This window comes from Leiobunum rupestre, chromosome 5, assembly GCF_980474605.1.
Source record: "Leiobunum rupestre chromosome 5, qqLeiRupe1.1.hap1, whole genome shotgun sequence".
NCBI classification, from domain to species: Eukaryota; Metazoa; Arthropoda; class Arachnida; order Opiliones; family Sclerosomatidae; genus Leiobunum; species Leiobunum rupestre.
The window spans coordinates 73,334,819-73,406,907 of record NC_143388.1 but is presented as its reverse complement, the minus strand read 5'-3'; the positions used below and the strand labels follow the sequence as shown (position 1 = coordinate 73,406,907).

The window sequence follows — 72,089 nt, the reverse complement described above, 5'->3', positions numbered from 1 at the left end:
AAATTCACCCGATTCATTACGTTTTTGACGCACTTCTACGGAAGATAGTTAGTGGTTTTGGGTCCCATTACATTCGAAAGTAATCAAATAAAAAGATTGTTTTTACCTTTGGGAAATCAACACTTCCGTTAAATGAAGTTATGTCCTCTACATCCATCATGACGAAGGTTGTGCTACGAGAAAATGGATTTTGTTATTCATTCTGAAATTGGTTTATTTTTTAAATAAATAACTTTATATTCATTGACTCCTCTATGTACTTCCTTGACCATAGATATATTTTCCCTGAATCCAAAGTCAATACATCCTTGAACAAATAATAATTAAAACTTGATTTAACATAATTGGTTTTAAAAAATATATCTTGAACTCAGCACATATCTTTAAGATAAAACTAATCTAACCACAAAATATATTGTGATAGAAGCCGATAAATCTCGATAGATTTGTCTAAATAGTCATTAAATATATTATTTTTCTGCCATTCAATATTAACAATGACTGAGAGCACGCAACTCAATCTTGCTGCAAAATATACGTCGTTATTGTAATCCGTAGCAAAATTATTTTCAAAAGGTGGTTCTACAAAAGATTTTCGCTATAGAGGCTCATGGGAATTCACTATGTTTGAGCAAGGCATCGTCTGCTAAGATCCGGCTGCTGATACTAAGGCCCGCGTATAGACAATTTTAGTTTTAAATATTAACAGCGTTATAAATAGATAAATAAAGGCTAGGGTTGTATTAAAAATATCATTTTATGTGTTATGTATATTATAAGGTAGTCTGGTTTTAGTTATTTTTTATTTATTAACCTTGAAAGATATAAAATACTCAGCAAAAATAAATAATCTTCTATAGCAGTTAGAACTTTCACTTTACTGTTAAACTAAACGACAGGTAAGCCTTGTCTTAAATAGCGGACGACACTAAATTATCGGCAAACTTACTGAAAACACGTGACCACCGATCTTTTGTAAAAACACCTATTATTTTGAAGACTGTTACATAAAAATGATATTATGCTTTTCGAAGAAAAACTTTTTAAGTTTTCCTCAATAGAATTAAAGTTACAGACACGAATTAAATTATTGAACTATTTTACCGGCATTTTACGCCGTGAAATTTCAATTTTAAGGCTAATGGCTCCCAAAGTTTCTATAAATCCACCCCTTTCGAAAATTTAGCTTGGGCTGCCCATTTTCTCCACCCCTAAAATAAACCAGCTAAAAATAGACTGAAAGAAAACCTTTAAAAATATAATTACATAATAGCTCGTTCTTTAAAATAATATATCCGCATACATCTATAAAAATGTTTATTTTATGGAGCGCGCTTCCTAATATTTCCGTGTAGAGGGTCTCGTGCGTTTTGCCACGACCTCAACGAAAACCAAAATATGCGCGCGCTCTCTAACTTTAACTAAAGTAATCACGTGACCTCTCGTATTTTATAAAATCAACTATTGATCAATAAGCCTCTCGATAAAGTCATTACGCTTGCCGAACTTGTTTGAATGTATCGCTTTCGTCACGAGATACGTAGGAGTTCAGTTCAGTTTCTACGGTTAGATCTTGATAAAAATTGTGACTCGGCGAATTTTAATTCGTCACTTGTTCAATTTGTTAAAATAGTCTCGCGAATTTTAATTCGTCACTTGTTCAATTTGTTAAAATAGTCTCGCGAATTTTAATTCGTCACTTGTTCAATTTGTTAAAATAGTCTCGCGAATTTTAATTCGTCACTTGTTCAATTTGTTAATATAGTATCGCGAATTTTAATTCGTCACTTGTTCAATTTGTTAAAATAGTCTCGCGAATTTTTTTTATTTCAGGGAGCACGAGCGAAGTCGCTCGAGCTAAAATTTCAAGACGCGCGTGGAACTTTTTAAAAAGTTGAAAAAGACATAGAGTTTACGCTAGCGTATATAGGCTATGATAGTTGAACGTCACTTCTACTTCACGAGTGACGCGCCCGATACATCTAAAACATAAGACCAAGGTTACTTTATAGAAAGGCCTATTAATTCTATCTTATATTTAACTTTAGTATTCCTTAAATATGCGGCTTATTCACTTCACGTAAGTAACATGATCAAAAAGCAATAAATGGTATGGTAAATAACCATGAAATGGTTTTTTGTAGTGATGTTAGATCTTAATGGCGGCGCCTAATTATTAGCGAAAATCAAAAAAGTAACATACTTTGATCACGCCGATTCTTAACTCCATATTCAAAGTTTTTTCAACCTACAGAATACTTATTAATCACTGAAAACACGAAAAAATTATTCATTCAGTTTTCAAACTAAATGTAAACAAGGGTATTAAATGTGGAGATAAAATTAATAATTAAACAGCTTTGTTTTTAAGCAAATTTCACTAACATGTGAAATTAAAAATTAAATTTGTGCCAAGTACAAAAGTAAAATATAAAATTTGGGCCAAGAACGACAATCCTAGATACATAAATTATTTTGCTTCGGTGGGGATACGGATTAATGCTGCAGAGCCTTTCGTTAAAACATGCACTACTTAAAATCCGAAGATTGAGTTGTTTAAGTTAGATTAGATCCCTACCTGCGGTAGCCACCGAACACTAGGTGTGAAAACAGAATTTAAAAAAATCTTAGATGCCTAAATAATTGTGTCCCTCAAATTTGACATTGCATTTTTGCATTTGCGAGCTTTTTGGAAAACCACTTTAATGGGGAAGACTACAGTGGCCCTTGTCTACTTTCACGCTACTTAAAGCTGAACTCTTTTGATTTTGAATTTTAACTTATAAAATTAATATCTAAGTGTAGAACAGCCTCTTGTTTAGTGACTTAAATAAATTTAAATATTTTAAATTTAAAGTTATTAAGTTAAACAAGTTGGCAAGCGCCCTAACTACCCTTAAGTTAGTTAACTATTAATATTAGGATTACCAAAATTATTTTAAGCACTAGAGGGAGATTCAGCCTTATAAGAATAATATAATTAAATGTAATGGTTAAAACAGAAACCTTCAGCTTGAACGAAAAAGAGGCTTTTACTGTATTCTTCCCCTTTGATTGTAATTTTATTTATCAGAATTGTATATAAAATGAATTTAAGTATTATATCTTGACGATTTAACCATAGATTTCGAGGCTTAAGCTGACCATCGGTAAGATCTGAGAAGGCAAAAAATCTTTTTCTTTCATAACACTTATTATTAATAATCTGACAGGTTTTTTTACGATTGAATGTTTTGTATACATTTAAATAGCTTATAGGAATAAACTCGTATTTGTACTATTTCAATCTAGGGTGAAAGATAAAACGTTTCTTCGTAGTTGTCAGCTTGTCTGTTATAGTATGCTGTTCAACGACTTAAACTTGGAGTATAGAATAAGTACCCTTAAAAATGAAACTATTAACAGCTTTTGACGTTGCTACTAACGAAGTAAGTGAAACTTATCTCCTTATTTTAAATTATATGTTTTCCTTTCTACCCATGTTTGGAGTGTAATTACTGCACGAGCACTTTCTGTTCATGCGTTGCGTGCAACGTTGACAAATATTATCCGCAAATATTCATTAAAAGTAGCACGTTTCCTTTATAGAACCTTCAAAGATAAATAAGTTTGTGAATTTCACTATTTAACCTAAACTGTGTTTATTAAACTAAAATGAGCGATTCAGAGTGTAATTTTCTAGCCCTTTATTTCAGTTGTCATTTGAACAACTAAAGACCATTGGAAAAGACAACGCAGAAGTATGTTGGCGTATTTTAATGGAAACAAATTGATAAGCTTTGAGGTATATACATTTTCTGACCACATGGTCAATCGATCGTCTTAGTATTTTGCCGTAAAATACGCACGTTAAAGCTCTAGTCGTTAAAACAGCTAATAGCGTGATTATTATTACTCAAATGTATTTATTTTGGCTTATAGAAAAGACCTTTGTTTATTTATAATTATCTTTAAGCAATCGTGCGACGTGCTATTTAAACCTCAGTTTTGAGAATACTCCATTATATTTGGTGTTGTTGTAAACGAACCTAATTAAATAAGTATTTAAAATAATACATTTTATTCCATAAACTATTGTTTCATTATGTTAATTATTTATGAAATGAGTAAAAAGTGTAACATTTTAACGACTATCTTTTTTTTAATATTATTAAATCTTTTTTGGTTTAATCCGCGATGTCAACTACTACCTTCAAGCCCAGGCTGGAGGTACATAAATCCAAACATTTTTAGAGGGTTGCACCATTTTGATCCTAACATCCCCTTAACACATAAAAAATACAAATAAGATTTCAGTGTTTGGAAATGTACGTTGAAAATATATATTATTTTTCTTTTAAGTAGTAACATTTGTTGTAATTTTCTGAAGTTAACAAAATACCTCCTGATCATGCTTCTAGTGGCTATACTTTTACTGGAGATGACACATGTGAATCTCATCGACGTGCTACTGCCCTTTGGTGGCGTTCGTTCTTTAGATATTGTCCGAGTAGGGCCGATCTGCCCGTAGTAGGTTACCGGTGAATATGGTATTTATGCGGGATGTCGAATCTGAAGAGCGCTAGGCACAATGTACTATACCGTGTCTGATAGTCAATCTAATTCCCAAAATTCTGAATATGTGTCAACCAAAACCAGGTATTTCTGAGTAACTGTGCTTATAACGAACAAATCCTTTGCGTTTTCTGCCCAGGAAGCGAGGCTTAAGGTAGCGGCTTTAAAGGTTCTTACGATTGCGACGATAGGAATTCGTTGCACATTTTGGTAGAACGGACTTGAGGCTATATCTCGTTCGTAATAACCGGGGGTTGGTCCAAATTCTAAGAAGGTATTCTTCTCTTGACAATACAACTTTGTGAGAATTTGTATCCTCGTGAGAACTCGCTAAATAGCGTTAATTGCATAAAAAGTCTATTCTAAAGGGGGCGGTTTACGAGAATCCCACTAACGTAGTTAAAGGGAATATAACCTGTAAAGCAATCTTTATGGAAGACCCCTTGAATTTTTCAAATTTCCCTGTACAGTGGCGCCAAACATTTTTAAAGCCAAAGGCAAGAGCGGTGAGAGCTACAAACGTTGGTGTTCCACACCAAATACCTGAGGTTATATTCCCTTTAACTAATTTTTCTACAAATTATTATTTAAACTCGATTCCATGACAATTTACAACGGGGGACACATTTGATTTATAATAGTAAAGGAATAGTATCATCGGATATTATTTTACAATTCTGTATTTACAGAAAAAAATTTTCGTCCACAAAATATCTTACTGTTAGTTTCCATTTGCATATAGTAAACTGACTAAATATAAAATGCCTTTCGTTAAGATAATTTGATTAGAGATTACGTTACTTCCTGTGAGAAGGATGGTAAAAATTAAAAAAAATGGAATTATCGCTATCAAGTGAAAAATTCTTAGAATGAAGACACAGCCCTAGTCAGTAGACATCAGCTAGGTTAAAAACCAAGGCACCGCTTGAGGCCTAAGTCATCTGAAGTTTCTCAAGCATATCAGAGCGCATGCTTGTTGGAATATTTACTCGACAGCCTTTGTAGAGAACAGCTTGGTCCACTTTTAGTTATTCTCTAAAACACCAATAGTTTTTAAATATCACGTGGCACGGTAGAGTTGGTCCCAGTCGAACCAGCAACGCACTGAATCGTTACATGCTGTTGTACTTCATAAAAGCGTAAAACGGCTGCGCGAGACTTTAATTAATTAAGGGCTTCCACAGCGTTGTTTTCTCTGGTTTCCATATTCCAAATGTGCCTTACCGAGTGAGTTGGCGTAAAGGTTCAGTATGGTTAGAGAGTCTTGCTCTTGTTCAGTTTTATCTTTCTAGCTCTTTCTTATAAGGCTATTAGATTGACGTCATGATCGGTATTTGCCTTTTTAGTGTTTATCCATATCCAACAACTTAAACATCATCCTTTGTTTCGTCTACTCCATTGAGTCATTTTAAAGCTTCGTGACGTCCACATGAAAATTCTTTCATCCCGACTGACAAGCCAAAAGGTAAACGAAACCAACGATACCTTCCAAAGGATGTTCAGAAAGTTTAAATTTAACAACTCACATCTTCGAAAGGTATTTGCGAAAACCCATATTTCGCATAATGTACATAGAAATCTTTAACCTTAAGATAGCTTTATAAAGGTTTTTCAATAGTAGACTGTGGATTCTTTGAACGTAGCAATGCAAGGTTTAAATCTTTCGAGTTGAAACATATGCGCATTTTGTTCCGCTTCTTGGGCACTAACAAAGATCACTTCCATCTAGTGGGGTCGGTGACTTTCTTCAAGATTCGTCGAAATTTGCTTTCCGAGGTTCACGTAACGTTACGGGTACTTTTCTAGGTCAATGTTGCATTGTGTCTACTGATTTGTCCACTACTTGATGACCAAATCCCGGTAGGAATTCGAGCTTAAAACCAAAACGACTTGATGGAACCACTAAAGGTATTCGCTGTATCCACGACTTCAAATTCTAAAGAGATTTCTTTGATGTGGTATTTGAAACATATTCTAGCCGTTCCAAACACTATCATGACCGTAATTTCTTACTTCAAAGGTCAACCCGAAGTCTTGTTGAAATTTTATTTAAGGTTTTATAATATCTTTAACGTAGAATTCTGTTAAATATCTCTTTTAACTTTTTGAAGTCATTGTATAAACGTAATCAATTGTGTCGCACAAGTAGTTACAGTACTCTGCAGGGACCGTTTGATGCATCGGGTAAAGCTGCTTCTAGTTGTTTTGGAACTTGTGTTCGCTTTGCTTAAGTCTTGGTCGTTTCCGTTACAAGATTACATTGAGATTCACAATGATCTAGATTTTTACAGTTTCTTCAAATTTTTCCAAATGCTGGCGGATGTAGATTTTTAAAGTAGAAGTAATTTGACTTGAGTATAGGTGCGGCTTGGAAACATTTCTTTCTGTAAGTTTATTAAGTATATGCTTTAGTTTTTGATGACCAATTAACATTATTCGCTTGAGGATATTCTTTGCTATACCCTATATGCTTAATTTGCTGTTTGGCTAGTGCGTGAGGTTGGCAGATATTAATAGCTATAAAGATTCCCTTTAGAGATGAGCTCATGAGCTTGAATCTGTTATACCAAGGAATACTGTATCACGGATGAAGTCTTTAACCATAGTGCCATATTTACACGATCAGAGTTGTCGCAAACGATGGACATATTTACCTCTTGATTTACCAGATGTTTGATTTGTTTCTAGCTGATTAACTTCGGTATAAGAGTTTCATGATGAGTTCTTGGAAATAAAGTAGAATTTTTTAAGTGCAAAGGATTTTACAAGGCCTTAAGAGATATTTTTCTTAAGGCCACTATCTTCAGGGTGTTTGAAATTGATCGATAAAAGAGTTTTTCGCACAATGTATTGTAGAACTACGAGTTTTGCAGGGGTAATCAATAAATAGGTTTCAGATCATTTCTGGAGTGACAAAACGGCATGCGTCTACAAATAAATAAATAAATACTCAGCTAGGCTAATAACCAAGGCACCACCTTATGCCCAAGTGATCGAGCGATTTCTAATGATTACTTGTGGTACAGTATACGTGGTCTTCTTCGACCTTGGGTCCATCGATTTGGGAATTCGTTGTTGTTGTACTCCATAACATAACGATACTGGTGAGCTGATGCCCCGACATGCTAAAACCCAAGACGTTGAAAATCATTCATCTGATGCGTCCGCTACGTCATTTTGGAGAAAGGCCAAGTAATTGTGATTATTACAACGAGCCGGTAGAAAACAAGTGCGCCAAGAAGGCGATAATATTATTTCGTTGTCCGTGTTATAGTTAAACAGGGCTGACATAGACTTGAGCGGAGCTTTATAAACGAAATTGATAGTTACGTGGTTTTGCTCTAAGAACTGATTTACCTGGTTTTAGCATTATAGACTCTTGGAGGAAAGAAGGTGTTTCTGGATGGGATAATACAATACCTCTAGCAGAGGCGGTGAGCACTTAGGCGCGACAAAGGGGGACAATGAAAATCCTACATAAGCTATATTTTATAGATTTATAATACAAAAATTAGTTGATAAAAAAGCGAATAGTGATCATCTTCGGGAGTAAGTATTGAAGCTGAAAATACCTACCATGTAGAATTTCCCAAACAACAGAGCTCCGGTCAAAGGATTAGCAACTAATTGTTAAAGCAGTTAATTTCTTTCACTACAGTGGCGACATCTCCCGTTGTCTACATGTAACACTTGGTCTAACGGAATGGCGGGGATTCAAGTGTCGTCTAAGAAGTAAAATTTAGTTTATACGAAGAAAATAATATAAGAAAGTTGTATAGTGAGACGCTAACCGTCAAACTAATTGCACAATGTAAAAACGAACAATTATAGCAGCATCCAAAATTCGCTAAACTTCCACTTTCAAAGTGGGAAGTTAGTTGGAAGAATTAAAATGCCTAAACAAAATGGTCAACAAAAGTTGTTTAGTGTGAATGATACGTTACTAGATAAAATTTAAAATTGAAACTATTAAACAGATCATATTGTACAGATTTACAATAATAATCATCACAAAATAATACTTCAGAGCCCGGATTTGAACCCACGACTTTCCAATAGGCAAAAAGGACGGATGTGTGTTTTAAAATAAAAGTCAGGCTTAAGACATGAATCAAATATATATTTAATTAATTGTCAATTCATTTACGAAATTAATACTCCCTTTAAACTATTCAATTTATACACCATAAGAACTCTAATCAAATATTTTATTTAAATAAGGCTAAGTTTGTATTTAAATAAGGCTAAATGAGAATACGAAATATATCTACCACAACAACTCTGATGAAATAATTTAGTAGACGCTTCAATATAACCTCTGTCCTTCTCTTCTTTGATCACGCGCTTTCTTTCATCCAACCATATACTTACGGTGGATGCACACATAGCCTTCGCGCACGAAATTTCGCTGTCATGGCGCGTGATGTTAATGATAATGTGCTCAACATCACGCGAAGCGACGCGAAGATGTCGCTCGCCAAGACTGTGTACGTCACTCTTAAGGAAGGTGGAACAGCTCCTTTGTCTATGGTCCTACGGTTTAAAGTTAGGAGCCCGTGCATGTTAATTTTTTACCTATTTTTCTCCTAAAAGATTATATTTATCAGGCGGCGCGTGTGCGTCCGCCTTAAAGGCGTCGCTTCACGTGATTTCAATGGAATGGAAGCCATGGCCAAGATAAGGTTAAACCGAGTAAAATTATTGTAAAATTTTCGAATGAAAAAATACAAAAGGAATGGATGAAAGTTTTTAAAAGTAAAAAGAAAAATGGGTTCACAGCTAAAAACATCCACAAAACCTTGCAAAATGAGTCTGTCTACATCGACGAACAACTAACGGCATTTAATAAAAAAATATTGTATGATGCAAAAATTTACGCAAAAAAGAATGATTACAGATTTGTTTGGATCTCAGCAGGGGAGATCCTTATACGTAAATCTTAAAATTCGAAAGCTATTAAGATAAAAAGCCAAAAAGATCTAATTTGAATTCAACTATTTTGTTGGTTTTTTCTTTAATTTGTTAAAATTGTGTTAAACCTGAATGTCTCAGCAAATTATAAATTTAAATATTGCTGATAACCAGATAGGTAAACAAACGATTACTAGTGATATTAATATGTGCAAATCTTTTTTAAATACCAACGGTCTTAAAATACTACAACAAAATATACGAAGCATAAGTAAAAATTTTGATCAACTTTGTGTAGTCTTAAGCGAATTAACCAAGGAAATAGATATCATTATTTTAACTGAATGCTGGCTTGTAGAGGTCCCGATTGAACTATTCAACATCGATGGTTATAAAACCGTACAGACAACAAAGTTCTATAATAAGTGTGACGGAATTGTTGCATTTGTTAAGGAAGATATTAGCTTTAATGCCAAGGAAGTAAACATTGGCCCTGCAAACTGTCTTAGAATCGATTTAGTCAATGAAGATATAGATAAATCTTTGGATACTATTGCCACTCGAATTTTGGCCGTGTATAGGTCACCAAACTCTGACCATGAAGATTTGTTAAAAGATTTAGAAGTGGAATTACAGCAGTATAATTATAATTGTAATGTGATAATGGGTGACCTTAACTTAAACATTTAAGATACTAAACCGGACTCAGTAAGTGAAGACTATATAGATTTGGTGGTGTCTAACGGATTTCTTTCGCGCGTTTCTAATTATACTAGATTTACGGTTCAAACCAATTCGTGCCTTGATCATTTTTTCGTTAAATTCAAGAATTCATTCCTAGTAAATGATGCTGAAACATTAATATTTGATATACATATAACTGATCATTGCTTGCTAATTCTAAATTTGAAATCAAAACACGCAAAACATCGTGAGTATCAGAATAATAAACATAATACAATAAATAAGATTGATTACGACAAATTATCTACCGTTATAATGTTTGAAGCGTGATGTGACGTATTTAGTTCAAATAATTTAGATAATGCCACGAATAATTTTATTTCTACGCTGCAGTTTTATATTAATTTATCTAGGAAAAAAAATGACATTTAAGTTGATAATTCCAACACTTCAAAAAAATTTAAACCCTGGATTACTAAGGGCTTAATTATAAGTATCCGGAAAAGAGACCGCTTAAAGCGGAAATTAAATAAAGAACCGTTTAACCTACAGCTTTCACAGTTTTACCACAGTTACAGACATAGATTATCTGAACTATTACGTCTAACAAAGTGCAATTATTACAAAGAAAAAATTGTTTGTGCTAATAATGATCCTGCAAAAATTTGGAATATTGTTAAAAAGGTCTGTCCAGATAAAAAGAATAAACAAGCGTTAAATGAATTTAATATCAATATCGAGTTTAAAACAGTGGATTCAAAAAAAGAACCTCATGCGGTGGCGGACGGTTTTAACAAATACTTTACAAAAAAAAAGATAAAATGGCCCAGAAAATAATAGATTTGAATCATCAGAAAGTTAATTTTTCTGGAGTTACTCGAAACCAAAGAAGTATTTTCCTTAATCCCGTTACGGAAATAGAAATATTTATCCTTATAAAAGGCTTAAAAAATTAAACTCCCGGAAGTGATAGCATAAATGCAAGAACTTTAAAATCAATTAGTAGGTACATTGTTAGTAGTTATGTACCGTATTCCTAGCCAAGCGGGGGCGTGGCTACCGCGTCCACAGCTGCGTGACGGGGGGAATGAAGTGGGGAATCGCGATTCCGCCCGCCTCGGGCGCGTGTCACGCGCGCGTGACCTGAATAATTAATGAGATTAACAGGTGTTAATTAATGACCTGTCAATCAACCTGTTCAAGGTCAAAAGGGTGAATATTAATGAGCGTGGTATTGTTTAACTAGGTGGATTACCGTTAGGGGTCATTGACCTTTTATATGGATAGTATAGTAACATGTGTTTAGGATCACAAGTAGTTATACTTGTTTATTATATGTTTGAATATTAATTTTGGCGGGAAAGTGTAAGCGTCGCGTGTATAAAAATCAACAAGTGGTTAAACTTTTTAGGTTTATTAATGTACACTTATATTTGACATGATTTTGGCTGGGAAACGGGTAAAGTTTGTACTCTATAGGTCTATTACATGTTTGTACCTTTATAATTAACCGTTAGGGGTAATTGACCTAGTAGCTATATGGTTAACAAATCATTTTTGGAGCAAATTTAACATGTGTTTCGGTTAGAAAAGCGCGGGAAATTGTAAGCCTCGATTAACAAGTGGTTAAACTCTTTAGGTTTATTAATGTCTGACATGAATATAAATTTTTGTTCTCAACTTCAGAAATATAAAGAGAAACCATAGACCATTTTTTAGGTCAAGTCACCACAAACTCTATATTCAGTTATGAATGCCTATTGGACTTAATATACCAGATGACCATTATTCCTAAGCGCCGCATGGTTAAACTCTTTGAAAAGGTGTATTAATGTACAATTATTGAACATTTTCGGTTTGACCAACACCGAACCATATATCTCTAAATATAAGACTCCTTCAGATGTCCAGAGTCCAGGATCAGCAGTGTCCAAATATTTAGTTGCTGAAACTCTTTTTGAGTTCCATCCTCTAATTCGAAATTTAAGTCTTCTTCAGATGTCCAGAGTCCAGGATCAGCAGTGTCCAAATATTTAGTTGCTGAAACTCTTTTGACTCCCATAGAACTCGTATTGAATTCATTATACCAGATGGTCATTATTCCTATTATACAAAGCATAACAATAAAGTTTACGATAAATAACTTAACATTTTTATTTTGACATTTCGAATTTACCGCGCCTCTACGAAAATCCCTACTTTCCAAGCGCACTAGCGTCATCTATTGTACTAAATCACTACCATAAAAATATATTTTCGGGCTGTTTAAAATATGTAAAATAAATATCAGTCTAATTTTTTAATATATACTAATATTAATAACACTGTATAATTAATATAATATAACATTTAACCTAACCGATAATTTTAAGCAACTCGCGTTCCGAAAAATTACCAAAATCTCTCCTTTCCAAGCGCACTAGCGCCATCTATGTATTACGTTACAAGACTACCATAAAATTTTAGCGGGTAAATCAGTATATTTGTTTATAACAGTTAGGTAACGTCTTGGGGGTTAATCAACAAGTGGTCTTAAGTAGTAAATATTAAAGAGTTTTATAAGCTGTGTTTTAACGTTAGGAAGCGCGGTAAAAAAGACTTAACAGAACGGGGTAAGGATTGGAGGCTGGTCTCTCTTTTAACGGTTGTTATATGAACTCTTAGTAATTTTGGTTGGAAATTCACGTGTTTTGGCAGCCATCTTTAATTATTCATATTTAAACGGGTTCTGTAGGGCGTATTGAAAAGGGTGTCCATGTCTGTTATTTTTAGGAAATTTGCCATATATACTTTAGATCAAGTTTGTGTTTAACAAGTTGTTGCTAACAATTTTTTATATATATTAACCTAAAACGTCGAATTTAAAGTCGCTAGGCCTAAGGTAGTGCCTTGGGTGTAAGCTGATAAATATTATGACAATGCATCATGTATTAATTTTATATTACCGTTAATGAGGACGCGCGAGAAACATTATGCATTACGTGGTAAAGTTTTATTGTTAAGCCTGGCCATCGTTAATAATAAGCCTAAAATTTATAAATTGGAAACTGTGTATTCAAGGTAATTTTTGGGGTGAAGAAATTAGGGAGTTTAGTTTTTTATTGGATATTTCAAGTTTTTAACATAGTCAATACGTTAAAGACTTCTTAACAGTAAAGATAGTATATCCTGTCGTCCGTTAGGAAGCGTGTTTGGGGTCATCTCACGTAAACATGTGTTGAAAAGGGTGAATTACATATCAAGCGTGGCCAAAAGACATTTCAATAACTCGCGTTTCGGCGTGTGTAACAAGTTATCCCTATATAGTTCGATCAAAAAGCCGCGTCACGTGATCATCTGATTTATGGTTAATGAAAGGGGTCTACCATAAATTAAATTATTATAATCATGCAATGCATTTTTAGGTATAAACGTCGCTATCTATGGATATTTGCATTCGGATACATGATTACCTGATATGAAAACTGTACAAGTTTCAATATTTGGTTAAATTGTCCCAAACAGGGGAAACCATTTTCGTGTAAAGTTAATCTAACAATGCCTCACGTACATAAATCGTTTACGTATACATTGTTTTATATTACCGTACCATCGGTCTGGTCTAATAAGAAATCGAACATGTTTTGTTCGCGAAAGATCGGGAGAATGAGATTAAGAAACTATCATTTTTAATATTACCACTTCTATAATGAACTAAGGTAGTGCTTTGGGGTCCAGTTGCGTTGGGGACGTGTTAGATATTTTTAAATGTAGAAAAATAATTACTTCTGAGGGTGGCGCGGTAATAATTATCAATTACTTGTAAAAGTATATTTACATCGTCTTTGTAGACTTCTTAACAGTACATAACGGGGTAAATTGTCAAGCGGGGCCATCTTTGTTAGATCACGTACAATGTTGTTTTGACGCTTATAAACAAGTTGTTCCCAACGGTTTTTTATTTATTAACACGTACCTAAAAAGTCGCAAGTTGTCCCTATATTAAGAATAAGCTTGGAATTATTAACAACGTTTGCAGCTCTGGCCTTAAAAATGTTTCACAGTCTTTACGCACATCGTATACATTTTCCTCAAAATATCAGTTTTACGCATAAAATTTAATATTACCGCTTATAAATCCTAGTAAATATAATGCATTTATACATTGACACTATACGAAATATTTACATAACAAGGTCGGTTCGCGCTCATGAAATTTAAATAATAGTAAACTTTGTAGGGTAAATCACTTGACTTTGTAATGTATATTTCAATAACCGTCATCATTTTAATAGAACAATGACGGTTTGAATTAATACTGTGGTATCTTAGGTATAATTAACAACGTTTGCAGCTCTGAATTTTCGTCGCTAAAGGATATGTCCATAAAGATTGATTATAAAAAGTTAAACACGCTGGTATCTATGGATTCGGGTTACCTAAAACCGTTACTTAAACAAGTCGCCCCTATATGCACTTTTAATCGGTTATTCGTGTTAAACGTGTACATTGCATAAAACATTTACGACAACATATAACCAGTCGAACATGTCTGCGATTCTTTATAATTTTGCGTTAGTTTATCAATAATATCGTGTATATAAATTATAGTATTAAGAACTATACTTGTATTGAGCCGTTATAAATGTCGTAAAAATCTTTAATATTGAATAAACGTAAAAAAGATCCTCTAATCTATCGTTAACTAGCTGTATATTATTCCGTGTTTACCCAGCGGCACGAGAAATGTTTACGTAGCGGTTTAATAGACTTCAACATGTACGGTCCGTTAATTTTCGTAAGTGGTAGCGAACTTATGGGAGGAGCCACTAAGTGAAAGAACGCTCAATCAATTTGTGAACCTTTAAAATGACTAATAGTTTTATTAAATGGGTAGCAGACATGGGCTTATAGTAATATTTACAGATTATTTAGATTTTAGAGTGGCATTGCCATTTCTCACTACCAGGGGTAAATTGAACTCTTATAAACGTTCGTTGTTTATTAAAGGACATTATAGTATTGCCATTTCTCACCACTAGGGGTAAATTGAACTCTTATAAACGTAACAAATAACGAACGTTACTTAATTCGTTGACCGAGGGTATTAAAGAGCATTATAGTTTCACCACCAGGGGTAAATTAAGAACTTAGTGGCAGCACACACTACCCTGATTGTAACGACTGAATTATTAATGTAAGCAATGTTTAAATACTTGACCAACGAATGTTCCTGTATGTTAGTTTAATGTTGATATTTCGGTTAATAATGCAGTAAAAGCTAAGCCTAACAAATACTTTGTCGTCAAAACTCGGACCAAAAGCTATAACTTGTTACTGAAAACATTTATACTTTATGTTATAATCTCCCGCGTATTAATTTGGTAATAATAATGGTTAAACGTATTTTATAGCGTCATATGAAATAACGGGCGGAAATAACTTACTGGCAGGTGTTTTCGGTATTGAGTGTGGCGGCTGAAAGAGTAATTTTGGACTATTTGAGAAGCGGTATTATTGAACTATACTTGATAAGTTTAAATAATGTTTAACATATTGGAAGAAATGCCTTTCTTCGAAGAGTACCCTTTAATAACGCTCGTCTGTTTAACTATATATTTGCTTTTTTTCTTGTGCCAGGTGTTTTGAAAACCATAACCACTAGATAGCGGTTTTTAAGTTACCGCTAGGTGACGCCAGTTACAATTTACCGCTAGGTGACGACAGTGACCGCTACGTGATGCCGGTTACATTTTACGCGAGCTAAATTTTTAACCAGCTTTAAATACGTAAAAATGCACTTTGAAAGAAAAAGAATAGAGAGTTTTAACTCAAATTTTTCGGCAACCTTTTTAAATGTTAACGAGTTGGCAAACGCCGGCTTTTTTTACACCGGGAATAAAAATATTGTCGTGTGTTTCTGTTGTGATGGTTTGGTTAACGATTGGAAAGAGGGGAATGTACCTTTACTAATTCAAATCCAACGGTTCCCGAATTGCAAATTTGTTCAGGATGAAACTACGGATAGCATTCCCGTGCTACGCGAAACGAATGATTTTTGGAATTTAGGACCTATGCGATATGAATTTCTGAGATTACAGTCGTTTAAGGATTTCCCGATTGATTACATAGACGTGAGAGATTTAGCACACGCAGGTCTCTTCTACACGTATAACCAAGATTGTGTCAAATGCTTCTGTTGTGCTGGAGAGCTATTATTTTGGGAACAGAACGATATTCCGATGGAAGAGCACGCTAAATATTACCCGAGATGTAAATTAGTTTTAAACCAGAACTGCGGTAATATACCATACGAGTATGATTCAAACCAAGCGCCCTATTCAAGCACTAACGAGAAGGCTCTGGTCTATAGCTTAATTACTCATGTCATTGAAACTCTAGATCGGTAGAAATCTAGACCACTTTGTAGCATTTTATAATTTTTAACCAGAAACAATGAGTATTAAAATGTAGACTTTAAATCAAACATCGTTTTCAACATATTAAAACTGATATACGAAAAGACTATTCTGAACGCGTTGGTAAGGAAATTTTAAATGATGTACAATTAAAATAAGCTATTTTCGTACGTTACGCATCGTCGCTAGTAGTGCCTGTCCAGAGGAGGCTTTTTTGAAAATATACTGAAACTATTATTATCATGGTTCCTCGTGTATATAATTTGCTTGTGTACACTAATTTTTCATATGGTATAATAACAAAGAACACATTTACTAATTAAAAATTTATTTATTAACTGTTTTTCAAATATATTACATCATTTAAACAATGATCAATCAAATCCCTTACGTCAAATGGACAATAACCTATAAATTGTTCCAAAAATCTTTTTCCACTTGGTGATCCTGAGAAATACGAAAGGCGGCGTAAATTTCTATAAAGGCACAGGGAATTTGTCGCTTCTGTAATGGTTTATAAACCGCTTGAAATTTCGAAAAATTGTCGACCAAAACACTAAACATTAGGTCTATAACCGGTACGCTTTGTTTTAACAGACTTAACTGTTCATCTATACACACTTTAATTTCATTTAAAGCTAGCACTTGCGCTCTACTAAGTGATAGACTGGCTGATAAGTTTATTTCGTATTCCAAATATTTTTGAGTAAACGGCATTAAATTCCATGAAAATCTTCCTCCCGAACAAGAAACTTCGAAATTGTGTTCTAAAGTACAATCGGAATAAGGTTCGACTGTCATAATTGGCAGATAAATCTTTTTTATTGTTGTTGAGTTTAGATTTTCAATGACTGAAGACCATTCTTTTGTAAGGGCGTCCCATGTTTCTAAGGAAATGTCCGTACTTGGGGCTCCATTAGAAATATAAATACCTGGCTCTTTGTTAAATATTGATACGGTCACTACCAATCTAGTGGGCGATTGTAACGTCAGAGAAACTAAAATAAAATACGTGTTAAATAAAATTAGAGTTTAAAAAAGTTTTTAACATACCCTTTTTAAAGGCCATTGCATGAATAATCCACTTTTTGTTATCGAATCAATTCAACTATAACATTTAGTCCTTGTACAAAACGTGCAGGAATTTTTTAATAGCTCGCGGCCTAGCTTCCTCGGCAAAAAACTTTCTCTTTCAGCGAAACTCTCTCTCTCTCTCTCTCTCGCTCGACGTCGCGCTTTTCGGGGAACCTCGCTTCTTCGGCGAAACACTCTCTCTCTGCGCTTTCGGGGAATCTCGGTGAAACGCTCTCTCTCCACGGCGGTGTGGCGCGCGTTTTTCTCTCACGCCGAGATAACCAGCTGGTGAAAGTCCGCCTGAATGAGGGAGGCGTGTAAATTTATACCTAACGCTTTTGGGCCAAGTCCTCCTGCATATTTTTTTAAAAATGTTAAATAATTACACATTTAAAATTTAGTGATACGTAACAATAAGTTTGCCTCTTTTTGATCAGTGTGTTGCTTTATTTTAATACAACCTATTATACAATTTTTTATACATTTTTTGTACAATTTTTTATACAATTTTTTACAAAACGTGTTATAAGATAAATTTTAACTCGGAACCTAGAAATGGAAAATGGTATTAGAATTGTAATTATTTTTTCGGAACGTAATGTTTTACCTCCTTCTACGACGATAGTTATTCCCGGAGCTGTAATTAATATTTAAAATTAAAAATGAGAAACATGATAGTTTTGTTCTATAATTACCATTTCGAAGATCAAGCTCCCTAGGTTTGTTCGCTGGAGGTTCCGTGTTTTTCGGAGATGTGGCTGGTGGCGATTCGGTCGGGTCGTCCTGTTTCTCGGGATATATTTCTAGGGGATTACCCTCTATACTTTTTACATAAGCGGCCACTTGCCTCGCCTTTTCATAGGCGCACACATTTCTGTAAAATAAGAAATACTATATATTTTCCCCGACAAAAGATGGTGGTCATTGATTCATACCGCGTATGGTCGTTGTTAAAATGGTGGTGAAATTCTCCCGGCTGTAGCTCTAATGCGGGGAAATTAGGACACTCGAATCTCGTGGCCACAATTATTCGATCTAAGTCGATAAAGTTTCCCAGGTACTCTTTCGTTTGCCTTTCTTTGACAATAACGTATTCGGCCAGTCGCGTTATATTTAAGATATGTCGATCGACGGCCTCGATATCGTATTGTCCCTGAGCCCTGGGAAGCGTATTGACATGGTTGCTAATCGCGTTCATTTTGCGGTTTGCATCCCCCGAATAATTTAGAGCAGCCGTTGTTCGAAAAACAATGAGGTCTTCGCGACCATCTGAAGTTTTGTATCCAATCTGTAAGATTTATATGGAACTTTAAATATAATAATAATAATAATCAACTAGGCTAATACCACCATAGGCCGAAGTCATCAAACGACTTTTGAAGCCATTAATTTAGGTGGCCGGGTTACACGCCCTGCCAACAGCTCCCTACACTAACTATTACAATAAATACTATACTAATTACTATATAAAACTTTAAAAAATTACCTCTTTTACTAAAAATCGTTTTGTTGACGTATATTTATTTTTGGGCCAAATCATGGCAAAAAGAATGTGTACGGCTACAAACGATTCCCTAGAAGAAATAACTAAGTATTTGTAACAATAAAAAAACACCTATAGAAACTTACATTTTTGTTACTCCGGGAAGGCTCACTAGGGTCAGGATTCCTAGATTCGGGCGACTTAAGGATATATATACTACCTAGGGGGACGCGTTGGAAACTCTAGCAGCTGTTTCTATTTCGTTGGAAACCATTTTGGTTTAATTTTTGTAACGGTTTTAATGTGCAGGTGGTTAATTTTATTAAGCTAACGTAACTGAAAGTGTAAATGTAACTACTCTGACATTTTATAACCCCTAGCGGGACGCGTTGGAAACTCTAGCAGCTCTTTCTATTTCGTTGCAAACCATTTTTGTTTAATTTTCGTAACGGGTTTTAAGAATAATGTGCAGGTGGTTAATTTTATTAAGCTAACGTAACTGAAAGTGTAAATGTAACTACTCTGAAATTTTATAACCCCTAGCGGGACGCGTTGGAAACTCTAGCAGCTGTTTCTATTTCGTTGCAAACCATTTTGGTTTAATTTTCGTAACGGGGTTTTAAGAATAATGTGCAGGTGGTTAATTTTATTAAGCTAACGTAACTGAAAGTGTAAATGTAACATTCGACCACTTGTTTAAAAATGCAAAAGATGGCGGCGTTATCCAAGCATCCTAGCACTTACCAAACTCGGGATCACACTTTGAAATAAAAATGGATATTTTACTATCGCCGTCGCTATGAATGTACCTAATTCGTCGCCTTTAAGTACCCAGTATTTCCAAAAGCATTTCGTGACTCCATTGGAAAATCCATTTCGAGATTTAGTTTCAGTTTTTTCAATTCTGTAGGCTTCCTTTAGCTTTCAACTTTTTTTTTCAACAGATCGCGTGATATTAACTACGTCACAAGTCGTGAAATAATTTTCATAGATGCGTTGTTGTTTTCATAAGCCAGCCGCTATGGGAAAGAGAAAGATGTCTCCGCTTAGGGTACCAAAGAAATGCTGGATATGTGAGGAACGATACCAGTCCGTGAGAGGTTTCAAACAACATTTAATGACTCATTTATCTTGTAATAAAATAAAAGAAGAATCGGATCTGGCGTGTGATTGTGAGACGAGTAAATCTCTCCATTATACCGAGCAAGAGGAAATGTCAGATGATAAAATTATCGATTATCTTAACGAACTTATTGTGGCATGTAAAAAGCGCGATGAAAGAATAGAATCATACGAGTCAACAAAAACTACATCTAACGTGGTTTTTCCCGCCGAATTCAAATTGCCGACTGAAAAGCAAATGGATGCTCTGATTTATTTGCAAGAATATTGCAAAAATAATCAAATTCCTAATTTTAAAACCGTTGTAAAGAAATTGTGAATAAACGTTCTTTCTATTGAATTCATTGTTATTTTTTAATAACATTTTAAGCGGACCGTATAAAATACTTTTTAATTAAAGTAAACTAACAATGATTTTTAGAACACTTACAGTTTAACACTTAAAATTTAATGTAAAGGCGGTATTAAAAACTCGAATACATATTTTTTTTACATTGATACTTTATTATAATATTTTTCGTTACACTTTGAAATTAAAAATATGTTTACGACTTTTGTAATATTGTTACATTTCCAACTTGGCATCCTAGAATAAATGGACTCAATGGAATTGAACGGCAATGAACTATTAACGGTATGTCTTCATCTTTCCATTCCTCAACCACTAGTCCGAAAAAAAGACATTTGACACTCGAGTCGTTCTTGAGCGAATAAAATCCCCAGGCGGCCAACTCTTCGGTTCCATATTTAACCCAGTTTTTAAAACTTAATAATCTTTCTTGTTCCGAAAACCTTTTTAAAGACTCGTAAGAATGCTCCTTTCGTATCGTAGGAAGGACACTTTCAAGTTCTATTCTCGCTGCTATATATTCTGCTTGAAGTTTTCGTTTTTTTTTCAATATATTTATACTTTTTAATAGTTCCGTACACGGTTCGTTATTTTCCTTATCACTCATTATCCGACTGTCGTCCAATTTTGTTCCGTAAAATGAAATATGTAATTCTTGCTTTGTAGGGTTCACCCTAAACTCGTTACCGAAAACACCTGCTAGTAAGTTATTTCTACCCGTTATTTCATATGACGCTATAAAATACGTTAAACCATTATTACCAAGTTAATACGCGGGAGATTATAACAGAAAGTATAAATGTTTTCAGTAACAAGTTATAGCTTTTGGTCCGAGTTTTGACGACAATGTATTTGTTAGGCTTAGCTTTTTACTGCATTATTAACCGAAATATCAACATTAAACTAACATACAGGAACATTCGTTGGTCAAGTATTTAAACATTGCTTACATTAATAATTCAGTCGTTACAATCAGGGTAGTGTGTGCTGCCACTAAGTTCTTAATTTACCCCTGGTGGTGAAACTATAATGCTCTTTAATACCCTCGGTCAACGAATTAAGTAACGTTCGTTATTTGTTACGTTTATAAGAGTTCAATTTACCCCTAGTGGTGAGAAATGGCAATACTATAATGTCCTTTAATAAACAACGAACGTTTATAAGAGTTCAATTTACCCCTGGTAGTGAGAAATGGCAATGCCACTCTAAAATCTAAATAGAATCTGTAAATATTACTATAAGCCCATGTCTGCTACCCATTTAATAAAACTATTAGTCATTTTAAAGGTTCACAAATTGATTGAGCGTTCTTTCACTTAGTGGCTCCTCCCATAATTTCGCTACCACTTACGAAAATTAACGGACCGTACATGTTGAAGTCTATTAAACCGCTACGTAAACATTTCTCGTGCCGCTGGGTAAACACGGAATAATATACAGCTAGTTAACGATAGATTAGAGGATCTTTTTTACGTTTATTCAATATTAAAGATTTTTACGACATTTATAACGGCTCAATACAAGTATAGTTCTTAATACTATAATTTATATACACGATATTATTGATAAACTAACGCAAAATTATAAAGAATCGCAGACATGTTCGACTGGTTTTATGTTGTCGTAAATGTTTTATGCAATGTACACGTTTAACACGAATAACCGATTAAAAGTGCATATAGGGGCGACTTGTTTAAGTAACGGTTTTAGGTAACCCGAATCCATAGATACCAGCGTGTTTAACTTTTTATAATCAATCTTTATGGACATATCCTTTAGCGACGAAAATTCAGAGCTGCAAACGTTGTTAATTATACCTAAGATACCACAGTATTAATTCAAACCGTCATTGTTCTATTAAAATGATGAACGGTTATTGAAATATACATTACAAAGTCAAGTGATTTACCCTACAAAGTTTACTATTATTTAAATTTCATGAGCGCGAACCGACCTTGTTATGTAAATATTTCGTATAGTGTCAATGTATAAATGCATTATATTTACTAGGATTTATAAGCGGTAATATTAAATTTTATGCGTAAAACTGATATTTTGAGGAAAATGTATACGATGTGCGTAAAGACTGTGAAACATTTTTAAGGCCAGAGCTGCAAACGTTGTTAATAATTCCAAGCTTATTCTTAATATAGGGACAACTTGCGACTTTTTAGGTACGTGTTAATAAATAAAAAACCGTTGGGAACAACTTGTTTATAAGCGTCAAAACAACATTGTACGTGATCTAACAAAGATGGCCCCGCTTGACAATTTACCCCGTTATGTACTGTTAAGAAGTCTACAAAGACGATGCAAATATACTTTTACAAGTAATTGATAATTATTACCGCGCCACCCTCAGAAGTAATTATTTTTCTACATTTAAAAATATCTAACACGTCCCCAACGCAACTGGACCCCAAAGCACTACCTTAGTTCATTATAGAAGTGGTAATATTAAAAATGATAGTTTCTTAATCTCATTCTCCCGATCTTTCGCGAACAAAACATGTTCGATTTCTTATTAGACCAGACCGATGGTACGGTAATATAAAACAATGTATACGTAAACGATTTATGTACGTGAGGCATTGTTAGATTAACTTTACACGAAAATGGTTTCCCCTGTTTGGGACAATTTAACCAAATATTGAAACTTGTACAGTTTTCATATCAGGTAATCATGTATCCGAATGAAAATATCCATAGATAGCGACGTTTATACCTAAAAATGCATTGCATGATTATAATAATTTAATTTATGGTAGACCCCTTTCATTAACCATAAATCAGATGATCACGTGACGCGGCTTTTTGATCGAACTATATAGGGAAAACTTATTACACAAGCCAAAACGCGAGTTATTGAAATGTCTTTTGGCCACGCTTGATATGTAATTAACCCTTTTCAACACATGTTTACGTGAGATGACCCCAAACACGCTTCCTAACGGACGACAGGATATACTATCTTTACTGTTAAGAAGTCTTTAACGTATTGACTATGTTAAAAACTTGAAATATCCAATAAAAAACTTAACTCCCTAATTTCTTCACCCCAAAAATAACCTTGAATAAACAGTTTCCAATTTATAAATTTTAGGGGTATTATTTACGATGGCCAGGCTTAACAATAAAACTTTAACACGTAATGCATAATGTTTCTCGCGCGTCCTCATTAACGGTAATATAAAATTAATACATGATGCATTGTCATAATATTTATCAGCTTACACCCAAAGCACTACCTTAGGCCTAGCGACTTTAAATTCGACGTTTTAGGTTAATATATATAGAAAAAATTGTTAGCAACAACTTGTTAAACACAAACTTGATCTAAAGTATATATGGCAAAATTCCTAAAAATAACAGACATGGACACCCTTTTCAATACGCCCTACAGAACCCGTTTAAATATGAATCATTAAAGATGGCTGCCAAAACACGTGAATTTACAACCAAAATTACTAAGAGTTCATATAACAACCGTTAAAAGAGAGACCAGCCTCCAAACTTTACCCCGTTCTGTTAAGTCTTTTTTACCGCGCTTCCTAACGTTAAAACACAGCTTATAAAACTCTTTAATATTTACTACTTAAGACCACTTGTTGATTAACCCCCAAGACGTTACCTAACTGTTATAAACAAATATACTGATTTACTTGCCAAATTTTTATGGTAATATTGTAACGTAAAACATAGATGGCGCTAGTGCGCTTGGAAAGGAGAGATTTTGGTAATTTTTCGGGACGCGAGTTGCTTAAAATTATCGGTTAGGTTAAAGGTTATATTATATTAATTATACAGTGTTATTAATATTAGTATATATTAAACAAATTAGACTGATATTTATTTTATATATTTTAAACAGCCCGAAAATATATTTTTATGGTAGTGATTTAGTACAATAGATGACGCTAGTGCGCTTGGAAAGTAGGGATTTTCGTAGAGGCGCGGTGAATTCAAAATGTCAAAATAAAAATGTTAAGTTATTTATCGTAAACTTTATTGTTATGCTTTGTATAATATGAATAATGACCATCTGGTATAATGAATTCAATACGAGTTCTATGGGAGTCAAAAGAGTTTCAGCAACTAAATATTTGGACACTGCTGATCCTGGACTCTGGACATCTGAAGAAGTCTTAAATTTCGAATTAGAGGATGGAAGTCAAAAAGAGTTTCAGCAACTAAATATTTGGACACTGCTGATCCTGGACTCTGGACATCTGAAGGAGTCTTATATTTAGAGATATATGGTTCGGTGTTGGTCAAACCGAAAATGTTCAATAATTGTACATTAATACAGCTTTTCAAAGAGTTTAACCATGCGGCGCTTTGGAATAATGGTCATCTGGTATATTAAGTTCAATAGGCATTCATAACTGAATATAGAGTTTGTGGTGACTAGACCTAAAAAATGGTCTTTGGTTTCTCTTTATATTTCTGAAGTTGAGAACAAAAATTTATATTCATGTTAGACATTAATAAACCTAAAGAGTTTAACCACTTGTGAATCGAGGCTTACAATTTCCCGCGCTTTTCTAACCGAAACACATGTTAAATTCGCACCAAAAATGATTTGTTGACCATATAGCTACAAGGTCAATTACCCCTTAACGGTTAATTATAAAGGTACAAACATGTAATAGACCTATAGAGTACAAACTATACCCGTTTTCCAACCAAAATCATGTCAAACATAAGTGTTCATTAATAAACCTAAAGAGTTTAACCACTTGTTGATTTTTATACACGCGACGCTTACACTTTCCCGCCAAAAATTAATATTCAAACATATAATAAACAAGTATAACTACTTGTGATCCTAAACACATGTTACTATACTATCCATATAACAGGTCAATGACCCCTAACGGTAATCCACCTAGTTAAACAATACCACGCTCATTAATATTCACCCTTTTGACCTTGAACAGGTTGATTGACAGGTCATTAATTAACACCTGTTAATCTCATTAATTATTCAGTTCATGCGCGCGTGACACGCGCCCGAGGGGGGCGGAATCGCGATTCCCCGCTTAATTCCCCCCGTCACGCAGCTGTGGACGCGGTAGCCACGCCCCCGCTTGGCTAGGAATACGGTACATAACTACTATTGTTCATCCTCTGGCTCATATCATTAATTTAAGCTTCGAGCTTGGTATTTTTCCTGATGTCTTAAAAAATGCACTTATTGTTCCCATATTTAAAGCGGGTGAAAAAAATAAATTATCTAATTACAGACCAATTTCTCTGTTAACTCATATATCAAAACGTTTTGAGAAAGCAATGAAAAAAAGGCTCGTTAATTTTCTAGAGGAAAGTAGTATGTTGTCAAATTATCAATATGGCTTTCAGTCGAATAAGAGTACTAAAGATGCCCTATATAACTTCACTAATAATGTCCATCAAGCTCTTGATAAAAATCAAAAGGTTATTGCTGTTTTCTTGGACTTGGCAAAGGCATTTGATACCATCAGCCACCATATATTGATACAAAAACCTGATAATTGTGGATTTAGGGGTTTGCCTTTAAAATGGTTCGAAAGTTATGTTCAAAATAGAAAATCAAGAGTTAAAATAAACGAAGTTTTAAGTAAGCCTTGACCAGTTACCTGTGGTGTACCCCAAGGTACAGTGCAGGGTCCCATATTGTTCCTCATTTATGTTAATGATTTGTGTAATGCAAATGTATCATGTTATTAAACCGCCTTCGCTGACTACACAGCCCTTGTTTTTGCTGCCAACACTTGGAGTGATGTTTTGGATAAATCTAAAAATGGTTTAGCTCGCACATATAACCTCTTAAATGCTAACTTACTAAGTTTAAACGCGGAAAAAACTAAGTTTATCACTTTTGGATATCGTAAGACTAACGAACTAATTGATGATTTGATATTACATTGTAACGATATTTGTATCAGTAATAATAACTTATGTTCAAATTGTCCAAAAATTGAAAATGTCAAAAGTATTAAGTACCTTGGAATTATTATTGATTTTGATTTAAGGTGGACTAGTCATATCAATAATCTATGTAAAAGCCTCAGATACCTTTTGTATAACTTCAGATTACTGCGTAACATACTTGACCTGCGATTTTTGCGAATGGTTTACCATGCTCTTGTACAATCTATGATAAATTATGGTATCATAGCTTGGGGCTCTGCCACAAAAAATGTCCTTAGTCCACTTGTTAAAGCCCAAAATAAACTCGTAAAAACGTGTATAAATGTTCCATACCGGTTTCATAACAATATTGCATATTCTAACTTTAAGGTTATGACTGTGAAACAATTATTCGTTAAAAAGATCATAACAAATGTTTTCAAATTGAAAAATAATGATCAATGTTTAATTAAAAGTTGTAGGAGCACAAGGCTTCCATATACTATGAATTTTACACTCCCTAAAATTTTAAAAACTAAAACTCAAAAACAGGCTAAATACTTGGGATAAAAATGTTTTAATTACTTACCTTTAAGATTAAAAATATAAGTTAATTTTTTCCGATTTAAAAAAGAATTAAATCTATGGATTATTGACCATGATCGGGAAATTAGTAATTGTTTAGAAAACTAATTGTAATTTCACCCTAAATATTGTAATAAGTGTTACTTATTTTGTACTCAGAACGGTTGATATATTGTTGTATTTGATACCAACCCCCGCTGTCCACACGCGTTTACGCATATACAGTGGGTTGAAAGCAATTATTTGAAGATAAATTTTGTACTTGTAAAAATATCTTGCTTTACATAAATAAATAAATAATAATAATAATAATAATAATAATAATAATAATAATGGCGCATGGTCACGTGGGCGAAAAGTAGCGGACGAAATCGTTCGCAAACCTTATGTGGTTCGCGAGCAAATCGCGTCGCTACGCGTGATGTTGGGCACATTATCAACTCCTTCTGCGTTGAGTTTGCAAGTTCTCTCCCCACTGGTTTAAGGGGTTTTTCCCCGAGTTCTTCGGTTTCCCCTTCCATAAAAACTTGTCTAGGGAGCTGTTGGTTCGGTCTCGTGGCATGCAGGGCTTGCCACCACCCTCCTACGCATTGTAACCCGGCCACCTGAATTAAAAGCTTCAAAAGTCGCATGATGACTTAGGCCTAAGGTGGTGCCTTGGGTATTAGCCTAGCTGATTATTATTATTATTATTATTATTATCATTAACATCACGTGAAGTGACGCAATTTGCTCGCGGAAATTTTGAACGTGAAGTCTATGTGTGCATCCGTCTTTAATCACTGAATAGAAAAGAGATTTAAGATTATACTTAGATTGATAGTAAGCTCTATAAGGGGGTTTAATTATTTTAGCACTAGTATAACTAGTGGCTAAGGCAACCAAAAGTGACACAAGAACTTCATAGTGGCGCCATCAATCGAAGAATTTTCTTAAATATTTTTCTCTCTAAATTAATAGTTTATATATAATCTTCTCCGTTTTTGATGTGTAAAACCCCTTTTAGACGCCTAAAAGGGTTTTTATGTGTAAAACAAAACAGTTATGTCAAATGCAAGTAGATTTTCCAGGCTTAATAATAACCAAAGTCATACGCCACTGATAGTGGGGTTACTCTCCAGGATTAATAATGGCCAAAGCCATACGCCACTGATAGTGGGGTGACTCTCCAGGCTTAATAATGTCCAAAGCCATACACCCCTGAAAGTGTGGTGACTCTCCAGGCTTAAAAGGAAACAAGGTCGAGTAGCCCCTCCAGTTAGCCTTTTCAGTTTTCATAGCGCCACTTAGCGGTAAACGCGAGAAACTAATAAACCGCTGGAATTGATCTGATAAGCAGACGATTTTCCATTATAAAATACTAAGTTTCTGCTTAGCAGACGAAAATGCAGTAGTTTATAAGCTTATTGATTTGACCACTCTATCTGTCTCGATTTAAACTGAAAAGGCTTATTCAGAATCTCTTCATACCAGATCATGCCTATGATATTTCGCCAGAGCTCACATATTACGAAATATGCAAGTTGACTTATGATACGAAAAGTACGACTCTCTGTAGTCAGCAGTATATTTGGCACGAAATGCTGCATTCCCAAATGCCAAGTCTATTTGTGTACCATGGTCGCTCGAAAACCTCCCTTTTAAATTTGGCATAAGTTCCATGCCATACGAGGAAAATAATTTAGTTAAAGCCGTTTTGCTTTTAAGGAAATCTAGATTGAAATCGCCGACCACAACCGTTGGCAATGAATTGTCATATTTCTCATCGAAAAGCGGGTTAAAATCTGTAAAAACAACAGTCAGGCTAGCCACGGGTGACTTGTAAATAGAAATTACATTTAATGTCGCACTTCCCAAGGTACATTCAAGCCATATTCTTTCAAATCGCGCTCTTCCATTAGGATGCAGACCAAATCTAACCAATTCGTGGGAGTTACAATTAATCACTTCATCGGTTCCAAAAATTGTCGACCCATAAGCGATTCTAGGAGATGTATTGGGTAAACAAATTGAACTTAATTATCGAAACCCAACCAACTTTGGCTCGTCACTAGATTTAGTCCAAGTCTCGGCGAAACAAAGTATAGCCGAGCTCATTAAAAAAGGGTCAGATTGAACATCTATTAAATGGGCATTCAAAGATTGTACATTCTGAAAGCAGATTAGTGGACGTTGTCTAAGAAATAGCAGTTTTAAAGAAGGTTCCCCTCTTAATCTAACCATTTCTACCTCGACAATGTCATCATGTTTTGGCGGAACTGTAGCCTTAAAATCACCAAAAATATAGAGGCCGTTGGCAGTTCTAGCTCCGCGGAATAAGTGTCACCTTGAATCTTATGAACAGTTATGGCTTCTGATATTTTTAATGGAAATTGTCTTCTCGATACAGAGACATGTTTTTGACCATGTTTACGAGTGAACGATCTCGAAATCTTTTCAATGGGAGTCCAAGATGAATCTACTTTTGAACGGATCATAATGATACTGTTCCTATTTCTAGTTTCTTTCCCGGATTTATCATCGTCAAATTTAACCCAAACTCTATTAGGTATTTTCTCTCACGTATTAGTTCCTTGTATAGACCTTTCGGCGTAATCTATTTGATGTAGTCGACCTGTCGCTCCATTGACTAATCCATCTGAGGTGTCAACGTTCACCGTCATCATATAACGCGCTCCACAAGTTAAAGTCAATTCCCTAGCTAAGCCCATAGTCTCCTGGGCTGAAAGAGACCGAACTCTTTCAAGAATTTGCTTCTTGGTGGAGTTTTCAACATCTCCCATGGCCATGTCAAAAGATACGGCATTTGCAGTTTCGGAGTTCATTTCGGACAGCCTTACGGAGTTAAAGTCGTCCACCGCTTTGTTCGTTGGAAACAAGTGAATTGCGTCTTTAGGAAAAAGTCTACACCGGGAAACTTTGAACGCTCAAAAATATCAATGTCAGCTTATGTCATGGTACTAACAGCCCAACGATTCAACGCAAGAGCAAAGGCTTTATCATCTTTTTGCCTCATAACTTCTGTCAGTTCGAATTCCTTCCAGAGAGGATTGTCAATCAAATTTCCGTACGTAGTTGATGCCCCTGGCGATTCGAAAACAAATTTGCCTCCTACAGGTGATGATGAAAGTCACCAACCAGCATTACAGAGAGACCACCAAAAGGCCGTTTCGAACCCATACTCTGTTGACACCTCGAATGTACTTGATTAAGAATTTTGACACTAGTCATGGAAATTTCATCAATCACCAATAGTTTTAAATCATGATAGGTTGATCGCATTCTGTTAAGATATTCAAACTCCAAGCTAGCCATTTATCCGGCGTATTCGTGAACAGGAAGACTAAACGCATTATGCAAAGTTGAACCTCCTATGTTAAAGGCTGCCTTTCCTGTAAAAGCTGTTCTTAGAACAACAACATTACCAACATACACCTCCAGTAAAGAGTGGAAATAACGAGAAACCGCTTCGTAAAGAACATTAATTAAAACACTTTTACCAACTCCGGCGCCACCGGTCAGGAAAAGCCTTAAGTATTCACTGGAAGGTTTTGTTTTAAAATGGCCCAGAACGGAGTAAAAAAATTCACGCTGTCTAGTATTTAAAGAGCGCAACGACGAAATATACTCTGAATCAGCAACGTTCGTTATTTGGTGTACAACAGTATGATTGCCAGGTACGGTGGAGTTGATCTCCAAGCCTATGTCTCCTTCACCGGCTCGGGTGGCTTCGATGGTCGTCAATAGTAAAATGCCTATCTCTTTCGTTCTGATAATCTTTCATTGGTTGGATGCCACCAAGCTCTATATCTCCTTGATTCTCTTCGAACTCCGCCAAAGCTCTTTCTATGGCATTTCCATCCTCCGACTTAAAGCTTACCCAAGTAAAACCACCAGAAGACAAATTTAAAAAAAGGGGAAGAAAGAATGTAGAAAGTTCAACTATGTAAGTGACTACTCCCTCTTGTGACTCATGGCAACACAGATAAATTGCTATAGTGTAGTATTGGAAAAGATAGGAATATTTTAAAAAAAAGGAAACAATATTGACATATACAAATATACATATTTTGGACACCTATAATAAATATACATTTTTTTTTGACATATATAAATATACATATTCCTTAAATATAAAAGTACGTTTTTCAGTATTATCATATTACGATAGACAAATTTCAATTTAAAGAAACTGTAATAATATCGCTATATAATAATATATTTCGTTAATTTTTTGGTTTAGTTTAACCTGAAGTAAATGAACTTCGGGTTTAATGGGACATTAAAACAAAAGATGTTAAGTGTTGATATATGTAAGTAGGATCTTTGAAAATCTTATTTTTAATAAACCTGAAATAACAAAAAAAATATATTCACTTTTGGGCTCATTAAAAACCTGGTAACACGTGCCTGTGACGTCATTACCACTTTTTCTTACAGGACCTCCCTCCCCCCAAGAAAGCCATGACCGAAGCTCTATTGCGATGCGCCGGAAAGTAGTGCGCAGTGTTGCCAATGAACGGCAGTTTTCCTGTTTTGCGTGAAATCTAGTTAATAATATAAATAAACAATGGAGCGACAAGCTGACGGGTCTCTATGAGCGTCCACGGAGGGGGGGGCGTCTGAATTAAAGCTTGTCATTTATATATTTATTGATTAATTTGCAAGTCATGCTTCCTAAAAACTCGAGAACGTTCAGGTCTAGAGCTTTAAAATTTTAACTCAATGCTCAGGGCCTGATTTCCAACTAATCGCACCTAATTCAAAATACCTGAGATGGTTATTAATCTAATTTATAAGACTGATTTTAAATGCCTCTACTCTTAGTTCCCTTATCTCTTTTTTATATTTTTCCTTATTTATTTTTTTCGGATATACCGATAGTTCGAGTGTAAGGGGATACCACTATGCCACGATATTCAAACCAAAAAGGGGTTTAGACTTCTACAATGGAGCGACAAGCTGACGGGTCTCTATGGGCGTCCACGGAGGGGGGCTGAATTAAAGCTTGTCATTTATATATTTATCTATTTATTTGCATGTCATGTTTCCTAAAAACTCGAGAACGGTCAGGTCTAGAGCTTTAAAATTTTAACTCAATGTTAAGGGCCTGATTTCCAACGAATCACACCTAATTTAAAATACCTGAGATGGTTATTAATCTAAATGATAAGAGTGAATATCCCTTATCTCTTTTTTTTACATTTTTCCTTATCTATTTTTTGGGATCTTCCGAGAGTGTTTCGTTACCGGCCTTAACCCGCCTGCCCTCGCCCAGCAGATTGCGAACGTAAAAATACGATAAAAGCTACTCGCGGAAAGATAGTCTAACGAATTTCAACTAAAATAGCGAGCTGGAGCTGTCTGCATATTTTCCGTACCCGCCTCGATCCGCCTGCCCTCGCTACGCAATTCGCGAACACAGTTAAATTCTATAAAGCTACTCGCGGATCCTTACGGAAAGATAGTCCAACAAATCTCAACCAAAATAGCGAGCTGGAGCTGACCGCATATTTCCCGCCTTAGGTCTTTGGTGTGAAACACCAACGTTAGCAGCTCTGGCGCCACTGTTCAGGGTAATTTATAAAATAAAGAAGTCTTTAATGAAGATTGCTTGGTAAGTTATATTCCCTGTAAATGGGTCATCACTTGAAAAAGTGCACTCATCGAACATAGCCAAAATGAATTGAAAATAAAATAAATAATAACAACGATATTATTGCTCAAGTAAAACTTTTAATAATAAAAGCCGACTAGTTTCGGCACAACATTGTGTCTTTGTCTTTCCGCTCCTTGACAAAGACACAATGTTGTGCCGAAACTAGCCGTCTTTTATTATTAAAAGTTTTACTTGCGCAAAAATATCGTTGTACTTATTTATTTTTAATGGATGGTGACGTTGTCTCGGTGGGATTCTTGGCAATATTGTTCGAGTCTTTCGTACAATATCTTAAGATAATAACGGTAGTTTTAATTGTAATTATAATGATATAAGTTAGTGATTTTATTTTGTTTTTATTAAAACACGAGGAACTATGTATGATGGATAAACTAAAATCATTTTATAATAAAGTTCCGGATTCGGGTTCGAACAGCAGTTTTGACGGGTTATATTGGGCGGCGAATAATAGAGGTGTAAAGGTCACCGCGAATGAAATTGTTGAATTATCACAAAGTCTGGATACAAAAACTCTTCACAAGAAAGCTCGAAAACGTTTTAAAAGAAAGTTGATACTGTACGGAAACGACGATTAGAGGCAAATTGACTTAGCCAATTTGCAGAGCCTCCCCCGACCTAGTCATGGTTTTCGTTACCTGTTATGCTGCATAGACGTTTCAGGGAGATCTCGTTTGTGATAGACTGAAGACAAGAAAGGCACGAACACACTGTTAAAAATTGCTGTTAAAATTTACAGGAATTTACCTGGCAGAAAATTACCAGGAAAATTCCTGTAAAATTACAGGTATTTTTTCCTGTAACCGTAGCAAGTAAAAACCTGTTCTAGACACGAGAAATATAAAGTACCATTAACAGAAAATTTAAATTGCTGTTTTTCCAACATGAAATTTCCCATTACATTTACGGTAATTTAACAATAGAACTTTATTATCCTGTTGTCGCAAAAATTATGATTGGGCTATAGGCCTACCCAAAATTAATTCCAAATATTAATTACTACATGATAATTGTTCATGAATGGCAATTTTAAATTTAAATAGATAAAACTAAATTATTGATGAACTTTTTTATTTGAAAAACATGATACAGCAATTGAATCAAAACAGGTTATGTGAACAAATTTTTTAAAACATCAAAAAGTGCATAAACCTCACCAAGATTGTTTTTACTAAAAATACTTATACAATTTATAAAATTTAAAGTTCAAATTTTCAAATCAATGAATAAAATAAAATCTGTCGACGTTCGTTAACACTTTTATTTCGGTGAAATTAAATTAAAAACGTGAATTTTCTGCTATTTAATACTCTAAGGGTTAGGTTTTCTTCTTCCTGTCACCCTTTAAATTTACTTTCTTGCCACACAAATATACTGGTGGTAGGCCAACTGCAGAAAACGTTGGCCTACCATCGGGGTATTTGTGCGGCAGGTAAGTAAATTTAAAGGGTAACAGGCAGAAAAAAAGACCTTTAATTTATAAATTATACAATAAGTAAAAACAACGATATTTAAGAGTGCACAAGAATTGTTTATTAAAAAATAAAATATTTAAAACCCGACTAGTTTCGGCCGCAATATCGCTCCGTCAACTAGTCGGGTTTTAAATATTTTATTTTTAATAAACAATTCTTGTGCACTCTTAAATATCGTTGTTTTTACTTATTGTATAATTTATATTTCTGTGCAAGTCGCTAAATAACTCTAGATACCTTTAATTTAATTTAACAATTGATGTTTTTTGAAATTATCAGCTTCAGCTTTCTTGTTTGATTACCATTGATGGAGATACTCGAAATGAAACTTTAGTCAAATCCTGGAATCCAGCTGTTTCCATTTCTCAATCTTGATTGTAATAAATTCAGCCAAAATATTTTTCAATTTGAATTAAACTCTTCATCAGTGTTCAATGTCTTCTATGAGTGTACTGCAGCTAAACAATATAATAATTTTAATAACTTGAAATTCTTCATACAAAATCACAACCAAAAACATATGCACATTAAGCATAGTCATTAAGATTTTAGGCAGGTTCTTTCAGCGGTAGTGATTAAAATACAATTACAATTATTTTTAGTAAAAAAGTTTAAATAGATAACCAAATTTCAAACTTAATTTTAAAAAGGGAGCTAAATAGATTTTTTTCACCTAGCTTACTCAATGGGTGACCACAGAATAAGATAGATAATTTTTGAAGATATGTAAAGGCAACTTCTCTTACATTTCACATTTATTGAATACAGAAAATGTAATCCCCTACTTCAAGACTTGGGCAAGGTGGTTTTTTAGAGGTGTTAAAACAATAACTTAAATTTTAAAATAAGTGAAATTTTGGTGGTATACACGCTAGAGCTTCTTTTTTTTTTCAATTTGATACCATCACTTAAAAACAACTTTGCCAAAGTCTGAATAACTATGTAAAGTAATAAAAGGGTGGTTAAATATTTTGGGATTCAATAATTGTGATTTAGGGCAAAATAAACTGAATATATTAAAGTTATCGTAGTGAAATAAAATAGTTTCCTTTAAATGCAGCTGAAAAGAAACATCATTAGTTTGTGTTCACCCATTGAATACGGTAGCAGGTGTAAACTTTTCACGTCGCCAACTTTTTAAAATAAAAAGTGGTTAAATATCTTTTGGTCCAATAATTGTGGTTCTGGGTTAAAAAAATCTTAGATAACAGTATTAAGTTGATTTAAAATAAATAAAATTAAACCACTATTGCACAGTAAAAACATATTTATTGCTTCTAGAGCTGTTCCGGCTCCCTACCTGACGACGGCTCCGGTAAGGGAGCCGAAACAGCTGTAGTAGCAATAAATATGTTTTTACTGTGCAATAGTGGTTAAATTTTATTTATTTTAAATTAGTACATGTTCAGGAAGTCCGTCCACAAATAATTAGTATTAAGTTGGTTAAATAAAATTTTTCATCTGCTACCATACCCAATGGTCACACATAGACTAACAAAGATAATTTTTAACTATATTTAAAGGCAACTTCCCTTACATTTCACTGTAAAAACATTGAAACTTCCTTCACTGCCATAACTTTATTATATGCAGTTTTATTTTCCAGAATCACAATTATTGAAGAGAAAAAAATACGTAACCACCTTAAAATTACCCAACACAGGTATTCAAATTTGGCAAGGTTGTTTTTAAGTAATGGTGTTCAATTTTAAAAAAATTACTTTAGCTTTTAAATAAGATTTTATTTTGTATCCACCCTATCTCATTAACATATCATTTTTTTGTATTGTAATTTAACCATCACTTTAAAAACCATGTGCAAGTCAGAGTAGTTGTGTAGAGTACTAATAACGTAGATAAATATTTCTTGGTTCAGTTATGTGATAGTAAACGGGACTTAAATTCTCTTCTTTAACTGCTTTAATTTCAATTTTCTCGATTCCTATTCATTCATTCCCATGGGGCTCGCCGCGTTTAGGAAGACGTTTGGACTAGGGCCTTCCATGGATAAGGGTAGATTCCCTCACTTACTGTTTAATTTTGTCGAAAATAATTTCGATCCCGCTGACCCCATAACCACTAATTATTCGACCGAGAAGGGGGATAAATTTCCGCCCCTTGAAGCGTACTGGGCTAACTATCTAGGTGTAAAAGAAAGAACGGCCCTTCTTAAATGGCACGGGGAGCAAATAGCCGCGGGTGGTCACTTTGACTTTCTTAAAGACGCGATTTCGTATTGTACGGCGGATGTCAATATACTCCGACTGGGATGCGCTACGTTTAGACTAGGAGTAGTAAACACAGGAGTGTCAGCTTCGCAGAAGGTGACCGAGAGAAGGGCAGACTTATCTTATTGGTCTCCTTAAATTCAAATATTAGCCAATGAGGGCATTTGTTTTTAAAATTTCTAGGCACGTGTTAGCACGGAGTTTATTTTTTCGAGGTCGCGTTTTCGTGGAGTTGTTGTGAAGTTATTTATTATAAATTACTTATTTTGTCAAGTTAAGTTTTGTATTTTTCAAAAAGAATGGCGTTTTTTCGATGAGTCGAGTAGTGACTCAATAGATGCATGCTTATCAAATGATAGAGAATTAAAAAGACGGAATTTCTTTAGAAGAAGCCGAGGCTTAAAAGGAGGTATGTAGCCGATAGTGGTAATTTTGAAACATTAAAAGCCCCAAAATGTCTTAACCGTTTATATTTTTTCAAGATGGATTTGAAATACCATTCAAAAGGGCCTTCTTATTTGCTGTGAGAAAATTAAGCAACTTGGAAAACTTAGTTAATGACAAACAACTTATCCTATGCACAAGACAACTAAGACGAAATTTTCCAAAGTTGAGCGATAAAATCTCACAAATTATGAGACTGTTAACAGATAATTTGGAGGATTTAACTGGGAATTACTACTTTATAAAAGCTCTACAAAATTCCAGAAATGAAAAGATAATTGAGGAAGTTAAAAACACCTTTTCTTTTTTTGAGGAGCTTCCAGATTTATCCCAAAATTTCTTGGCGCACTCCTTCCTTCGTCGCATGTATGATGAATATTTAGATTTGCTATCTGTTAAAGACAAAGGTGAATTAGATGATTCGGGCTTCAGGGATTACGTGCTGACACTGGATGAACAAAATGCCCTGCGTTACACAGCAGGATTTGTAATGCGTAATAATAATGGGCAGCAAAGGTATTAGACCAACTTTACAGGCAATAGAAGCAAACAAAGATTAATGTGAATACTTTAAATATGAATTTTGTGATAAATAAAGTTCCTAATTGAAATAATTATGCATGTATTCTTGAATTGTGGGGTTAGTATTTGACCCAGTAGAAGCTCGATGAAGACTAAATTCCTGTTCAATTAAGTATTGATTAATTTTATTTTTTATTATAAAAGAAGCACCATGACTTAGCATAAATTTTACAATTGCAGGTAGAGAATATGCTGTAAAAAATATTTATAATAACTAATTACCAAAGCAATTAGGATGTATAATATTACCAGTTCTCCTTAAAGCTTCTCAAGTGTCAATCCTTAATAGCATTTTGTTTTTCTAGCTCTTTTTAAATTCACCTGGTCGTTCCTTGACATCTCGCTCCCAGTCTACAAGATATTTCAAGAAATTATTTTCCAACCACTATTTATTGAAAAGGATAATATTGAAAAAAAAAAAAAACAACTTAAAGACAAAATAAATAATTAATATTTACTTTGAGCCTTTCATCATCAGTGGAGGTGTATGCGACATTGTTTTTATTTCTTGAAGTTTTATGCATCTTAAGATGTTTAGTATTTAATAATTCCAAAAATTTATTGAAGATCCTTATACACAATATTGTTTCTGATAGTTCTGGTTCCTTTTGTAGTTCTAAAGCTGCGGCTGTTGAAGAGTTTAACACCTGAGCTGCCAGTTTTACAGACATTAGTGAATGCGAATTAGGGAAAACATGACGGAACGTGAGTTTATGGGCTATGCGTAAAATAGTTTGCGCTTGTAAAGATTAATAAAGTGTTGCGATTTCCGCACAATTTCATTTAGCCAACATAGTTTTAGGTTTCGGGAATGGAATAAACCAAACCCCTTCATGTGGGCCATGCAATTCCTTCGAGTGTCATTTGTACAACCGGGGTAAATACAGTGTTTGGTCGCGACCATTTTTATGAACTATAACAATTAAATTACCGTTTTATATTAATGATTTGTTAAATGAAAATATATTAATACCAAATAGCTATAACATAAATTAAACAAACCACAACAACCTAAAATGAATTGGATGTAAACAAAAACGGAGACACAAGAAACTTTCCCGAAAACTTTAAAAACATTTTTGAGAGCAGAAGAATAAACAGACGAAAAAATCAACCAATTACAATCGAGAATCATTTCGATTTGGGCTTGACCAATAACAGAAATCTGCCCGGTCTCCTGTAAAGGAGATGTTATATGCTGACACTCCTGTGGTAGGGGTGTGTTTAGTACTCCTAGGTTTAGACGTGAATTTATGGAAATCTGCGACAGTGACCCTTTCCGCGCCGCCATCACGCTTCCGGGCGTCTGCAATTACGTCTTTAGGAAACGCTTCCTCATTCCTGATACGATAGGGATACTCCCCCGGGGGGGATGAGAAATAGGGACCGACAATCAACCGCGGCCTTTGAATGGCTCGCCTGGGAAGAAAAATGCAGGGGTATAAGAATAGTGTCAGCCATGCGGGGGCGCGAAGCTATGGTCGGTAAATTTAAAGTGGATGGATTAGATGGGAACAACGTTTACATGTTTCAAGGCCGCTATTTCCATGGCTGTCCACGCTGTCAAGTAGTGGGAAGAGACAGACCTCTATGGTCAGATCCCTCACAAACGTTTAACCTCCGATACCAACAAACAGTCAGAGCCGTTGCTCAACTCCGGAAACATAAGAAAAACGTTATAGAGATCTGGGAATGTCATTTTTACGATCTAAGGCGTCAAGCGAAGGATAAGGCTTTTTTCGAAAAAGTACGCGCCAAGTTAATTTCACCCTTGAATCCCCGAGACGCGTTTTCGGAGGGAGAGTTAACGCGACAGTCCTTTACTACAAGGCCAAAGGCGTTTAAGGTCGAAAGGCTTTCACTTTACCCGACTGTCAACCTTCTAGATAAAATACCCGTCGGTCACCCAAAATTTTTATTAGACCCTGATGATTTACGAGATCTCGATTCGCTGGACGGGTTAATTCAGTGCCGCGTTCTCGCCCCTCCTGGACTTTTTCATCCTATCCTCCCCATGCACTGTAATTCGCGACTTCTTTTCGTCTTATGCGGTTCCTGTGCGCGTCTAAGATTTCAAGGAAGGTGTCCTCATTCCGATCCCGAGCGGGCATTCGTGGGGACATTCGTTTCCGACGAACTGAAACTAGCCGTTTCCAGAGGTTACAAAGTGATTGAAATGTACCAAGCTTGGCATTATCAAACAACGCAGTATAACAAGGAGACCAAGGAGGGGGGCTTGTTTTCGGACTACATCAAGACAATGTACAAAATGAAGGCCGAGGCTTCGGGGTTTTTCAGCGGGGATCACTACCCCCGACGAAAAAAAACAAATATGTCTCAGATTTCGAGGACCACGCAGGCGTTAAACTCGATCCCGCGAAGATCACGTTAAACCCTGGTAAACGCGCCGTCGCGAAGTTAATGTTAAATAGTTTTTACGGGAAGTGGGGGCAACGGAATAACCTCGTAAAAACTGAGATCACTAAGGACCGCGAGCAATTCTTTAAACTATTTAACGATCCAAATATCGAAAGGAAAAGTGTCCTGGGGATAAACGATAAGACATTGCTTGTCAAATGGGAACACCTCAATTAAATCGATCCGGCTTTGGCTCATGTAAACGTAGTCTTAGCCTGTTATATCACCACTTTTGCCAGAATGAGGCTCTATAGTCATCTAGAGGCTCTAGGGAATAATATATTATACCACGATACGGACAGCCTAAGTTATAGATCACGTGATTTGAATAAGCTAGTGCAGGAAGGGAGCTTTCTAGGGGACATGACGGACCAATTATCCGAATTTGGTTAAAATTGTCATATTACTGAATTTTGCTCGGGCGGTCCAAAAATTACGCCTTCAGCGTACTCAACCGCAATACTGGTGAAATTAAGGAGGTCGTCAAGGCTAAAGGTCTCAGGCAGAACTATTCCACTAGGTATTCCATCTCTATGGACTCGTTGAAAGGGATGCTTGGAATCGACGTAGACGCGCCCACTCTCGAGAAAGAAATCGAAATTCCCCACCATATTTGGCCGTTAAATGATCATACAGTGGTTACTGTAAATTAAGTTAAAAAATATCGACGAGTTGTCAATAAATTACGCGTTATCGATAATTTCGAAACATTACCGTTCGGATATAAAGAATAATATTTTAAAAAAAATGACTAGTTAAGAATGAGAATGAAAACATTCTAATATTCAGGTATAACCCTCTTATAGAATGCCTGTAAAAGGAATTTTTGATTAATTACCCTTATACGCGGAGCTTCGGTATTAACTGTTTTTTATCCAACATATTCAAAGATAAGTCGTTATGGCTTTAAAACTATTAACCTATAATGAAACTCATATTAGGCGATAAGTCGCCTTAAAATGGCAGCATCAGTATTAAGTAAAGAACAGCGCTAAAATCATATTTTATTTTACCCGAACGGTTTGTTTGTTAAATATCTATGTAGTTTAACTTAGAGGCCTCATTTAATAAACGCATGTTACCGCTGTATGGTCCTTTCTCCGCTCTTCTGAGCGGTAGCGGGAAGTCCGTTTTGATGGCGCGAATTATAAAAAATAAAGATGAAATGATTTCCCCTCCGCCGACAAAAATATTTTGGCATTATAGTGAGCGGCAAACACTCTATGACACTTTAAAAGACTCCGTAGTGTTCCGAGAAGGAGTCCCCAATCTCGATGATTATCCCGGTGAAGAAGGTGAACACATTCTCCTCATCGCCGACGATTTAATGAACGAGAACAATGGTCAAATCGGGGCTTTCTTCACGAAAGGCGTTCACCACCGTAATATAAGCTTCGTATTTAAAACCCAGAACATTTTCCCAAAAACAAAGGATGCGCGCGATTGCTCATTGAACGCGAATTACATTGTTTTGTTTAAGAACCCTCGTGATCAACTTCAACCCGCTATATTATTCCGTCATCTTAGAGGCGCCAATTACCGGTTCGCTATCGAGGCCTATCTCGACGCGACCAAACGTCCTCACGGCTATATTCTTATCGACAACAGGCAGGAGTGCCCCGATGACTTCCGTTTAAGAACGGGTATTTTCCCCGACGAAACCGAAATGGTTTATATCCCTAAGAAAAAAAGTAGGGAGTATAAAGTCAGCGGAGAGCAAGAAGTCCCCAACCAGTTCGAAAATGCCGGCCCTGGTTGCCGGACACAAAGATTTTCTCTCGACGCTAAGTAAATCAAATTTTAAACAATGACGCGCTATTCTCCATCACGCTAAAAAACCCTTAATTGATGCTATTTCTGAATGCTGCGATAATACTTTGAAAGGGAATTTAAAGTTAAACCCTTGTCAGAAACGAAAACTAGCTAAACAAAAGAAATTCATTAGACAGGTAGCCTCTAAAAAAGTAGCCTGGCGTAAGAAGAAATTAATTTTAGTTCAAAAAGGTCACGGGATTCTAAATATTCTCATCCCAACCGTTATTTCAGCCCTCAGTGCGATTTTAGGTCGCTCTTAAGGAAATAAAAAAATGTACGCTCAAAAGTTAGCCCTTGTCCCCCTCGACTCGTTTGGAAATATTAATAATAATAATAATAATAAAAATGTTCTCATCCCACCTCGAGATACCCCTCAATTTTCGTTTCCCCATCCGTTAGGGTCCTCCGTGGGTGAATTAAATAATAGCATGACCGACGTACTCAATTCCAATCTTGACATTAGGGATAAAGTTAAATTATTCGGGCATATGTTCCATCGATATCAAAACATTAAGGATATAGCGACGAAGCCACAAAAATAGAAAAGAAACCGGACAGGACACGGCCTTCTTAAATGTCGTACCGATTCAGTTTAGGGCGAGTGCGAAGGACTTGCGATAAAGTTTCGTGGTCGAGTGAAGGCGATTTGTTTAAAGATCAAACGCGCGTGCCTGGGTCAGACATCGCTGCATTCGTAAGTTACGCCGTTGGGGCTATAAATTGAAAACGAACGCCTCCCCCCACCGGTTGGAACGAGTTCGACGCCTTGTTCACGCCTACGGTATCATTCAAGAAAATCATCCCGCGAGTGAAGAAGAAAAAAATTGTATTTTCGGCGAAACCTAGAAAAGCATCAGTCGTTCGGACACCGCTCGAATTTAAACCCCGGGCCTTATCGAAAGGGGTTATCAATAGAGGCGCGAAAAAAAGGACAACGGGACAACCAATATGGGGAGAGTTTCTAACCCCGAGGCAGTATTGAAAAAAATTATTACGATACAAAACACCCCGCGAGTTTCGACGGATTGGAAAAACTTTATCAGGCCGGGAAACGGTAAAAAAATGGTCAACGAAGCAAGAATCGTATACGTTACATAAGACCGCCTATCGGAAATTTAAAAGGAGCAAGGTTTTTGTGACGAATATAGGCGATCAGTTTCAAATGGACTTAGCGGACATGAGAGACATTTCCCAACACTATTCGGGCTTTAATTACCTACTAGTGTGCATCGATACATTCTCGCGACGCGCGTGGGCAGTCCCTATAAAAAGTAAGAAAGCCGAAGACGTAATCGCCGCGACCGAGAAAATATTCGAGGATCTCACGCCTCTTAAAGTTCAAACCGATAAAGGGGGGAGTTCACGGGGGGAAAATATCAGGATTTCCTTAAAAGAAAAAAAGTTAAATTCTTTACTAGCGAAAACGATACAATCAAAGCGTGTATGGTCGAGCGACTAAATCGTACGCTAAAGTCTAAAATGTATAAATATTTCACCGCTAATAACACTTATCGATACTTGGACGTCCTCCCTGACTTCATAGCTACAATACCACAAAATATTCTACGATAAAAATGGCACCCCTAGACGTGAAACCTGATAATATCCTGAAAGTATTTAAAACAATTTACAAGGAAATTCCCGTGAAAAGCCGGCGTCAACCTAAACTTAAAGTCGGCGAATTTTGTCGTATCAGCAAATACAGAGGGGTCTTTGATAAAGCCTATCCCGGTACTTGGTCAAAGGAAGTCTTTAAAATCACCCGTCTCGTGAATTTAGACCCGCCCCTTTACACGATCGAGGCAATAAAGGGACGTTACTATCAGGAAGAACTGCAATTAGCCGCTAAACCTCGACTATACAAGATCGATAAAATTCTCAAGTCTCGGAAACGCAAAAATCAGGTCGAATACTTTGTCAGTTTCGTAGGATATCCGCCGAACGCGAACTCGTGGGTCAAGGATAAAGATGTATCTGACATTACCTTCAAACGCTAGCATGCGGGTTTACGTCGACAATACGTTGGCCTCCTATACCTCCTATATTAATAATAAGGAAGGTTTGCCGATTGATCCTTTAAGGGAAGCTAGGCATTTATCCAAAGCTGGTTTTTTATACGAATTTCAAAGATTGCGTAAAATGCTTTTCCTGTTCTGGGGAACTAATGAACTGGGATAAGGAAGATAGTCCGTTCGAGAAACATTGGGAAAATTTTCCTCATTGTAAATTTCTTATTTAAGTGCAAGAAGCGGAAATGTAAAGCATTTTATAACCGCTGAGGATATCGTAGAAAAAACAACCAATTGAATTATTCGACTTACCCCGGATCACTATTAATATACGATTCTTTAAACGAAATAGTCGAAGTCTTAGATAAAGGGCAAGGTCTAGTCATGCCCGGGGAATAATAGATTTTATATTTCTCCCGAGGAATTCGAGGGGGGGCGTGTGATAATAGATTTTTTTTAGGGGGTCATTCACCCCTCAGCGCTAGAGAGGGGGATTTACCCCCGCCTCGGTTCTAAGGATCATTCGATCGGTCGCGGACGAAGGAGATAGACACCATTTTTACTCGGCTTCCGTTAAAAAAGATGCATTTTGAGAAAAATAGAATCGCTAGTTTCAGAGGGTTTTTTCTTCACAGGACATAATGATAACGTCATGTGCTTCTCTTGCGAGAGGGTCGACAAGGGATGGTGGCCTAATGACGTCCCGTTGCTGAAACATATCGAGCAGAATCGCTTATGTAAATTCGTAAATGACGAGAATACGGGGAATGTCCCCGTCCTAACACTGCCGAAAGACGATAAAGAGCAGACGGATGAGACGGAGCTAAATTCTATGCGTCATGAGCTCGAGAGAATTCGTTCGTTTAACAAGGGATTCCCGGTTAATATCATAGAAGGTAGATCTTTAGCTCGGGCTGGGTTTTATTATTTGAATTACAAAGATTCTGTTAAATGCTTCGCCTGTGAGGGAGAGCTTATTTCTTGGGAAAAAGGCGATAGTCCTTTCGGTGAGCATAGGAAATATTTCCCCCATAGTAAATTTCTATTAGGGGAAGAATGTGGAAACGTAGCTCATTTTAGAGCTGACGAGGATATTGTAGAAACTAACCAGCCACCTTATTCTTCGACTGCCGAGAAAGCCATAATATACTGTTTTTTAAAAGAGGTGGTTGACATTTTAGAGGGGGTAAACGGAAACGACTGGAGACTAAACATTTTTGCACAATTGGATAATAGGTTTTGGAGGCCGTGGGAATCTCTCTTTTCCCTAACTTTCTCACGGTTTGTGAAATTCCTTCATTCGGGGTCCCCCTCTCTCTCCCCTCTAGTTAGAGATTTCTCCCCGGGATTTTAGTTCGATAGGAATCATTCGATCGCTAGTTTACGAAGGTGTCGGACTAAATTTTTAACTTCCTAGAAAAAAATTAATACCCTGGCGAAACGAGTCGCTAGTTTTAAAAAGTTCCCGGTGGAATATATGGACACTCTCGAACTGGCTCAGGCGGGCTTCTTCTTCATAGGACATAAGGACATCACTATCTATTTCTGGTGCGACGGTCTAGTGCGGGATTGGGAGCTGGGATCTAACCCCTTACATTGCCACACCGCCTTGTTTCCCGAGTGCGATTACGCCAAGCTCGAGTTCGCGAAGCTTCAGGAGACCTACGATGCCCAACTAGGCCCTATCAGGTATGCGGACAAGTGGTTGAAGTCTTTCACCAGTTTCCCGCTAGAGAAGCCGTGCCACATGGAACTCACCAACGCGGGTTTTTTCTACACCAATTTTACGGACTGCGTGAAGTGTTTTTTCTGTGGTGGGGAGATCGGAGATTGGGGTGCGGAAGACGATGCTTTTCTGGAAAACGGGAGACTATTTCCCGATTGCAAATTAACAAAAAACTATTATTGTGGGAACGTCTTTTTAAAAACATTCATCTAAAATTTTACCTCGTTCCCGTAACTTTCTTTTTCAACGATGTAGAAGATCGAACTAACTATTCCTTATTAAATAATTTCCATAATTAATAATATTTTATAGCCTATTTTATTAAAACATGTACAAAAAAGTTTAATAAAAATGATTTAGTATAATATTCGTCTCGTTTTTTTTTTCCAATACATTTTAAGTAAAAAAGATAGGTAAGTGGAGATATCCATAAAATGAGGTGAAGTAATAAAGCGAAGTTAGAGTGCTCTATAATTTTGGTATCTATAAAAAATATTATTATGGATAAGGGAATCATGGATCCTTATCTATATTCCTGTTTATCTATAAAATAGATCTATAATCCTCTTATCTATGGCCAGGCCTATTTCTCTGAGGCTACGCGGCAGTAGCGGACTGGGTCTAAAAATGTGGACTGCCAGGGGTCAAATGGGACCCACCCAAACCAGAGGCGTAGACAGGGGGAGACACCCTCAGAAAAAGTAACATTCCCCCCTGAAATATTGTTTTATGTTAATAATTTTTTCGCTTTAATTATTTTTACTCAATTGTGTGCGATTTACGCTACTGCCGAAAACTAGAAGGATAAATGCTAAAATATTTTTAATTAAATCAAGGAATACCACTGGGCATGCCTCAGGCTGGAATCAAACTAGCGACCTGTGGGTTGCGATCCCGACGCTTCTTCCATTTGGACTACCTAAGCCCACAATAAAGGTGTTTCCTTGTTTCGCGTAAAATATATCCCGATTTTTTATTAAGCTATAGCATTTTATAAATCACCTAGTAGTAACAGTTCCTTTCAATTGGAATACTCTTTAAAACGGCAACTCATAGGTCGCTGGTTCGTCACCATTTATAGCGATATAATGTTTTTAATAATTACAAATACCATATTAAAGGCAATATACAGTCGATACTAAATGTAAACATAATTATACAGATTGTTATTATTAGTTTATATTTTAGACAAATGCTAGCTTTTTAAATAGGTATACGGTGCCGAAATTTTACTTATATTCCACTATATTTTGATAAATCGTGGGAATACACTAGATGACTGTGCGAATCTGTCAATAATTGCTTTTACATCCAATTCATCTAACAATTACAAATACTCGGGCTTAGCCAAACTTTTAAAAATGTGTTAAAAATGGTTAAAATTGTTTTGAAACTGAATCCACGCTGAACCGCCAGCGCCTCGGCACCCCGACGATGTCATTTGAACTTTTTTTAAAATAAAATATTAAGTTTTAGTTTTATTCAGTAAAAATAGAAATTAATATTGAAAGTTTTGGAACTTCTATTATACTTTGAAGCTACTATAATGTTGACATATTGTTGAAGGTTTAAGGTGTCCCACTGACCAAATTTATCATGGGGCCAACCTGCCATCGGGCAGGCCCAGACTATGGCCAGTCCGTCACTGCCACGCGGTACTTTATCTCGACTTACTCGAATTCGTTTTTTAGTATTTTCGGAAGAGTATTTCATATTTCATTTATATTATAAATATTAAGAAAAGAATCAATATAGTTTCAAAGTTATTGATTGTTTTCATTTTGAAAAAACATGCCGTAAAACTGTTATTAAATTTAAATAAGCTTAATGTTTTTTTTTTCAAATAATTTATTCTTAGAACTAGCGTATTGACGTGGTCTCTTTCGGGGCCCCCTGACCCTCGGGGGCCCCTAGGCAAGTGCCTAGTGTGACTAATTCTTAATTCGGCACTGCGGCTTCAGAACTGGTTCTGGAACCGACCTAGCTATCGCCAAGATTTACAAAGAAATACTAAACGCCCTTGACAAGGGTTTATATTGCATTGGTCTCTTCTTAGATTTAGAGAAAGAATTTGACAGTGTTCCTCACACACGGTTAATCCAGAAATTAGATAAAACGAAAAATTATGAATAATTAAACTATTTTTTAAATTGAGTTCAATAACTGTGATTTCACACAATTTTATCATTTCCTTAGTTAAATAAATAAATAAAATAATCAGCTAGGCTAATTTCAATTAGTGCAATTGAATTATAATTATGATTAAATTCAATTTGTACTCCCAACTATATTTCCCACACTAATTCCATATTAACACTGATTTACAGTGTATTTCATTTGGTCAACCACGACAATCCTTGAAATAAGTAAAACCTTTATCCCACCACCCAATAATTCTATTTTGGTACCTGGCTGTTTCAATTTTAAATCCCAACTTTATTTCTCCCACTGACTTCATATTAACACTGGAATGCAATGTATTACAGTTGATCAGCCACGACAATCCTTGAAATGGTAATTTTTTTATCCAACCACCCCACTGCTTCAATTTTGGTACCTGGCCATTTCAATTTCAACTCCCAAGTTTATTTATTCACCCCACTGACTTTATAATAACAGTAGTATTCAGTTTCTTCCACGACAATCCTTGAAATGGTAAATTTCTATCCAACCACCCACTGGTTCAATTTCAACTACCAACTTTATTTATTTCCCCAACTGACTTCATATTAACACTGGTATACAGTGTGTCAGAATTTATAGCCCGGTGTACCTAGTAACAGAGACCATACCACCGGAGGCCTATCATCATAGTGCCCTACGCCAGCGTCCCCAAGCCCGGACAGGTGACAAAACCAGCATGGGTAGCAGAAACCCACTACTGACTAAACAAAGACTGGGGTTCAGACCCGTCTCCCGAAAATGCTTTGTGTTTTTAGTACTGATCAAATTTTTCTTTGAGCCTAAAGTATAATACATTGCTTAATCTGCGGCTTACGTCTAAATCAACACCAACTTTACACCATAGCTCAGTCTTACTACCGCAGTTATGAAATTTTATATTTCTTTCGTACCTATAGTCAAAGGCCTTAATAAATCGGAATAACTTTCTTGGAAATGTTTAAAAAGAAGTTTTCGTTTTATTTTGATTATATATATATATATTTCATTTAAAAGAAAAAACATGGATAAGTACAATAGGCTTTATCTAACGGTAAAATTATTTTGATTCCATAGCAAAAAGCAATGCCTCTGCATGCTTGTTCGGGGAAAACGGCAGTTTTAAGTCTATATTTGATGTTAATTGACAATCTAATTTATTAGGTTATATTCTCACTTTTCAATAGTTATCCGCTAATTTTATTGAATAGGTTTTTGATGACATAGTGATACGAGGCATAGTCTTCGTTTTCTAAGCGTATAAAGATTGGATTTCTTTTCAAATTAAACGAAATAGGAAATTCCACGTTTCTAAAGCAAATTAACTGCACGTAATCTGTGTAATACCAGATTATCTTGGTCACGTGGTTCCAAAAGTCACGAATTGGAGGTTCCGTTCAAAGATCCTTACTAGGATTAATATGCAACCTTTTTCACTTTGCACTATTTGCCTTATATATTCGTGGAGTTTATTACGTGGTTTTCAAGTAGGATATTTCATAAGTAATCACCACGGGCCAAGAAGAAAAAGAGTCTTTTATTGATTATTTTTAATGACATGTTTCTGTGTTAAAATATATAACAACACTAAATCCAATAACCTTTCGTAGTTACATGTTTGTATTTGTAAATATATAAATTCTATGACGTTTTAACGAATTGAAGATGTCGAACATATATATCTAAATATATATTATTTGATTATATCCCAAAATAAAGAACTGAAAAGGAAATCTAGCTAGTGTTATATTTAATTAATTAATAAATAACTAAATCAACTAGTTGTTTCGTTAAAACTATAAGTTTAGGCTTAACGCTATTTTTAAGTAAATAATTTATTTTGGTTAAAAGTGGTCGAAATTTTGAAGATCCCCTTCAGAAATGAGTTTATATAGCCGTAAATAACTACAATTTTTACATCCTTCTCATTTTACCTGAAACGTAACCGGTATATTTTAATTATATTTCTTTGTCACAAAATGTTTATCACCAACATTTTAAGTTTAAAATGCGGAGACAATATTACTTAAGTAGTGTGTGTGTGTGACAGTATATACAATTTTTTATTTAAACGGAATGACTACGCTGAAATAACCTTTCAGTTTGCTTCTAACCTCCCTGTCATTCGAAGAATAAGGTGCTCCACCTTCATAAATCAAATTCACGAGGTGTCTCAATGGTTACCTAAGACGCATTATTTCAAAAGGCAAGAAATTTGCTTTAATGCTTTTTAACAAAAGTTAGGCTTGATAAAACTCAAAGGTTCTATAAGATTGCATTGATTCACTGCAAGGAATTTAATTCTTTACACTAAAGGATTAGCACTATGTAGTTATAATAAATGATAATTATAATCAGCTAGGCTAAAACTCTAGGCTCCACCTTAAGCCCAAGTCGTCTTGCGACTTATAATGCATTAAACATGTTACCTGAAAAAGCTGGTATCTCAGCACAAAGATAAAAAAATCTATCCGTTTTTAACGTTGAAGCTTTTTGATTAATTACTTAAGCAATAAAGTCGGCTAAGTTTGACAAAATGATTATTGTAATCATTTTTTTAGTCCCAAATATTTTTTATTTTGGAAATGTCAGTCTGGGGTTTTAAAAGTGAGAAAACAAATAGAACGACATAAAATTTGACGTCTGACATTAGGACAAAAATAAAGTGACAGTTTAATAAACATTTTTCGAAATTATATTTGCTTTGCATAAACAACACTTTGGCCATCTTTAACTGCTATACTAATCAAATGTAAACTCTGATTTTCGAATTAAGAGCATTTGTAGAATGACTTCTCTGCAGTTTCGTCCTATAGAAAAATATCCTTTTAGTGATATCATTACAATTGTAAGAATGGAAATCTTTTCCAATAAATAATACGTTTAACAATTTAATATAATAAATACATCTACCATTCCTTTTGAAAAAGTCAATAAATCAACATTGATGATTCTCAAATATTTTAATCAAGTTTTTATTCCGAGTGGTTTATACAAAGATGTAAGTGTTAAATTAAATATTGTTCTTTCATCACATTAAGAAAACGATCTTTATTAATGTTTTTATAAAATTACACGATAACCTTTTAGAAAAACACTGAAAATTGCGTTTTGTGTGTTTGTAATCCATTTTGTAGGCGCTTAAATCAAATTAAAATACAATTGTCTTGCTTTTTAAAACGAAACTTCAATATACATTCTGATTAAAAACTTTTGAAATCTTTTCGATGCACATCTACTTATAGAAATTATTTAATGCTTTCAATCAATCATTTATTTGTAATTAATTTTCTTTGCGATACAGATTACATTATAGTTCTTATTCAATTAATCCTAAATCCTAACGTGGAAAAACAGAGCAAAGTTTAGGAAGATAATAATAATCAGCTAGGTTAATACCCAAGGCCCAAGTCCTCTAGTGACTTATAATGCCATTAAACAGGTGGCCGGGTTACAAAGCGTAGGAGGGAGGTGGCAAGCCCTTTATGCCAACAGCTCCCTACACTAACTATTACCTCTATCTGGTGTCAGACACTAGTACTAAAAATTCAAAGGGTTTCCTTTTCAAAATACAAATTTTTCAAAACTAATTTAGCTTTTTTATTGAGTTAAACATCTAAATAAACATCACTTATAAGGGTCCATACGTAATACACGTGCATTTTATGTATTTAAATGAAATAAAATTGACGTTTACTACTATTTTGGTCGGTAACTTTCCCAAATTTGGTTAGATATTTAGGAATAGAACGTTACGAGATGGCTGCCTTGTTGTTTGAAATAGCACGCCGTAGTCCTACGAGAGTAAGTGATATTTTTCAAACACGTGCGGTTATTGACTTTGAGCATTATGGAAATATATAACCTTAGTTTCGTGGGTAGGGTCAGCGTCACATTGATTTCGAAAGCACTGTGAAGAAAATCAGTTTTCTGATTAACATCATGCATAATTAAAGTATACATAAGTTTTAATGGATTTTCAATCAGCTACTTGTTAGTAGCATTTGCTGCGACACAGTCACCACGAGTGTATGCATCAAAATTACCAAGCGCAAGGCAAGCTTACGCTAACCGAAACTACGGAGAGTAGATTGTAGATTACCAGAACATGACACTAAAGGTCCAAATTCAACTATTTCGAAAAAATTAAAGCTTATTCTCTACCTAAAAAGTAGTATTAAGTGAATGATTAGGTCGTTCCTAGGTAAAGTACCAAAGGTTTATTTTATTTTGTTGTGTTTATTCGCTAAACATTGGTCAACGATTTCCTTACCTTTCGATGACGCTTTGCTAATTTCTCTGGCACCTAGTTTTAAAAAATTGTTAAAAACATTTAGATAATTCAACAAAATTTCACTAAAAAGTGTCCCCCGGTATACTTATTTCACCATAACAATTTAAAATTTCTAATTATAATAGTTTTTGAAATAAATCGCTTGTCCGAACGAAAAAATAACACTTTGTATTAAATTGTCCACATATATCCTGGCCATCCTAAAAATAGTGTCAAAGAATGTTCGAAAAAACAACAAGGCCATTTCAAAATTCAATTGTTACCAGTATCTATCGCCAACTTCAATCAGCGCCTAATATTAAGGCGCTAATTGACATCCATTTGAAATCCCAAAATTTTGTACTTCATTTTTCATTAAGCTTTCAATTAAACATATTTCGCAGCTCAATTGAATTCGTTAGTTATACAGGGTCTTTTTTTTTGCTCGGAAAAGTGTTTTTTTTCAAAAACTATTTATAGTACCGATTTCAAATTTGGAAAGTCAATTCTCTATACCGGGGGACATCAGTTTGAGAAATTTGAGCGTTTTCGGTAATGTTTTTCACCAATTTTGAAAAATTATTTTTCGACCACTAGGTGCGAGATAAAAAATTTCTATTATAAAGTTGTAGGCCGTCATCGAAAACCCTTAAAAATTGTTCACTCGACGAAAAACAATTTATTTATCAGTGAAAATTCGAGCTTGAAAAATTTACAAGTTGGTGAAGCCAAATTACGATTGTTTGAAACGATAATTGAAACCGAATTACCTAATCCAGTTGAAACTTTGGTTAAATAAACGACCGGATTTAAAAAACACGAGGCTATAGGTCAATCCTAAACATGCATTGGGTATTTAAAGGAAAACTTTGGGAGATTATTATCAGTGTTTGATAATATTTCGAACAATGCCTCGTTATTCAGTAGCAGAGCGTACCGAGATAGTTGCCATTTACTATGGAGAAGCAGCGCAAAACCTTAGAAGAGTGACTGAAATCTTCGCAGAAAGACATCCAAATGGAGCACCATCTGTAAATACAGTAAGACGAGCAATTCACGATTTCAATCAATTTGGTAACTTGCAACCTAGGTTTCGCGGATTGGGTCAACCGGATTTAGACTTCGAGAACAATGTACTCGCGTACTTTGTGGCATATCCTCGTCACAGTTGCGCTTACGCCGCTGCTGGTTTGGGTTGTTCTGCAAATCGTGTGTGGAAAATTCTTCGTAAGAATCGCTATCACCCATACAGAGCTACGCTCCACCAAGGACTAATTGACGGAGACCATCAAAGACGTTAAGAATTTAGCAACTGGTTACTAAATGCTGTCCAAGAAGATAGACAATTTTTGCGCCATGTTTTGTTCTCCGACGAAGCGTCATTTTCTAGAGATGGGCCCTTTAATCATCAAAACAGCCATCTTTGGTCTGACATCAACCCACATTGGGGTTTTGAATATCATCACCAGGTTCAATTTGAACGGGTCAATGTTTGGGTTGGACTTGTTGGAAACCGTTTGATTGGTCCCTTTTTCCTGCCGACGAACCTCAACGGCCAAAGGTATTTACATTTTCTACAGAACGAACTGAGTGACGCAATCGACGACCTTCCATTGGCTGAAAGACGTCAGTTGTGGTTTCAGCAAGATGGCGCCCCTCCGCATTTTTCCCGGCAAGTAACTGAGCACGTCAACAACGAGTTTCCTGAAAGGTGGATAGGGAGAAATGGTCCAGTGCATTGGCCAGCAAGGTCACCTGACCTAACACCGCTGGATTATTTTCTCTGGGGATTCGTTAAAGCAAAGGTATACGCCACGCCCATTGAAACTAGGGAGGAACTCATTAGACGAATAATCAGTGCTTGCCGAGACGTCACACCAGAAATGGTAGAGAAAGCGTTTGAGAACTTAATTGTCCGCGCACAAACCTGTGTTGCAGCCAATGGTGATATTATTGAAAATGTTTTGTAAAAATTTATGTGAATAAAATATCTGCATTTAAAAACCAAACGTGTACATTTTTTCAAGTGTGAAAACTCTACTATGTTTGTATTAGACTTGTTCCCTTTTCAATTATCGTTTCAAACAATCGTAATTTGGCTTCACCAACTTGTAAATTTTTCAAGCTCGAATTTTCACTGATAAATAAGTTGTTTTTCGTCGAGTGAACAATTTTTAAGGGTTTTCGATGACGGCCTACAACTTTATAATAGAAATTTTTTATCTCGCACCTAGTGGTCGAAAAATAATTTTTCAAAATTGTTGAAAAACATTACCGAAAACGCTCAAATTTCTCAAACTGATGTCCCCCGGTATAGAGAATTGACCTTCCAAATTTGAAATCGGTACTATAAATAGTTTTTGAAAAAAAAACACTTTTCCGAGCAAAAAAAAAAGACCCTGTATAGCAAAGGATGATAAAATACGCGAATAAGTAGATTAGTCCATTATGAAAAGGGTCAAAAAAGCTAAATCCTAAACAAATTTGAAGAAATTAATATTGAACTTATGTACTAATCCGCTAACCTTATCAACCTTTGCAATGCAGTCCGTAGGTGGTTTCTTTTAACTTAGTTTTACAGCAAGCTTTGTACATTCATAAATCCCACCGTAAACCGGCAATTTTCCAGAAATGCGTCACAATATATTTGTGTTATCTCATCTATCCTCTTTCCTTTCTAAGCTTGAAACTAAATTTATATAACCTAATTACCCTTCATTCTCTGGCCAGCACTAACGACGTAAGTGTATTTAAAAAAAAAGAGATGATAATTATTATTGTTATATACGTAATAACTCAACTAAACTTTATATTTTTTTATGTTTGTAGAGAGGGATTGTGGCTAGCGTAACCTTAAATGACTTCACATTTGACATGGCGCCAAATAGTAGACTAGCGCAATTCGTTCTCAGAAATATTCCAAATGTTATGTGAGTTATATTTACCCTTAAAAATTATTTCTGAAGCAAGAGGCAGCTCAGGTGTGATGCTTCAAAAATGTATTTATCCCGAAAGCGCGATACAATTTCTTTGCCAAAGGAAGGTATTTTCATCTTTCACCGCAAGTGTCTACTCTGCAGTAGATCAGAGGTATGATAGTCATGTTGTTGGATCCTGATTTGGAATAAAGGGCTAATATTTTAGAAAAAATTCAAAAACAGTAGTCTATTTTGAGCGTAAATAAAGAAAACTGTTTTAATTTCTACCCTGGTAGCAAAATCTCGTTAACAAACCGTTTGCGAATCGTTGAAACTTTGATGATAGATAAACGCTATGAAATGGTAAGAAACCCAATTATAAACGATACATGATTAACGTTCATTTAACGTCAATGTGAAAAGCTTATCAATCTATTTAACGACGCCAAATGAATCAACTATGAACGTTGATATTAAAAGTTTATAAAATTATTAAACAATGTCAAATGAACGTTTTATTAACTTACTTCTTAGCTATACACAGGGCCATAGCGTGAAATTTTGTTCCGTGGTATTAGTGTACAGCAGGGTCATTCCATGACAAATCAACAATTTTTTTTTTAATTTCTCCACGCTACGCTTTTAGATTTCTCAAAAATTTGTTTATAGGGTAATTTTGGGCCAAAAATCCGATGTACAAATTATTTTTTAATGAATTATTAACGGTTTTGGAGATATTTGATACCAAATTTGACCAATAATGAAAAAAGTGACCATGGCCTCTAAATCTAAAATTCATATCTTTTGATGTTATACTCCGATTTAACCACAAAAAAATTGTTAAGACATTTTGGCGCTCTTTTCCAATACATTCTATTGAACCGTTAGTTACGAAAATTCAGATTGAATCATTTGACCCTTGACCATTTCTTGTTACTCAATTTTTAAAAATATTTTATTTAATGTTTTCGAATTCCCCATCCGGGATTTACTAGAAAATGTTGAAACCCCAATATATAATTATTGGTTTTCTAGGAAAAAAATCTTTTTACAGCACCAATTGACCAAGTAAAGCCGCAGCGCTTTCGTCCTACGGGACGAATAACGGACGCCCCATTTTAGTCCTGGTAGAACCAATTTCGTGACATCCGATATTCAGCCCAATTGACGTCGCATGGATCTCCACTATTCGTCCGAAAGGTTTCGTCCATCAATGCTATCTAGAGGTGCTTTTATCAGCAATTAATTTTAATGTTTTCACCTGTATTTGTATTTGAGCGGATAATGATCAATGAACCACAAAATATTAATTTTATTAAGAATATTATTATTTAAATTTACGAGTTTTTTAACGTGAATTAATGAAATTACGTGTTAAATCAAAACTACTTAATTATTTAATTAATTTTATCTGTTCTTAATTTTTATTTCCACTATTTTCATTTGATGAATTATTTCTACAATCACAGCCAATTACTGCGAAAAAGCTGATCTAAGTTGGCCGCGCTAAAGTCCTTTTAAAAAATCTGGTAGCCCAGTTTGTAGTTTCTTTTGTACGACGCCATTACTCGATCGTTTGGAATCGGTCACCATGAAGTCCATAATGCGTTCTACTTAAACGTTAAAGATTATAACATAGTAATCTCTAGTATCGCTGATAATATATCATAAGAGTAAGTATTTTATTAAAAAACTGTTTGATTTGTTAATGATTTTAACTCGATTTTTTTAGGTAGGAAGAAAATATGTTTGATCAAAGTCTATTCATTGAATGTTAGGGAAGGTTCGCTGTTTTTAAAGTTCATTTTGAACCTGTACATGTTTCAATTTAACTTTTTAAGTTTATTATTCAATACTCTCACTGAACGGTTCGCTTAAAGCTTTATTTTATACTGTGATAATTTATATAGTTAAATTGTAATTCCAAAAGTAAGATTTGGATAGATATTAAAATTAATCTTCGAGAAACAGTAATTTCTAGAGTACTTTTTTCTTTCGATAGTCTTAATTTTTTTTAAGGAATAGTATTAAATGGCTTAGTTTTATTTTGATTCAGATTTAAAAATTAATTTTTTTTACATTTGTGTAAGGAAGGTTATTTAATTTTTTAGTTCGAAATTTATTTTGTAATTTATATGTTAACTGCTAATACTTGCAGAGTTCGTGTTATTACAATCAAATTGTACACTTGTTGCTGGATAGAAAGACATCCAGGGTACGACCGCAGTAATCGCCGTTGGACGTCCGAAAACTCGTCCCCGGGACGTACTACGGCTATAATCAAACCGGACATTTGGACGTCCTTTAACGTCCAACCGACGTCAACCCCGGATTTTGGGATGTCCTACGGACGAAGGCAAGATCCGAGTGTGACGTCTATCGGATGTCCATAGGACGTGTTTGTGTTTGCTGGGTTGATCTTGCACTTAGTTAATTGGAATAAAATATTGAATAGTAAATGTCTATCCTGAAGGTTGGGGAAATTGGAGCCTTGGGAAAAGATGTTTTTGATTAATGTTTTTTTGGCGTCGTTTTAGAATACCTTTTCTTACCTAAGTGAAAGGGCAATATTAGACCTTGACTGACGGCTCTGACTGTTTTTATTTCAGTGCTAGCCCCACGCAGGCGGGGACCGAAATTATGCGATCAAGATTGGGACATGAGAGCCGCCGCCCCCATTGGCAAGGATTAGCGAACTGCGGAGCGAGGGCTGGCCGATCGAGGCGGGTACGGGAAATATGCGGACAGCTCCAGCTCGCTATTTTGGTTGAGATTCGTTGAACTATCTTTCCGTAAGGATCCACGAGTAGTTTTAATAGTATTTTACTGTGTTCGCGAATTGCGAAACGAGGGCAGGCGGATCGAGGCGGGTACGGAAAATATGCGGACAGCTCCAGCTCGCTATTTTGGTTGAGATTCGTTGAACTATCTTTCCGTAAGGATCCGCGAGTAGCTTTATAGTATTTAACTGTGTTCGCGAATTGCTTAGCGAGGGCAGGCGGATCGAGGCGGGTACGGAAAATATGCGGACAGCTCCAGCTCGCTATTTTGGTTCAGATTCGTTAGACTATCTTTCCGCGAGTAGCTTTTATATTATTTTAACGTACGCAATCTGCGGGGCGAGGGCAGGCGGGTCAAGGCCGATAACGAAACACCTTTCTGAAGATCCGAAAAAAGTAGATAAGGAAAAATATAAAAAAAGAGATAAGGGGGAAGCGTTTAAAGTAACTCTTATAATTTAGATTAATAACCATCTCAGGTATTTTAAATTAGGTGCGATTAGTTGGAAATCAGGCCCTAAGCATTGAGTTAAAATGTTAAACCTCTAGGGCAGACCGTTCTCGAGTTTTTAGGAAACATTACATGCAAATAAATAAATATAAAGTCGAGAGAGTATCCAAACCGGACAGTGTACCGAAATTGTGCAATAGGCCCCCAATCCCCTTCGCATTCCACCAGTGATGGACTGAGTCTTATATTTAAACCAATTATTAAAGAAATTTCTGGAATCAAATAAATCGCTTTTTTTCAGTGATGGACTAGGTCTTATTAAACTAACAGCCCTAGGTCCACTTCACGAACGGCCCGTGGGGCAACTATAACGCTGTGATGTTAAAGGTGGCCCACTTTCCTCTATGGCCAGTCCGCCACTGCTTTCCACTCCCCTAAATGAATGTTAACAAAGGAAAACTTAGAATTAATTTAAAATTAGAGTCGAACTTAAATGTCGGTTGAAATTACAAATGGGGGTTTGTCCCTCAAAGGGCTGACGAGTGTATCATAAGTAGCATAATACATATATGTATGACGCTATTCTGAAAATGCAAATTCTTTATTATAGTTTGTTTCGAGTAGTCTTTCCCAGATAACGGGGAAATATGGAACCAAAGTTACCAAACGCTTTTGTACGTCCCCGTTAAAAGAAATAAAACCTTTTAATCAATTGTTTATTTAATCACAAATTATACATTTTATCAACACCAAATACCTTAAAAATACGGCCCGGACATAAAAATCGACTTCAACATAACTATTCTTTTGATGATTGTTCTAAAATTTCATTAACAATTTCCATGACCTCTGCTTCCGGAGTGGAATCGCCTCCCGTTCCTTGACCGTCTAAAATATGGCTGGTCAAAGAGGAGTAGAATTCGTCATCGCTGTCATCATCGATAAGCATTGGGTCGTTCATAATTTTTTTTGGTTTTATTTCAATTGGCCTTTTTCTAGAGGAAAATAAAGCGGTTCATTTACAGTTATCCATACTCAAAATGGTATAAGGAGCAAAGAAAATATATTTGTAATAGCAACCGTAACTTCCACGATGAATTTAAAATATTTCGACGTTTCAATGTTAAAGGCACATATGTTTTTTTCTGCCTGCCCCCCTTTAAATTAACTTAGTGGAGCACAAATACCCTATATAGTGGTAGGCCAACCGCTGAACGTGTTGGTCTAATTTAAAGGGGGACAGGCAAAGAAAACCTAGGCCTTTAGGCTATGGCTTTGCGCGATAAATTAGTTGTTAAGAAACCTTCCAATAAATCAGCCTTTAATTAAATGTACACAGAGATATTATAGCTATTTCTACTGTTATATTTCCTTTGGTAGAAAAGAGGATTGTTTTATTTCTTACTTTCCTAACTCTGTACCTCCTTGTGTGCGACTTGGTGTGCTTAAGACCATCGTCGAGGACACCGGCCGATTAGGCCAGGAATTTTGTGGGCGATATGGGGTGGCGGTCCGTGGGATCTCCCGCTTTCTTGTGCTACCAACATTCTTCTGCGCATGCCTAAAGAATAAAAGTAACGAATTGTGTGCCTGATAACTTAATTAGTTAGTGATGTAATGCAAATTTACCTTTCCCCTTCCAAGTTTTGGAATTCTCTGTCAGCCACACAATAGCTCACGATAGTCCTCCTCAAATCCACACTGAAATCCCAGCTGATATACGCAGCCTGGATGGCCGCACGGCAATCCCCGTACGCTACATAAATAAATTTAAACGTCTTGTACACATCACTGACCGATACGCTGTTCAGATAGCAGAATGCGGCTATATCCAATTTCTGTGTTGCACTTCCTACAGTCCTTTTAAAAAATAAGACACCTGCGCTTTCTGAACTGCAATTAGTGGTATCAGAAACATTTTAAGTTATAACAGAGCACACAGAAGAATTTGGCATAAGTTATAGTGCATTTAAATTTGTTTCATCTGCATTTGATTTGTCTACAGGCAGTTCATTTAAAGGTACTTCATCAATTTGAGAATAAAACATGCTTGAATTTGTGAATTCACAGTAGCAGTTACGTGCCTTATTTTCTATCGCTTTGACACATCAAATTTATGCATCTTTTATTTAATATAATGATGCTGGTACTAATCTAGTTTTTTTTTAATTTAGGCTTTAAGCAACCCTTTGTATGTGTTTAGCACTACATACAAATAAAATTAAAAATATAAAATTTAGTCCTTTCATATAGTAAAATCTTATCTGCTTAGTAAATTGTTTAATAACGCAAGTCTATTTACGTAACATTTTAAATTGTAATTTATATTGTTATCCCAAAATTTTGATATCTCTGACCTTCCAAAGACTGAATTTCACCTTAGAAGAGCAACGTAAATTTACTCTCAATACAACTGTTGTGTTATTAGTTTCGAATAAAGAACATATACTCAACATAACAAAACATTTATATAAAAGAACTAAAATAACACTACATGACAAATTTAGTATCTAAACTGAGCCATGCCAAAGTAGTGAGTGAAATATAAACTTTGAAGAATAATTATGCAGACGACGTTCTTTATGACGTCATACCAAAGACCATATAATATAAATAGGACTCCATTTATGGAAAAACTACATCCACTCTACAACAACAACTTTCGGTTGTTCAATAATCGGAGTGCGTGTAATCCATGAGCTTGTTAATCAGTGGGTACCAAATGGGAGCACCAATTTTTGAAAAAAAAAATTCGAATAGTAACGGCATGACACAAAATATGGCAGCCTCAACCAAAGCTACAGATTACTACTACTCTTTAGGCCTATTAATCCCAAAGGTCATTGAGCCTGGGTGAATGGTACCACCCCACGCTTTAAAAATGAGGAAAACATTATTTCCTTAACTATTTATACTAGATCATTGGTAAAAACAGCAATGCATGTGTTACACTTACACAATAACGCTCGTCCAGTGGAGTACGGCCGTAAAGCCAACGGTTCGGGAATTATTTCGACTTAAAATAGTGATTTTACTAACGATAAAACGAATCATAAAATGCTTTGATTACATTTTCGAATACCCCAACCCATAAGAGTCATTAGAAAAATTAGTGTAAGTTAATTCAAGGAAAGGTAATTTTCTTCCGGAAAAAGGGAGAGTTTAAATCTGAAAAATTGTCCTCCATTGAACTAAAGCCCAGTAGGGCTTTTGGAAAATTTAATAAAAATATTTAGAATACATGATTTGAGTGGAAATTATGACTTTTCAATGTTTGTAAATTTAAATAACCATGAACCACTTTACGTGAGTTATTGTAAATACCAACTCTGTAGTGTAATAAGATATGGAGATGCAGTGCTCAAAGAGAGGCATTTAAACAAATATTTATCCCCCTATTCGGTGAGAAAGCTGCCCCTCACCTATGCTCTTTGAATTTTACAATGAACCTTGGGGTAGGTCTATTCAAAAATGTGCTCAAATTTTGGTAACCCAATTTCGTACCAGCTTGCATCTGTTGGAGTATCGAGTTTCCAATTTCTTTACCTACTGGTTAAAGGGATTTTCAAAGAGATTTTTGGTTTCCTAATCCATATTAACTTGTTAAAGATAACAGTAATAGAAAACGGAGGAAGCTGCCTGTTAGATCGCGTGGAATTAATAGCTTGCCACCATCAATTTATCAAAAATGTCTATAATCCTAACCTACCAATGACTGAATTTTATCTTATGATTAACGTAAATTTTCTTGAAATGCAGCTTTATGGTTTGTCACTAAAAGTAACTTCAGGTACATACAAAATTGTAACCCAAACTGCATTACTAGTTAGAATCAACTTCCTTGAATTAAGCAAACGTTGTTACAGCAGTAAGGAGTGACTAAGGTATAGGTGGCAAAAGAAAAAAGTCAATCCTCAGATATAATACCAGCTGCAGATAACAAGTTACGATTTGAGGAAAAAAATTAGTAGCACATATATTTGAAAATAATGGCGTGGCTTAAATTTTTGTTCTTCTGGCAAAGGCTTTAAACAGTAAAGCATTAACTTATCATATATCCCTAACTGTTTATACCGAAACAATAAATTTACATAACTACTTTATTGAAAAATACATTTTTACTTAATTTTTCACTTCTCAAAGATTCAAGGCATTCGACTCTTCGAGTACTCGCTCCGTGCTAACACATCGTTTCGAGCGAACTGAACACGTGAGGCAAGATACTTTTTTTTAAATAGACATATTTTGGCGAACGAATAGCTTTTTCAGTACTATATTATAGGGTTCAAAATAAGTATAAAAATCTCCGGGCATACTTAATTAAGATGATAATTTAAAAAAGGTTTCTTGATTTTTCAGTTAAAAATTAATATTATTAAAACTTTATTTAAAAGAAAATAAATTAGTTAATAGCTAACAAACATAAAAGCATCGTTTATTTTCCTTTAAAAAGGTACATAAATAGCGTTATTTCAACCTGATTAATTATTTTAAAACAGACATTTTTGAAAGTGGTGAATAAAATATAAACAACGCGGTTATTTCAACCTAACTATTCTGATTAAAACATAAGTTTCGGAAGTGGTTAATATTTAACCAAATATAAACTTTTATAATTATTGGGAAAATAACTATGAAACGGTTTTTTGACCTAAAACGAAATATTGATCGTTTTACAAACGTTATTTTGCTATCTGGGTGGTGTCCCATCCCGACGGCCCATTTTTACTTTAAATATCCTTTAAATGTAATTTTTTGCCGTGACGTTTCCTTTTTGGAATACCCGGTAAACGTCTTCGACGACGTTTAACATTTAAATTGTGTTTTCCTGTTTGCCCCACAAAGTAGAATGGTCGTGGAATAGATGCTCTTGTTCGCCTGGACCACCATTAAAGTGGTCTTCCAAAAAACGTCGGAGCAACGTTTTTCCTCAATTGAGGCCTTTTGGGGACCAACTCACCTTCATTCTGAGAGTTTCTTATGAGGAATTGCTAGTAAATTCTTGTAGTGAGAGAAATAACATTCAAACGTTTTTTGTATTATAGTTTGAAAGTTGTGAAAGGAAAATATATGGCTAAGAACTGGAAAGTCGATGTAGTGCCTTATTTGCAAAATGGAGTGAGTTATCGGACTTTCAAAGAAATATTTACGTTTTCTTTAATAATGTTTGAGTTAAATTATGAGTAGAAATGCACTTTTGTGTTAGCCAAAACCCTGGCAAATCATGATTTTAGCTATTTTGTTCCGATTCTAGTGTAAAGTACTAAATATTATAACTACGCCATAATAATATGAAGTTAAAAATATAATCTAAATATGATATTAAATTGTACACATCAAACCAAAACCAACTATACGAAAATGCATTAATAAAAAAGTATGATAAATTATTTATTTTCATTAAATAACTTAATTTTTAAATTTTAGAAAACCCATCAGCCAATTCACGATGATATATAATAAAACATGTAGATATTTAAATACTGAAAAAAACTTCATATTTCCAAAAATACACTGGGAATATTAAATTCGTCGATTAAGGCGACCAGGCTTAAGGTTAGGGGCCGGATGATAAAGAAAACTTTAAGCTACTGACCAAAAAGGGCTTTTGGCTAGACTATTACTCAACAGACGACATACTCTAAGTTTCCATGGAGCTGTTCTAATCAACAAGCTTTACCAATCCAGCTAAAATTGTTGCCACGTGGCGGCTGCTTTGTGCTTGTTCCCATGAGAGGGTGGGATTGGTGTAATATGTGTTAGGCTTGTCAAGTAATTCGAAAGACTGAAAAAAGAATCAAGAAGTGGATAGGCTTTGCGGAGGTGCAGAGGATTTTAATTTGTGTATTTTGAATTGTTTTGCAGACAATTGACGTCGGGGTTGCATACGGTCTGGAAGAATTCCTTAAAGGTAACGGGACGATTGACGCGCATATGACGGCGCCTTACGATTATCATCCTTATCACATATACAGTTGCATAGACGAAGCACCTATAGAAAAGGTGCTGTTGCCCATTGTCTCGCTGGGCCATGTTATTTGGAACTTAACGATGATTTGCCTTTTAATGGTCACATTCATGTCATTCGTCATTTGGAATAGATACTCCATTAAACGACTAAATCTTGTAAAACAATTTGCAGAAATATTCTTCTATTATACGTCCTATCTGCTACAGAATGGTACAGTATTTCGAACACAAATTGACCTTTCGCTAATTATAATACGTGAAACCAAATATATCACCCAGTCATTCTCCGTTTAAGTAGCACTAACCGTTTGAAAAATAGCGTATTATAGTCTCATTTCAACTTATCTCTTTCCTTTGTCACTTTGTGTGAGATATTTTCAACTCGTGCATAATATTTGACATGCCAAATTGCGGTATTATTTGTGATGACTATAAAGAGTACAACCAATATTTATTTTTAACACGAAATACTATCCAAATACTATGGTTTCTTGCGTTGTTGACCAACTTTCATAAATTAAAACTACCATATGCAATATTTGTGTCGGTGGGGAAAAAATTTGCGAAGATTAAAAAACAAAAGAGGATCGCGCTGGCAGAGACGCCCACAGTCCGCTTACGAGATTATAAAATGAGATGGGAAGTTTGAAATTTTGGTGCTACACGCCGATAAATTTGTCGAGCTTTGGTGGGAAGTTTGAAATTAATTAAAATGATAATAAATATAAAATAATAAATTAGTGGGAAGTTTGAAATTTGGGTGGACATTCGGACATATGCCGTTATATACCTATGAAGATAAATTTGTATTACAACAATTTTTCCCGTCTACCATTCAATCCTAAAATACTCACTTATTCATAATTATTCTGCTCAATTTTTCAGTGAATATTCACATTTATCTATCTGTTATAAAATTGTAAAATCCCATTATCGGACTACACATAACCCTGCTGTGGCTCGTGGTCTTGATGTCATAAATAAAATTCAGTAGTTTTTTGTGAAAACCTGGTTGATTATTTCATTTGCCTTAATTGATGCCGTTTTCGTAGAAATGGATTGTCTGATTAGAAATGGTAGATTTTAGGCTTAAATTATGTAAATATTTTCTTTTATATTGCCTAGTTTTGTATTTAATTTGATACTTCATTATTTTTTCTTAATCTTAGAAGGCTTTCTGTTCCAAGTTTGCTAGTTTCAATTCTCAAATTTATTTTGCAAGTTGGACGGTTATATGCTCAAACTATAACATTTAAATTTATGCTTAATTTTAGACCATGGTAGAAATCACGCAGAATGGGACAAAAATTCTAAGCTGCCTCATTGTGATTAATTTACATACAATTTGGTTCACTTTTTCCCACAGTAAAGAGCAAAAGTGTAATAACAACTTTAATTCATTGACATTAAATTTAGTATTCCTAATCGGAAATACATTTAAACAAGAAAAACTATGCAATTTTGCATCAGTCTTGTGATAATATCAGTTCAATCCACAATATGAACAAGAGGTGGACAAATGTTTAACCATGACAGAAGCTCTGTCAAACAGCTAAAATTATTTTTCTGGCTGCTGTAGTTGGAATTGAAAAGAATCGAGATTCAAAGGCCAGAATTCTATTTTCCGGATGGATTCTCGGTGGAATGATTCTATTGAAGGCCTATCAAGCGAATATGAAGAGCGAGTTGGCAATGCAGAAGATGGATCTGATTAATAGCATGGAAGATCTGTTCCAGAGACCCGACATAATGCCTTACTTGCATCACGATCTGGGGGATATATATCGAACTTTTTACGAAATCCTCAGAGTGAGTTAAAAATGTATTTAATTGTTGAATGAAATTTTGGATTTTTGGTTAGAAGTAATTTCAACGCCATTCAGGTTGATATCTAACCCCATAATTATATTTTGCAGAACCTTGCTTTATCATGAATTAAACTAGTAAGCAAATAATTGTAAACATTTTTACTTCAGTCAACATACATTAGCGCCCCACTCACAATTGTCAGTTGAGTGGTTGAACTATTGACCGAAAAATTAATTGCGCTTAGTTTTTATATTGACACTTCTTCCTTATAGTAATAATTTGCTATTTAATACAGCACTTAACGTCAATATGGATAACAGTAGTGTCAAATCCAATTGACAACCGTCTTAAAATAAATAATTTATAATTTTTTTTATCTAAAATCTTTAAAATTAAGTATCCAATAATATTTTATTAATGAAATTCCCTTTCGTTCAGCATTAACGTTTTTAACTAGAAGTATCGTTGAAATATTTTAGTTTCCAGCCTTTAGTGTAGAATGTTATGTTTAAATATAACAAACCGAAAATATTTCCAAGTAGAAAGGAAAATGAATAAAGGATAGTAGCCAACAAGCGGACGTTATCCTATTCGGCTGTTGATTCTTGTAAGATACATTGAAATAAAAATTTTCAGCAACTCTTAAAATTGACCTTTACGGAACCACCTATCATCATTGTGAAAACCATGACTTATATATTCGGTCTTAAACTGACTACATTCTTGGAAGAGGTTTAACGCCTTTTTAATTTGAAATAAGGTTTACGGGGTAATCCGGGTTTATTAGAACTATTACACCAAAGTGGTCACAATAAATTTAATTTAAACAGTTATGTAACTCGAGGTGTATTTTTAAAAGTTGTTGCAGCTGAAAAATAAGAATGTCAATCTATACTAATTCCTAAAACAATAACTAGTATGTATAAAATTTTCACTTGAAATTAACAAGTGTGTACTTTTTGAAGTACTTCTTAATCAATGTAAAAAATAAAGAAACATATGAAGAATTAACTAAACATATAGTTCCAAAAAGAATAAGGGAAAACATCACGTGGGTGCGATTTTGTTATCTACAAAAGAATTTGGTTTAAAGTCTGTTCAACCTGAATACTTACTCAGAACATTTAAACTTTTAGAAGTCAAATGACCCGGTGCAGAAGGAATATTTAAAAAAATGGGAAAAACCACTGGTTATTTTCTGTTGGATAAAATAGCGGCCACTGGAGCATTGCTTATGACGCGAGCCAATTTCCTTTACTACCGGGGCAAATTTCGCAACAAAACTAAAATGGCGAAATTCAGTTGTGTTAATATTTATGAAGGAAGTCAAGGCTACTATTCTAACTCTGCCCAGCTTTTTTTCGCAAGAAATGTTTCCTCTTCGATCCGCAAAAATGGGGATTATTTGTTAAGTATTTTTATTTGTCTTAAAATAAAAACCTAAATATACCAACCACCTACATAAAAGGGGCATTTTAACAAGAAAAATATTTTTATCTTCAAAATGCAGGGCATTTTCTTCTTAGTTGAAGTAAACTGTTTTATGTTTTATTTGTTGCCTTCCAAGTTATGTTGACACCACATATGGTTGGTCTGTTTAATTCCTAAATAGCTAATTTTTATCGTAATAGTATTTTTAATATTTGGAGTTCAAATTACTACGAAATTCAAAACCAGCACCAAAATGTAACACCGATATAAATAATTTTATAATAGTGTCTGCAAGATTAGTTGCAACACTGGTACAAATTTCATGGACTAACCCCGAATATTAATTTGTTTGTTAACAGTTAGTTTATGAAATATTTCAGAGTGTCTCGCTACGTGGAGACGAATCAAGGGAGACCGTTTGAAACATTTGTCGAGTTTAAAACGGAAAGAAGAAATATCGCCAATTACATTCCTCCTACCCCGATAAATATTCATTTCCTAATGCCTATTTTTAATGTTTGGTTTTATGAATTGGCTTTGCAATTCGTCGCTATTGTTTTTGAAATTTTCCAAGAGCCAACTTAAATCACGATTTGTTGTTCAATCAATTTTTGGTTTTCTATCCATGTTATAAATATTGATAAATGAACGAGTTTTATGTGTTTACATTCAATTCTAATTAATAATTTGTAAGTTTTAATTTTACTTAAGTTATAGCCGATGCTGATATTGAAAACGTGTTCTAGTAAACTTTAAGAACTTTTTAAATAAATTTAGAAATCGACCTCAGATGTCGCGTGGTTTGCCTACAATCAGTAAAGTTATAGAAAATTCATTAAATTTTCACGCCACTCTATTTTTTCGTTTCAATTCACTCCATATTCGATAATACTAAAGCACGGTGAAGCAATATAGGGTAACATTTCTATAATTTACTCCGTTTTTCAAGCTTTCGGGGGAATTTAGGACACTTTGTACTTATTGACAATTAAAAGATCGGATGAGTCAGACCTGGAAAGTGTAGGAATGTAGACACTCCAGGAAATGTTTTTGATACATTTTAGCCTTTAATTTCCCCAATGTTATCATATTAGATATTATCGTATTTTGATCAAATTACATTAGATGGTATCATATTAGATATTATCCTATTTTGATCAAATTACATTTGATGCTATCATATTAGATATCCTATTTTGATCAAATAACATTAGATGTTATAAGATGTTATCATATTTTGGTCACGTTCGGATCTAAGTTTGAACGAAAAATATTTGATTAAATTATATTCTGTTCAAAAACAACTTATTAGGTTTTCGACATTACATATTAGCCGAATTTTAATAATTACGTGCAATAAATGTTTATGTGCAAGATGTGAAGTTATCCCTCCCAAAACGAAAAGGCTGATGGACAGAAGGTAAACTACTTATTATCTGAAAGTAAAGACTTGCAATGAATAATTTGGTGATGGGAAAGTATTTTAAATTAGCACTTTAACTGCTTCTCATGTGGGCAATGTTTTCTTTAGCTGAAACAGTGATTTCGCGTCCTCAGAACTGGAGCAGAATTTTTTATCTTTTGCATATTGCGAATAAGATTCTCTTATAAGTTCTTCTTGATATCCGCCATTGCAAACGATATTGAAAATGATGCCAGCGCATTTATCCCGGATCTCAAAAAAGTGAAAAGAGCATATCGTTTCAGTACATACGACTATTACAAAGGCAATGTCATATTCGAGCAACCAATTTGCATTATACAGATTGCAATGAACGTGGTCTACTTTCTCGGCCATGTCAACATACAGCACCGACCAGATATTGATTATCAGTAAAATCACGAAAGTTAAGAGCACTTAATTGTGAGAAATTACGCGCATTATATGTTTTTCAAAATAGTATTTCGTCGAATATCGTGCGTTTAGCAGTACTTTGATTGTGGTTAGCTTCGAATGGTATATACTGATATGATCGCCATGATAATCTAGCAATGAAGACACAAGTCTCAAATCCTTTACTCTAGACGTGAAATTGATCACATTATTTACGTTTATTAGTAAAATAACAAAACCATACCAACAAAGAATATTTTGCCCTGCTTTTTATTTGAAAAATACAAATCGATCAGTTTTCGTTTTTTACTTCGATAGCAATTGGTATACATATAAGATTTTCTTACCAGTCCGGTTGGAAAAATTGGTTTATAGCAAAATTATTGATATTAACGACGCGTTCTTCAAAGATTTCATTGATTTCGTTATATAGATCGGTTCTGGCAAAAATTGGGCGTAATATATTATTATATGAATATCAGAAAAGTTATGTTTATTATATTATAAACAATATAATATAATACAATTGATTTTATAATTAGATTTATGCATGAACTTTAGGACTTCGAATGACTACATGGGCTGTGTTTAAAGATACTCTAAATAGCCCAGCGTATTTTAATTTCAATGTGAAAACTGGTTAGTAGTTTACAGAAATATGTGTGCATCTGAAATAAAATGAACTGAAAAAAGTTTGTGTAATATCTTACTCTTTCAAATAAAAGTCTTTAAATTATCATTTTTAATAAAAGCTTAGGTCGACGGTTTTATTACTCAACATATTACTTTTTATGACAAAGGTTTAGAGCAAGTCGTTTATTTTTAAAAAATATGTAGTTCAAGTCTGTCTTAATCGAACCAAATTATTTTTTGGGTAACCGAATGCGCAAGATAAAATCTTATTATGATTCACTTGGGCACTATAGAGGTAACATAATTTATCTCATCTTCTTTCACAAAAGAACTCTTTTAAAAGCGGGTTAAGTGATTTCATTTAAATCATTATCTTTAAAATTTGTTAACGCTTTTCAAAATGTGTAAATTTCTTTTAAAATCTTGTTAAAATTAAATTTTCACCATTTCACATCAATTAAAACCATCTAAGCATATTGCCAGGAGCAGGGTTATAAATTTATAAGAGGTTTGGAAAATGATATAATTTTAAATCTGTTATCGAACAGTAAATAAGAGGAACTGTTCAGATTATTATGATTTGACCGAAAATTTAGAAAATATGGTTTATTTTTCGTTGTAATACCTAATTATAAACTCAAAGAAGATTAGGAGCTAGAGTATCAAACACGTTGATATTTTGCTATTTTATATTATAAAGTGTGTTTTTACCTCTCCGAGGATACTTTGTACCCTGGAGGGGTATTAAAACCACCGTGTCTGTCTGTGGGTTTGTCCGGGCTGTGAACGCGTTCGCATTTTCCGTGCAAAGGTTAATCATTGCGTACGCAGTTTCTTAGAATTAGGGAAAAGGTTTTTCCAAAAGGGCCCTTTTTTGTTGTCATAGGGTGTAGTATAAATATTTTTCAATTTGCGTTAGTACCCAGCAAACACAAATCGTCCCTGGGACGTCCCAGCATGGTCCATAGATCCCAGCTTGGTCCCGTTCAAAATTCGTCCTACGGGACGAATAACGGACGTCCCATTTTAGTCCTCGTAGAACCAATTTCGCGACATCCGATATTCAGCCCAATCGACGTCGCATGGATCTCCACTATTCGTCCGAAATGTTTCGTCCATCAATGCTATCTAGAGGTGCGTTTATCAGCAATTAATTTTAATTTTTTTCACCTGTATTTGTATTTGAGCTGATAATGATTAATGAACCACAAAATATTAATTTTATTAAGAATATTATTATTTAAATTTACGAGTTTATTTAACGTGAATTAATGAAATTACGTATTAAATCAAAACTACTTAATTATTTAATTAATTTTATTTGTTCTTAATTTTTATATTTTTTTATATTATTATTTTCTTAATTTTTATTTCCATTATTTTCATTTGATGAATTATTTCTACAATCACAGCCAATTACTGCGAAAAAGCTGATCTAAGTTGGCCGAGTTAAAGTCCTTTTAAAATATCTGGTAGCCCAGTTTGTAGTTTCTTTTGTACGACGCCATTACTCGATAGTTTGGAATCGGTCACCATAAAGTCCAGAATGCGTTCTACACAAACGTTAAAGATTATAACATAGTAATCTCTAGTATTGCTGATAATATATCATAAGAGTAAGTATTTTATTAAAAAACTGTTGGATTTTTTTAATGATTTTAACTCTATTTTTTTAATGTGTCTTTTACAGAGGTAGGAAGAAAATGTTTCATCAAAGTCTATTCATTTTGAACCTGTACCTATTTCAATTTAACTTTTTAAGTTTATTATTCATTACTCTCACTGAGTGGTTCGCCTAAAGCTTTATTTTATACTGTGATAATTTATATAGTTAAATTGTAATTATAAAAGTAAGATTTGCATTGAATTCTCCGAATATTAGGGAAGGTTCGCTGTTTTTAAAGTTAATTTCGGACCTGTACATGTTTCAATTTTAATTTCTAAGTTTATTATTCATTACTCTCACTGAGTGGTTCGCCTAAAGCTTTATTTCATTTTGTTATATTCTATATATTGGATTTGGATAGATATTAAAATTAAGCTTCGAGAAACAGCAATTTCTAGAGTACATTTTTCATCCGATAGTCTTAATGTTTTTAAGGAATAGTATTAAATTGCTTAGTTTTATTTTGCTTCTGATTTAAAAATTAATTTTATTGTTTTTTTAAATTTGTATAAGGAAGTTTATTTCATTTTTTAATAGTTTAGTTCGAAATTTATATGTTAACTGCTAATACTTGCAGAGTTCGTGTTATTACAATCAAATTGTACACTTGTTGCTGGATTTTTCCATTATCTTGTATTTTATTGTTTTGAATAAAATTTTAATATCAAGTTTGGCTTTTTAAATTATTTGTTCAGAATACGATATCCAATGAACGTCCTAGTTTCATCCCTATTGAGC

At 34.7% G+C, this 72,089-nt stretch overlaps 3 protein-coding genes across 3 annotated transcripts; all 3 read left to right on the top strand.

Annotated features, from left to right (window-relative positions):
* Nucleotides 1-38,830: 38,830 nt before the first annotated feature.
* LOC149945831 (uncharacterized) lies at nt 38,831-39,850 on the top strand. Its single transcript, XM_090176737.1, has one exon. The coding sequence runs from the start codon at nt 38,831-38,833 to the stop codon at nt 39,848-39,850; it is 1,020 nt and encodes a 339-aa protein (XP_090032863.1).
* A 3,415-nt stretch (nt 39,851-43,265) lies between these two features.
* Nucleotides 43,266-43,688, top strand: LOC149945830 (uncharacterized). Its single transcript, XM_090176736.1, has one exon. The coding sequence runs from the start codon at nt 43,266-43,268 to the stop codon at nt 43,686-43,688; it is 423 nt and encodes a 140-aa protein (XP_090032862.1).
* A 664-nt stretch (nt 43,689-44,352) lies between these two features.
* Nucleotides 44,353-45,639, top strand: LOC149945829 (baculoviral IAP repeat-containing protein 3-like). The gene is made up of 3 exons (XM_090176735.1): nt 44,353-44,707; nt 44,750-44,886; nt 45,118-45,639. The coding sequence occupies exons 1-3, from the start codon at nt 44,353-44,355 to the stop codon at nt 45,637-45,639; spliced, it is 1,014 nt and encodes a 337-aa protein (XP_090032861.1).
* The last annotated feature ends 26,450 nt before the right edge of the window (nt 45,640-72,089 follow it).

Excerpts from the sequence above, each read along its gene's own strand:
- LOC149945831 (XM_090176737.1), top strand. The coding sequence starts at position 38,831 with ATGAGAAATAGGGACCGACAATCAACCGCGGCCTTTGAATGGCTCGCC.
- LOC149945830 (XM_090176736.1), top strand. The coding sequence starts at position 43,266 with ATGGCACCCCTAGACGTGAAACCTGATAATATCCTGAAAGTATTTAAA.
- LOC149945829 (XM_090176735.1), top strand. The coding sequence starts at position 44,353 with ATGTGCTTCTCTTGCGAGAGGGTCGACAAGGGATGGTGGCCTAATGAC. Across the intron at positions 44,708-44,749 it reads AAAAGGCGATAGTCCTTTCG|GGGAAGAATGTGGAAACGTA; the intron begins GTGAGCATAGGA and ends AATTTCTATTAG. Across the intron at positions 44,887-45,117 it reads TGGTTGACATTTTAGAGGGG|AAAAAAATTAATACCCTGGC; the intron begins GTAAACGGAAAC and ends TTAACTTCCTAG.